The 68,431-nt window shown below is 55.4% G+C and overlaps 4 protein-coding genes and 1 long non-coding RNA gene across 7 annotated transcripts; 1 reads left to right on the forward strand and 4 right to left on the reverse strand.

Annotated features, from left to right (window-relative positions):
* Positions 1-5,591: 5,591 nt before the first annotated feature.
* On the reverse strand, positions 5,592-6,705 carry LOC309868882 (DNA dC->dU-editing enzyme APOBEC-3Ca-like; the record flags this gene model as incomplete). The annotated part of the gene is made up of 3 exons (XM_082739024.1): positions 5,592-5,874; positions 6,093-6,371; positions 6,651-6,705. The coding sequence occupies 3 exons, from the start codon at positions 6,703-6,705 to the stop codon at positions 5,759-5,761; spliced, it is 450 nt and encodes a 149-aa protein (XP_082595150.1). The 3' UTR covers positions 5,592-5,758.
* Positions 6,706-17,830: 11,125 nt separating this feature from the next.
* Positions 17,831-22,482, reverse strand: LOC309869285 (DNA dC->dU-editing enzyme APOBEC-3G-like). 2 transcript variants are annotated; one of them, XM_082740095.1, is made up of 5 exons: positions 22,008-22,482; positions 20,549-20,687; positions 18,912-19,191; positions 18,362-18,477; positions 17,831-18,081 (listed from the first exon to the last, which is right to left on the reverse strand). In XM_082740095.1, the coding sequence occupies exons 1-5, from the start codon at positions 22,034-22,036 to the stop codon at positions 18,070-18,072; spliced, it is 576 nt and encodes a 191-aa protein (XP_082596221.1). In that variant the 5' UTR covers positions 22,037-22,482; the 3' UTR covers positions 17,831-18,069. The 2 variants fall into 2 exon arrangements, with proteins under 2 accessions (XP_082596221.1, XP_082596222.1); XM_082740096.1 differs by having other exon boundaries at positions 17,831-18,078; positions 22,008-22,344.
* Positions 22,483-29,228: 6,746 nt separating this feature from the next.
* LOC309869290 lies at positions 29,229-33,078 on the reverse strand. The gene is made up of 4 exons (XR_014314095.1): positions 32,933-33,078; positions 31,319-31,466; positions 29,730-30,008; positions 29,229-29,511 (listed from the first exon to the last, which is right to left on the reverse strand). It is a non-coding gene; the product is annotated as an uncharacterized lncRNA (long non-coding RNA).
* An 8,275-nt stretch (positions 33,079-41,353) lies between these two features.
* LOC309868883 (DNA dC->dU-editing enzyme APOBEC-3G-like) lies at positions 41,354-45,622 on the reverse strand (the record flags this gene model as incomplete). The annotated part of the gene is made up of 5 exons (XM_082739025.1): positions 41,354-41,603; positions 41,884-41,999; positions 42,455-42,734; positions 44,089-44,233; positions 45,594-45,622. 5 exons carry the CDS (start codon positions 45,620-45,622, stop codon positions 41,592-41,594), a joined length of 582 nt encoding a protein of 193 aa, XP_082595151.1. The 3' UTR covers positions 41,354-41,591.
* A 9,024-nt stretch (positions 45,623-54,646) lies between these two features.
* On the forward strand, positions 54,647-58,952 carry LOC309869287 (DNA dC->dU-editing enzyme APOBEC-3G-like). Of its 2 annotated transcripts, none has more exons than XM_082740098.1 (5): positions 54,647-54,942; positions 56,071-56,209; positions 57,570-57,849; positions 58,308-58,423; positions 58,704-58,952. In XM_082740098.1, the coding sequence occupies exons 1-5, from the start codon at positions 54,914-54,916 to the stop codon at positions 58,713-58,715; spliced, it is 576 nt and encodes a 191-aa protein (XP_082596224.1). In that variant the 5' UTR covers positions 54,647-54,913; the 3' UTR covers positions 58,716-58,952. The 2 variants fall into 2 exon arrangements, with proteins under 2 accessions (XP_082596224.1, XP_082596225.1); XM_082740099.1 differs by having other exon boundaries at positions 54,678-54,942; positions 58,707-58,952.
* The last annotated feature ends 9,479 nt before the right edge of the window (positions 58,953-68,431 follow it).

Here is a 68,431-nt window from a genome sequence, read left to right on the forward strand (position 1 = left end):
CCCCTGTGCACTAAGGCCCGTGCTGGGGGCAGACGGTGTCTCTAGGAAGTCAGGGTCCTGCTGCATAAGCCCCTGCCCTGGGAGACCCTCAGAGGACAGCCCCCCCGCCCATCTACCCCTGCCTTCCCAGGGAGCAGCAGCAGCTAGAGCACCGGTGTCTTTCTGGGCTGAGCCTGCATCACTGGCTCTCCTGACCAAAGGTGCCCCTTCAACCATGCTGCCACGTTTGGCGGGGAGACCAGTGGGGGCCCCGTGGCAGGGAGGGCACGTTGATCCTGCCTTCCCGGGGACAGACTCCCTACTAGGCTTGCTCCTCTGGCAGCAGCTCTGAGGCCTCCAGTTCTGGAAAATCCCGTGGTACCCCATCCTTCCGGGATCCCCTGACCCCAGCCTGTCCTGACCCCTCACCCCACGTTGGGTGCTGCCCGCTGCCACCTGGCTGCCTGCTCAGAGACAGACAAGACCGGCCCCATGCGTCTCCATGTGGGGAAGTCGCCTTTGCAGTAAGCGACCAGAACACGGGCAGAAAGAGGATCTTCGTGGGGAACCAGGTTTTGTTCTTCTCCCGAAGCTTCTGTCTTGAGTCACCTGTCTGAGTCTGGGCGATGAGGGCCAGGAGCTAGAGGGGACACTGCGTGGGAGTGGGTGGACCTCCCCTCTCGGTTCTCATGCCCCTGGTCCTTCCAGAAGGACCCCCGCCTCGGCATCCTCCCACCACCTCCCTAAACCCCCGGAGCTGGACTCCTGCCACAGCTTAGGCGCAGGGACTAGTGTGGTCCCGGGCCCGAGCTCCCCGAGGCCAGGGGAGACCATGCGTTGGTAAAGGCCACAGCGGAGCCTGGTGATGAACTCTGGGTCCAGGAGTCGCGCTCGACACCCCGGATGTGGCCATGACCTAAAAACATGCAGGCAGCTTTTTGGTCCCCAAGGCCAGAATCAAGAGCAGGGCAATCATGTCCTGGGGACATGACCACCCTCCTCCCGCAAGTGTGCCTCTGGACCACTGAGTGAACCTATGAAACGATCCCTACAGGAATCCTGCTGAAATTCTCCCTCAAAGCGCGCCAGGGTCCCAGAAGGGAAGGGAGGACCTGGGTCCCTTGTGAGAGCAGATGTGTGCTCACCCCAAACCGCGGGCAGGGGCAGGCCATGCCAGGACTTCTACTGTTCCCCTGTCAGGAAAACTGAGAACAGGGCGGTCTGTCCCGGGGGAGCTCAGACTGGGATCTGAGACATGGACTGAAGCCAGAGGGCCCTGGGGAGGGTGCACGCACCCCTGCTCAGCCTGAGTCTGTCTGGGACTCAGGGCATGGAGGGTCCCATTCGTGTCTCGACCGCAGGCCAGGCTGCTCTGGCTGAGGTCCCAACCCTGTCCCCTCGTGGATGGCCCCCAAACCCTATAGCCAGGGGCGAGGACAGACTGCCCATGCCCTGCCCAGAATGGACTAGCATTCCCCGGATGTGTCATGTCCTCTTTCTAGCTCCTCTGGGTCGTCCCTGGCTCATGGGCAATGTTCTGGGACTGGAGTCCGGGGATGACAGGGTCCTGGGGCGACAGGGCCCTGGGGTAGGAGACAGGTCTTCCTGGAACCTACCCTCTGAAGACACTGGCTGTGGGGACCTTCCTCCTGTGGAGACTCTGTCCTCTACCGGGATTGCCCCCTCTGCCCTGAGTGAATGCATTGTGGATTTTTTGGTGATTTGCTTCTAGCAACAGAAGTGAGGATGATGTCAGAGCCCAGAAAACAAAACCAGAAGAGTGATTTCATGTGTTTCTTCCAACAACTACCCTTTTAATAAAAACCTTACAGCGTTTTTCTTTTGGTACTCTGTCCTGACCATACCTAATTTTTTTTTTTCCCTGATGATTTCCCTTCACACCTTCTACAACTTTCTTTTGCATTCAGGTTTTGTCCCAAGCCATTTCCTTTAAAACAACCATATCATTTAGGACAAAACTATCTTTTATCTTAATCAAAATGTATTCCCATTCCTCATCTTTCTTACGTATCTCCTACTTTTTACATGTAGGGTTGTTTCCCTTACTTCCATCAGTCTTAGTTACAGTTAGGAAAATTTTCTATTTTTAGAAACATTTAGTCTCTAGTGATGGCTAAATATTAACCACTTGTGATCAGTTACAACAGAATTCTGTAAATGGCAAATTTAGCAATCAATTAAGCGTAAAACATGTTTACCAGCAGATTTAAATATTTTTAGTTCCTTTTCAGTAAGAAGTCAAAAGTACAAATCTACATCAAGTACTCAATGCTTTAGCATTTTATCCCATTTGGTTAAGACATAGATGTTCATAATTTAATTTCATTTGTCATTCAACCAAAACTTTAAACTTTCAGGTTACCAAAGACGTTTAAAGTTATTTTAACAATTACCCATTAAAGCATTGAGACAGACAACTAACCATCAGTTCAGTTATTTCTTTGCTAACAGATTTTAACAAATAACATGAGCTTATTGACCTTCAGTTAACTTGAGTAACGTTTCACATTTACTGCTGTAACCTTAAAGACATGTCTATCTTAATTAAACCAACAAACTTAACTTAGTTCAAATACTGATTTACATCTCACCTGGACCCACTCCACTTTTAATGTTTACCAGAGACACGGGTGGGAAGACCTGGAGTAGGGGGAGGTAGGTCCAGGGGCCGCTCTTCTTGCTCCTTGGCAGTGCAGAGGGAAGGAGCTGTGGTGTGGGAAGCACTGAGGATGGTCTAGAGGCCAGTTAAGCAGGCCGCACCCACGTTGATGCAGAAACAGAAGGGGGGGACAGAAGAACAAAGTGATGCCAGAAGGTAGAAAAAGGGTTGCCAGCCTGAGAGCCCATCAGCCCCAACAGAGGAGCATGTCATGCCTTCCCACCAGTGGGGGGTGGGGGGGTGGGGGGGTGGGGGTTGGGTAGCTAGGCAGTTCACATCGGGCCAGAGAAGACAGGGAACTTCCCCACAACAAAGGGAGTTTCAGCAGTCACTTGGGAAGATTCCTTCAAGTCTCTGTCTTGAGACATTAGCAAAAGTAAGGGAGAAGCCCCACATCTATTCGGAGTAATGGAGAGATAAAAGTCAGAGTCCCCTTACTCTCTGCTAGCTCCATTTCTTCAAACACAGCAAACAACAGAGCAGATAACAAAAAGACAAGACAAAGACAACTGCAGACACAGCGGCCCTTCTTCGACCAGATATCAAGTCTAAGGGTGTGCAAGATATAATCCCAACTCAAAAACACAAACTGCTCCTGGTGGGGATTTTCTCGGTCCCCTGACTGCCTAGGGGGACTCGAACCCCCTGGCAGGTACCCTGATCACCTAGGGGGACTCGAACCTCCTGGCGATCTATCCGTGGAGGGATGGGGCATCCCTGCATCCACTCCGGCCCTGGGGATCAATGCTACATCCAGCTTCTCCCCGGTGGGCTATACCCCTGGAGCTCCACAACCAGACAGACAGACTAGAGCCTGCAAATACAATCTTGAGATCTTACCTCTGGAGGCTTTTCCCAGAAATTCTGATGCTGACTCAGTTCTCGTCGTTTGATCCCGGACGAGCCCCCAGAATGCTGGGGTCCATTATCAAAGAAATGAGACTGAGACAAAGTGAAAGTTATGCAAAGCCTTATTTTATGCCAAGCATTAGAAGTTAGACTGAATGGCCAGGGGAACGAGACTGAGACAAAGTGAAAGAGCTTTATTCCATGCCAAGCATTAGAAGTCAGAGTGACCAGCCAGGGCCACCTCTGAGGAGAGCAACCTCATCCCGATCTTGCAGGCTGGTTTTATAGGGCATAACCACAGACCCAAGGTACATGACTCCTATTGTTAAGGCGTTTACTCCTGGACTCGATACCTGGAACCGATACCAGGAACTACTGGGGCATTTATTCCCGGAACGAATTTTGTGGATATAAACAACAATGGCTACCTAGGCAATATGGAGTCACTCTGGCTAAGCAGGCCCTAATAGTTAAACAGGTTTTATCATTAAATTGGCCCAGCAGAGGGTCTGAGGGAATGGCATTCCCTCTACTCTGATCTGTTCTCATGTCCCCGGCTTCCAACTTCTGGAAGAAGCTTCCAGAATGAGCTGGGTCTGGGTCCTTCCAAGAGAGTGACCGGATTTGTGTACGCAGCTCTTGGTCAAATTGACAGTTAAGATGCCTCTTGCCCAAGAAGCAGGAAGCGTGGGAGGAAGGCTGGTTGCTCGTTGGCCATCGGAGCTGGGCAGAGAACAGGGTGAGCCAGAGCAGGATGGTAGCAGTTTCGGAGGGAATGTCCTGAAAGCCCCCACAGATCTCTAAGACTGGCCTTCTGCTTGGTTCTTTTCTCCAGAAGAAGGGGATATTCTGAGCTAGACGCTTTGGCCTGTTTTGACATCATAGGCAGTCAAGAGGGGTGTCCTCCCATGTGCCTCCTGCATGGGCAGCAGGACAGACTGCGGGGGACATCCCGAGCTCTTCTGTGGCCCCTAGGCAGCAGGACAGGCAGGGTGCCTCGGGGAGGGACACAGCTAGCCAGCCAAGATCAGAGAGAGAAACAGCTGGTCTGAATGGGACCCGAGACGTTCTCCACAATGATTTTAAGGATGTCTTCCAGACGGAACACCTGCCCTCTTGCTTTTCCTGCCTCCACGTGCCTGGAATCCCACCATCTCAGGTTGATCTCTTCGTCCTTTTCACCGTGCCCCGGTCCAGGCCAACCTGTGGGGCCCTGCCACCGACTCCTCCCCCCTCGCCCCTGCCAGTGTGTTCATGGAGTCTTCGGCTCTGTGGGCAAAGAAGCAGATGGTCCCTGTCTCACCTCTACTGCTCGTGTTTCCCTGTCTCCCTGACTTGATTCTCGGCCACCTGCCACTTTTGATTCTGCTTTTTTGGAAAAGTTCTGATGACCTCAGTCCTCCTATACCCCATCCTACATTAAAAAAAAATTATTTAAGTGTAAACTGAGTAATTAATTTCTTGCTCACTTTCCATGGCTGTCTCCAGGCTGCAACCTGCTTGAAGCTTCCCCTCTGGCAGCAATGTGGGAAGGGGACAAGAGACATGGGAGTGAGGGCAGGTGCAGTGATGACCTGGAGAGAAGTGGTGGCGCTGGGGAGGAGGGGTCCAGGGAAGTGAGGGCTGGCAAGGGAGGCAGGGGAGGCAGGGGCAGCTCGGGCATAACCCAGGAGATAGACCCGCAGAATAAGGATCTTGCTTTTGCCATACACCTTCAGCTCCAAAAGGCCCTCGGCCATTGTCTGGGCTGAACCGTGTGCCCCCCCCCCCAAATCCATCAGCTAAAGTCTCAACCCTGGTGCCTCAGAGCACGACGACCTTGGAGGTACAGATTTTTAAAAGATGGTTGTTAATGCGAGGCCCATTAGGATGGACCCGAATCCAGTCTGCCTGATATTGTTAGGAGAAGGGGAGACAGGGACAGGCTGAGCGACAGCAGGGGCGCCCCTGCCCTGAGCACAGAGGACAGACTGAGACGCCCTCACCCAGCAGCTCACCGTCCGCAAGGACCCTGGTTCTCTGAGAAGTCACATCCTCAGGAAGGATGCTTCTCACAGCTTCCGAGTTTCACACTTAGACGTACTCATGCCCCATTACTTTCAGTTTATTAACGATTTGGTTAATGCGGTGAGATGGTGTGCAGGAGGGAAGGGGGGGGGGGCTGAGGGGCTGGGGAGGGAGGGGCAGGCGGCTGGAGCCCAGGAGAAGGAGCAGCAGCGTCAGGGAGAGACCAGGAGGCTGAGCACGCCCTCACCCAAGAATATTCTCGAGCTCTTCGGCCAGCAAATCATTATCTCTTAATAGATCCCAACTCTGGAAGCGCATCCCCTTGTGGTCCACAAAGGTTTCCCAACAGCATTCATAATCTGAGGGAAAGAGGGACGAGGGCTGTCAGGTGGGCCCCGGGGGGCCTTCTTCTCATGACCCTCCCGTGACCTCCCTGCCAGGCGCCACCAGTCCTGCCTCAGTTTCCCAGGCTCTCCTCCCACGCACTCTCCCTAGGGACATTGTAGTCCTCCAGCACCCCCTGGCCGAGTCCTACTCCCTCCCACAGTCCCGTCTCCCCAGCTCTTTCAGCTCTCACCTTCAAAGGACATGATGTCCAGATGGACCCCTGCACACCACAGCTTGTAGAGCCCGTCCTGGAAATCTGGGTCCCAGAAGTAGTAGAGGCGGGCGGTATAGATGCTCAGCGTGACGTTCCTGTATTCCTCCAGGAACTCAATCACATCCTCGGCGCAGGTGGGACAGGGGCTCCACGATAAGAACCAGGTGACACGGTAATGCTCTTCAGGGGGCAGATTCTGGTCACGGATCCAAGAGAGAAGCAGGCTTCTGCGTGGCAGGGAGCCTGGGGATAGACCTGGGAGAGCGGAGAAGAGAAGGGGATCCTCTTGGCTGGCGAAGCGGGCGGTGGGTCCGGCTGGTTGCCGTGGGAGGAAGGGTGAGCGGGCAGGAGCCCAGGGGCGCGGCGTCCATCGACATATCCTTCCTTTCCATCGCTCGCTGCACTGTCAGTTTTGACTGGGCCGTTCCTTCCACATCAGTCATCAATTCCAACATCCACTCTTCATCCATCCACCCAACCATCGATCCATCCATCCATCCTACAGGCATCCTACTGGCCCCAGGCCAGGCCCACTGGGGTCCAGGCTGGTTCCATGGGTGCTGTTTGCTGGGGAGGGCCGCACAGCCATGCTGCCCCACCGGGGGGCCTCTAGCCCCAGGTGTCTCCAGAACACTTGACACGTGGCTTGTCTGAATTGAGATGTGGGGCAAGTGGAAATACCCGTCTCGTTCCATGACAGTAAAAATGATGAATGTAAAGGACCTCGTGAGGAATTTTTGGATGATTTATAACCTGAAATAATCTCTTAGATCTATTTCCCAATGCATTACCAATACTAAGCCTATCAATTTCTCTTAAGTCCTTGAACACTGGTACTAGTAGACTTCAAATGACATATGTGACCCTGATGTTTCTCTGGGCGAGTACTGGGGTACCCCTGACCCAGCCCACAAAGGCTCTCTCCTGCAAAGAGGCTTTGAAAAGCCTGCACTATGAGGAGAGAAGAGAGGGCAGGGGTGTGGTGTGGTGGCAGGTCTCTCGGGAGGGACAGGTGGTTAGGGGCCAGGGCAGGGGGTGGGGGTGGCCTGGCTCCAGCACCTGCTGAAGCTGGTCAGGGTGCAGTGGCAGCCTTCCAGGGAACAGGTCTGGGAGCAGACCTGGGGCGGGCAGACAGACAAGGGGTGCGGGCACTCCCCTGAGGGACCAGAGGTCCAGACGGGTCCAGATGGGTCCAAACGGGTGTGTGGTGCGGCGGGGGAGGACCCGACCGGCAGAACCATCACTAGGGCAGAAAATGCTCCGGTGTCCAATGGCCCTGACTTTCTAAGGATGCTCTTTTGTCCAAGATTGCTAGAGGCCGAACTCCATGAGAATACTTGGAGACGGATGCCGGCGGACACTCTGAACAAGGCTCACGGGCTAAGTCAAACCTATCCAGTCTCCAGTTCCAGGAGGGTCAAGCAAGGAGCTCGTGGGCCAAAATGGTAGGAAGAAGTCGGGGAAGGAGGAAGGAGCAAGCCCCGCGGAGAGCCCCTGTGCGACATCTCATTCCATTCTATCCCACCTTCCCAGCTGACTCAGCTCCTGCTTGTCAAGGGCCTTACCTTGTTCTGAAAGACCCCCAGGTCATACCAGGAGTCCTCCTCCCCCTCTCCTTCCACTTGGAAACAGAGGTAGCAGAGTTTCAGCCCTGAAACACAGGCTTGGGAAGTGGAAGAAGAAGATCAAGGACTAATCTTCTCCAGGGGGTCTCTGGGGGCAAAAGAAAACAGAAAATGCAGGGATGCCTGGGTGGCTCAGTTGGTTAAGCAGCTGCCTTCGGCTCAGGTCATGATAACAGCGTCCCTGGATCGAGTCCCACATCGGGCTCCTTGCTCAGCGGGGAGCCTGCTTCTCCCTCTGCCTCTGCTGCCACTCTGTCTGCCTGTGCTTGCTCTCTTCCCCCTCCCCCCGATAAATAAATAAAATCTTAAAAAAAAAAAAAAAGAAAGAAAGAAAATGCAGAGAGTGGTCCCTGGAGTTATCCCAGGGCGGGGTGGGGGTGGAATTGGGGGAGTGGGGGGTGAGGTGGGTGGGGCTCCCAGCCCAGCTCCCCACTCTGGGGTCCTGAGCATTGCCTTCTGCTTTTCCAGGCTGGATGGGGCAAGGGGGTGAGGAGGCGGCTACTGCCAGGGACAGCAGGGACAGGGACCGTCCTGCTCCTTCCAGCCACGCTGATTTTCCTGCTCATGCATTCCCCAACCCTTTAGAAAAATTGCAAAGAGAAATAGGAACCCCACATCCCCAGAGAACAGCTTTTCTAATTCTGCAATGCAATTCCTTCCTGATTTTTTAACCAATGCATTTTTTTTTAAATTGTATCAGGTTAATGGATACCTTCTGACATCCAGGTTACTATTCTAAGTGCTTTAAATATCTGGACTCACAGAGTCCTCCTCAGATCCCCAGGGAGTCACCCCACCTGTAGAGGGAAGGAAGAAGGGGCAGGAGGTGGAGTAGTCTGGCCCCGCCCAGGGCTAGTGAGTGATGGGCTTGTGGTGGGTCCCCAGGCAGGCTCTTTCCAGCAAGGACCTCCCATGACAGTGGTGGCAGCAGGATGCTGTCCTCCATGTGCCTTTTCCTCTATTTCAATTTAAATATGTGCGTTTCTCCTGACTGTGGCATCTTCCCCCCAGCTGTGTGAAGCTGGGCTGGGGTAAGTTGAAAACTGGCTGCATTTACTTACTTGTCTGCCTGTGATTGGGAGAGCCCCGCAACAGGTGACGTCACCCCTTGCCTCCAAAATCTATTGTTCCCATCGTGTTTATAACAGTGTACATATTCTGGAAAAATCCATCAGAGTGATTCAAACTAAATCCACCCACTGCTCCACCCATCCTTTAGTTAAACAGAGCACAGAAACTTCCAGAAGAAGGCCCGGGAGGGGCAGTCCCCACAGACTTTCAGACCCTGAGGCTGGTCTGGAGGACCAAGCGGCTGGGTAGAGGCACAGGAGGGGCATGTTCAGAAGCAGTAGTGGGAGCATCCCCAGAAAAGGGTGAGGACCCGGCAGGAGTGGGTCCTGCAGAGAAGAAGCTCAGAGAGGGAGAGCAGGGAAGTGGGACTGTGGGGAGGAGGAGGCCAGGGACAGAGGCAGACGTGGGCAGGGCTACCAGGAAGGGGGTGCTGCTGCGGAAGGGGGTGGGAGAGCCAGAGACAGGGAGACTGGTGGCCGGTACCTTGGGTCGTGGTGCCAGGGGTCCATTCCTCTCACCAGCCTTGCCTTAGGAAAGCTCCCAGATCTGATACCTCCCAGGCCACTGCTGGGGATGCCCCACCTCCTTCCTTCCAGCTTTGGGCTGCCAGGGTAGGGTGGAGGGGGTGGAGGGTGGGGAGGTGGGGTAGGGTGGGAGGGCCCGTGGGTGGATGCACTTCCTTGGGCACAGACCCAGCAACTCTCCTTCTCTGAGACAGAGCTGCGCCCGGGTGGAGCCCCACCATGCAACAGGACCCGCGTTATTGCAAAGAGAAGAGAAAGAGAAAGTAGGATGTCAGAGGGGGTTGGGACAACCTCTGGGGGAACGCAGGAAGGAGGCCTTCCGGCCAGCTCCCAGAGAGGTAGGCTCTCTGGGGAGTGGAGTCACCTCATCACCCCTGAGCCGCCAAGTCTGGGCCCAGGGGCTGCTCTCCACTTGTCTGATGAATGCATGGAAGAGAAAAGGAGTGTGGATATGGCCTTAGGACTCTGGTGTTTTCTCCTGACTCCCCAGCAGGGAGGGCTCAGGTGTGCTTTGAGCTCCTAATTCTGCAGTGGGTCCCCTGCCTAAGGTCCTTCAGCCTTCATCTGACAGAGAGGGACAGATGGAGAGGGAAGCCACGGGAGAAGAAGGCACAGCTTTAGTTTCTCTGCCTCTTCCCGGGACACTAATCCTCTCATGGGGTCCCACCTTCATGGTATGATCTAACCCTAATCACCCCAAAGACACCCCTGCTCCAAATACCACCACACTGCGGTGTAGGGCTTCAACATAGGAATTTAGGGGACCCACACCTTCAGCCCATAACAGCTGTGACTGATGGGATTCCTTTCGTTGGCTCAGGGACAGGATGGCTGACCTTGTCACACTGCCCCATGAGGGGTGAGTGTTGGCTTATACCGGGAGCTGAATCTCCAGGCTGTGTGGCTGCATTTCTGGAGATCGGAGGTCATGTTCCCTGCTAGGTCAGGGGAGGCCCAGAATGTTACTGATGGTAGCTGGGCCAGGGCTGCCCCTAGGGGGTTGGGGATTTCCTGGTGGGAATAAAAGAAGCAAAGCCCTGCTGGCTGGGAAGTAGATGCAGAGCGGGTGCAAATTAGAGGAGCTGTCCCTGGAGCTGGTATCTCAGGTGGAGACTGTGGGCGTCCACACCCTCTGGCCTGAGGGTAATCCTGACAAAGGAGTGATGGGCACCGGGTCCCTCCTGCTGCCTCCCCAGCCTGGGCTCTTTGGCTGGGCAGGTTCCCTGGGCTGTTACTTTACCCTTTATTATAAGGCCCAGCCTTGACAGGGAGCATTACCACGCTGTCATGGACGTACTTCCCCTTGGGTACTGTCCCGCCTCTGCTAGAAAGAGAGAGAGCAAAAGAGGGAGAGAAATTTGGGGAAACATAGACATCTTTGTGGCCGTGAGGTCCTATCCATTAACATGGTATATACCTCAATTTATATAGGTCTTCTTTTTATGTTTTCAGTGATTCTTGCACTTTTTCATAAAGGTGTCACATATTTTGTTAGGTTCACGTCTAGTAAACCTTTTTTTTTTTTTAAGATTTTATTTATTTATTTGACAGAGAGAGATCTCAGGTAGGCAGAGAGAGAGAGAGGAGGAAGCAGGCTCCCTGCGAGCAGAGACCCAGATGCGGGGCTCAATCCCAGGACCCTGGGATCATGATCTGAGCCGAAGGCAGAGGCTTCAACCCACTGAGCCACCCTGGTCCCCTCCAGTAAACCTTTTGGGAGCTATTGTAACCTTCATCTCCCTTCATACTTTTTATTTTTGCTGTTGCTAGTATCTGGGAACACTCTTATTTTTCCTATACTGAAGTTGTATTTACCTACCTCACTGAGAACTTTCTTACTATTTCTAGTAGTTTCTGTTCTTTTGCAATCCCGAGAGCCCTTGTGCTTTATTGTGGCTCCTGGGACATTGACTTGGACAACAGCACAGTGTTGAACAGTGCCAATCATAAGGGGGACTCTTCTATTCTTCCATTTTAAGGGAAATTCTTCTAAGAGGGAAATAGAACATTTTAAGTCCCAGGGCACCTGAGTGGCTCAGTCAGTTAAGTGTCTGCCTTCAGCTCAGGTCACGATCCCTGGGTGCTCTGACTGAGTTCTGCATCAGGCTCTAGGGAGTCTTCCTCTCTCTCTGTCCCCCCACCCCACTCTTTCTCTCTCTCTCTCTCTCAAATAAAAATAAATAAAATCATCAAAAAGAAAAGAAAATGGTAACCCCCATGTTCTTTATCTTTTCTTTTTAATAATTTTTTTTTAGTATAGTTGAAGTCCTATACTCTTTAAATCTTTCTTGGTTTGAGTATTTGTTTACTACCAGTTTAATTATGATTTTTGCATCTATGTTTATAAATAAATATGGCTATTATTTAAATTTATATGTACTATATGTAATATACATATAAAATCACAAGCACAGTACGAAGGTGCGTACGCGAGTTGTCTTTCCGCAATGCCGGCTTTATTCAGTCATAAAGCAAGGTTAACGTAATTGTAAAGCAAGTTCAGGATTCAAAACTCAATGGCATTTCATATGCATTTAACTTGACTCCATACGTGTCACACCAAGCAAAGCACAAGACAAGGTTACACAACACACAAGATACAAGGGTTAAGAAGTTAATGAACCAAACTCGAAGCCGGTCTGCGGGAACACAGTTGAGATGAGTTCTCCATCCAGTCCAGGTCAGCTCTTGGCACTTGCTGCTTACTATGGTTAAGCAGTGGAGGATCTGTGTTACGTTCAGAGATCGATTGGGCAGAGACTTTGGCCATAGTTGCCTTTTTGATGCAGCCAGTTGTAGAAGGATCTGCATCTGAAGAGATGGACAGTTCATGACAGTTCGTTTTAAAACTCCTTTGGAGTTTAATCAGCCTTTGCCCTTTGGTCTGTTGGTTATCGGTGCTGGGTGCTGTCAACCTGTGCTGGTTTCGGGGATATTTGTTCTTATCTGCAGTGCCTTTGGCTGCCTACATCACTGCTTGACATGAGTCACGGCTTGACCCAAGCGACTTCATCTTGCTCTCTACAGAGCTGTCTTGCTCTATATTCCCAGAGGTGGGATTGCTAGATCATATGGAACGCACAAGGACTTCTTACGGGACTCTGACTTTATGCCATTGTAGGGGCAGGTTAAGCAGTGTCGGTAAGGTGTTCTCTTCACGTCTGGTGTGTAGCAGACATGAAGCCCCTGGGACAAGCACTTTGGGATGGGACGGTGGATGTAGAGTGTGAGAGAGCAAAGACAAACTAGAACCTAAAGGATGAGCTGTAGAGCTCGAGAGGATGGGCAGAAACCCATTTCCTTGTTCTTGGTCCTGACTTTAGTGGTCTGGGTGTCCTGTGGGGTCCTGTTAAAAACAAACCTCCACTGAGTAAATTTGAAGATCTAATTGGCTTCATTAAATGCTTCATCCCCCCTAGCAAGTAGAGATGCTCTGAGGCATTGTACCACTGAGGGTTTTCACAGGTAGAGTATCGAACAAGGAAGTTGGTAGCAAAACAAAAAAAGGGTTGTTTCAGGCCCGGACATCTTCTTTTTGTGGGGGAGGGCTTTTATCAAGCGGGTGACTTGATAAAAGTAGGGCTTTTATCAAGCAGATGACTTCACTAGTGTTGATTACAAAATTTCAGATTGACTGTTAAGAGGTCACATTTTTAGGATGGATTGAGCCTGCAATGGAATCGTGGCTTCTTGTCATGGGGAGCAACCGACTCTATTTTGTGCTTGTTTTTTGTTTCTTAACACTTCCTTTGCCACAGAGCTAGCAAACTCGCCTCGCTCCAGGGTGGGAGAACCCCAAGAAGGATGCGGGGACGTTTGTTACAGCTGTGGTTTCACACTAAAGAGGTGAGTCAATTCAGCACCTCAACACAGGAGCCTGTTAGGAAAGCCTGCTTCTTCAGAGCGTCCCACTCCATTGGCCAGACTAACCACTCTCATGGCCCACCCTTATCTAACACTACTGTAAGGAGAATTAGGGTAAATGTAGTTCAGCCTGGCCAAGTCCATGCATCAGCGCTGCTGCAGGGAGGCAAAAACATGAGAATGCATTTGGGATTACCCGGAACCTACAGAATTGACAATTCAACAATATAGAGCCTTCTGAGCCATGAACATGGTATAGCTTTCCGTTTTTTTTTTTTTTTTTAACGTCTTCTTTGCTTTTTATTAGTTCCGTTTTGTAGCTTTCAGTGTATGGATCTAAGACACTTTCGCAAGATGATGTTTAGTGTTGTTTTCAGAGACAGATTTCTATTAATAATAGCAAACCCTCCTATCATGTTTATCATAGGTCCGGTACTCTTCATAATACATGTAGATATAAATATAAAGAAATTCATTTAAGCCTCACAAACACCTAGGTGAAAGTTCTCTTATTATTCCAATTTATATGCCTATAATTTGGCTAAGGAACTTGCCAGATGTCATAATCCAGTAAGTGGTAGGGGCAGGATTGGAACTCAGGCAGCTGGCTTCCAGAATCTCTCCTCCCGCCACTACTCTATACTGCTGGGTAACAGCTGCTGGTGTTCACACAATGGCACAGAAAATCAAGACTGATGCTCTGTGAATGTAAGACTTGAATCTTCAGGTCTGTTGAACTAGTTCTATGCATTAATTTTATAACACAGCAAGATCTCTCTCCCTCAATCGCTGTGGTGGCAGGGAGGGACATCTTCATCTCTATCTTACATTATTCTAAATTTCTGAAGATTTACAGATTTTTTTTCGAATGAGGCTGTGAAACATTATCAGTGAGCAGGGAAGCCACTAGAAGGCTGGTAGAGCCCCCTATTAGCAAAATAAAGAGAAGGAAAAAGGTGGATAGGATTTCCCTTGAAAAGAATCTAAAGCAAAGACCTCACATTTAACTCCTCCCTGGTAGTCAGGGAGTATACAGAAGGACCAACACCAGAGCCCCTATCTGATTGGAAAATATCAAAGAGACTAACTGAATGCGTCCATGAGGGGTATTCTGGGGAAGGAGCAGAGCTCTGGCGAAGCTCAGCTTGGATGGCTTCAGTTCCTCTTACACCCCTTACTTTATGGCCTCCTGAGCTCTGTCACAGTCTCCTGCCTGCAGCCAGGGCCCATGACAACAGAGCTGATAAAGGAAGTGTCTTGTGCTCATTGAATGGAATATTCTGCAGCTGGGAGAACTGAAGATCTACAACCACGAGAAACAGGTCACCCCTCAAGGGTTGGGCGGCATGGGCAGGAGGCACGGAAGAAGAGAATTTCTTCTTACTCAACCCATTACAAGATGCTTGGGTGTTTTACTAGATGCCAACCCTATTAATTTTTTTTTTCAAAATATATACAAGGATGGGTTCCTAATGAGTTTTCTTGTGGTGGTAAGTAATACACCCCATGACGATTTTAAGGAGTCCTCTTTTTAGGGTCCCCAACTGAAAGGCAACCAGAGTTGCGGAGCCAAGGACAGAATGGGCAGTGGGATGCGACAGAGCCTCCATCCATGGTGTCCATAGGTGCATGCTTTTTCCCAAGATGGACTGAGCTGGGCATCTGAGGGCAAGTGGGCTGTGGCTGTCACTCCAGTAGCACCTGGACATCAGTGTGAGGGAGCAAAGGACGCTGTTTCCTCCTTTAAAAGAGCAAGGATGCAAAGACGTACTCCGAATTCTAATGAGGAGCCCAGAAAGACACCCGGACAAAGGGACACAGTAGGGCATCATCTGTCTACAGTGAGCCAGGGATGTAGCTCAGGGTCCAAGGTGGCATCTCAAAGAAGGGCTTTTTCAGGCCACGGTCATGCAAGGTGACTCATGCCAGGACATCTTGGAGAGGAAAGTCCCAGAGGGTCAAAGACAAAACTAAAGGCCTTAGTTCATGCTGGATCTAAGAGAGATAAAGAAAAGTCATGTCTAATAGTCAGAGGGGAGGCCTCAAGGGAAGGAGAGAGGCCACCATGACGGGCAAGAGGAGAAACTGGAGTGGGAGAGAAGAACCAGGGTCAGAGAGGAAGATAAAACACTCCGGGCAAATGGAGAGAAGCAACGGATCCACGAGAAAAAAGATGGAAGGAGGCAGGGAGAGAGGGAGGGAGATACCGAGGAAGGCAGGGAGGGCCACAGGAACAAGTGACTGACCAGGGACAGTGAGCTCAGCTGAAGTGAGCACAGGGACTAGAAAGAGGCAGCTGAGCCTGGGGGGAAGGAAAACCGACAGAAAGGAGCATCTCCCCCAAAGGGAGGAAGGGCCACTGAGTGGACAAATGGGAAGGAGCAGGGGGATGGGCCCAAGTCGTCCCGTCCCTGGACCCTTCCTGCACCGTGGGGCAGGCCAGGCCGGGGCTCGGGGGTCTCCCTCGGGTGCCTGAGTCCTCCCGGCATCCTGTGAGCTCTGTGGTGGGAGAGGAGACAGGTACCTTCCCTGCAGGGAGCAGAAGCCGCCCTGCCACACAAACCCCCTGTCTGCGTCCTCGCCCCCACAGGGACTCTGTAATTCTCTCCAGGGTCACCTACCCCAGGACCCTGCCCTCACACTCACCACAGGCCAGAATCCTCCCCCTGGGGGCTGGCTGGGCACTCCCCAGCATCCCTGCGTGACCGCTGAGCCCCGAAAGACAAACCCCACCGTGCCACCCCCCTCGCCGAGTCTCAGCCCCTGTCCGTCTGCGGGGATGACCCGAGTAGGGTCCTGGCTGCAAAGTCCTCAGGCACGGGTGTCTGTGCTCAAGTTAGGAACGTAGGCCTTCAGGGCACATTCGGAACCAGGATCTGGGAAATGGCCCATGGGACCCGGCATCCCCTGTGTGCTCCCAGCTACCCCAGAATGTTCTCCAAGCACGTGTGCCCTATTTCCACATGGCGAGATTCCCGCCCACAGGGAAGGCAAGTCTGGCTCAGTCCTTCCCTGTGTCCCCCAGCCACTGAACAGGACCCAGGAGCCCCGCCTCAGGGACCCACCACAGCGGGGACCCGGGGATTTAAGGCCGGGCCAGGCAGCGTCCTGCCCTCAAGGAGATCGCGGTCTGAGGCAGACAGGGGAGGACCCGGGGCCCCACTTCTCCATCCCGCTGACCCCCTCTATCCATGGCTTTTCTCTGTTGGAGTTGGGGACACGGTCACCCTGAGAACCAGGGGCTGCTTCCTGCCTTCCTCAGGCCCCCTAAGTGTGATGACTGTCCCCAGGGCCCCCACCTCAGGTCACTGATCTTCTGTCCACGTGGCCACTGGGCTTCTTCCCTGCCCATGGCCTCTGACCCCACGGGTCCCAACCCAAACCCCTTCTCTGTTAGGGGACAGCTTAGGTGGCCAACATAGGATATCTAACAGGGTGACGCTGCTGACCCCATGTGGAAGGTGGCCTTCCTCCACGGTGATGTGAGCTCAGTGTCACAGGGATTTTGTTTCAGAAGAGAGGCCAGGACCTGGTTTGGGGCTGATCTGCTCCCAGGCACAGGGGGGTCCTGCTCCTCCCCTACCAGGACCCCCAGATGCAGCAGGGCCAGGGGCGGAGGGGGGTCCCCAGGGGCCTCTCTCAGCCTCCAGTGGGGGAGGGGCTCCAAGCAGCATGTCACAGGGACGTCTGTCCAAGTGGACAGAAGCGACAGCATCCAGTTCCTGGGGATTTCCTCTGGCCTTCTGCCCACAATGCCTGAGCATCGCTATCACTCAGCGCCGAGGCTTCCTTGAGAACACTGCACGCTGGGACAGACCTACCTGTGCTCCTGGGGCACTTGTGGGATCCAGTGAACCGGGGCTCCTCCCCGTGCAAAACATCGTGTGTCCTTTTGAATATCATTGCTGTCCCCCCAGTATTTGAGGAGTGAGCATTCCTTTTATGACAGGTTTCAGACTTGGGGCAGCGAGTATGACAGGCTGGGGGCAGAAAGGGGCCGGCAGATGCGGACACAGTCTGGGCTCCAGTGCAGGGCAGCAGACCCCGTGGGACAGAGGCCAACCCCGCTCCCAGGCCTGTGCCCGTCTTCCTCCCTGACTGTTGGCCCCTCCTCAGTCTGAGCTGGAATTCAGGGGTGACTGGTTTTCAGAACCTTACCGTGGGCAAAAAAGGGGGAAGACGGGGGGGGGGGGGCCCAGTTCGGCTGTCTTAGGTCTCTTTCTCAATTCTGGACATGGCCACTGGGTGGCCTCCCACAGCCCCAAACCTCAAGTGTGTGGGTTCCTCACCAATATTTAGACTCCTCCTTTCTATTCTTTCTTAGCGCAGCTGTCATTTCCAATCAGTGCCCCTCACAAGGATCGGTTGGCAGGGGGGAGGTTTCTGATTTCTAGAACCCTCCCAGGAAGTCAGGCTTAGCTGATTCTTCTCCCAACAGAGGGAGTTGGTGTGATCCCGCTGAAGGGCCCCCCACGAAGGGAGAGGTATCTGCCTGTGGCTCTCCGGACTCGGGACACGTTTCCAGAGAAAACTTTTGGTAGAAGATCCTTGACATTGGCGTTCAGATCTCTGCATTTGAAATCAATTCGTCACTTCTCTATACGCGGAAAACTCTTCTGACAGCGATGACTGTGATCTTAACCCGTATATTTGAACTTAAGGTAGATTTTCCAGGACAAGTAAATCTACTCAGATTTTTTCTTTCAAGACGACTTCTTCTGGGCTCATGGCCTTTTGCTGGTTTCCGTGCCGTGGATCGATCTGGAGGGTGGTGGAGAGCAGCTCTGCATGGCTTGGGAGGAAGTGTTTTATTCTGCTGGTCACAGAGGCCTCCCCTGCGTGGTCTTTGGTGAGACTGAAGTCCATCGTTCAGGCTTCCTGCTGAGGGAGGAGACCGGGGACTTGCATGGCACAGGCGGGCAGTGAGACAGGTGGGCGGGGGCAACAGAGAAGGGGTCTGGCAGCCCCAGAGATGAGGAAGGGAGGGGGCCCCAGGGGATGAGGGAGCAGAGGAATCTCTCCAAGGGGGCAGGAGGGGTGGCATGGCCCTAGGAGGGAGCAGGTAACCCAGTGGAGGCTGTGAGAGGGGCAGGGAGAGGCCAGGCAGTGGATTGGAGGGAGGAGGGCAGGGGAGGTGGCAGGGAGGGGGGAGGCACCTCACCTGGAGAATGCGATGCAGGGTCTCAGAGAATTTCTGACTCTCCTTGTAAAGACCCGGCCAGGGCTGGAAACTTCTTCCCTGGTGGAGCACGAAGGTGTCCCAGCAGTGCTCAAACTCTGCAGGGGGGCCGGAGAGGGATGTGAGCCCTGCTCCGGGGAGGGCTGGGCACCACCTCAAGTCTGAATCTCAATGACAGGCTGTGTCCCTCCTAGCTGCACCCCTGCTCTCTCCCCTCTGGGGGACTCCCTGAACCCCCCAACCCCGGGACTCTGTCTTCAGGCTGGAACCTCAGCCAGCCTGGCCTCCCTTCTTCCTGCAAACCCCAGTCTCCCTGGCATGCCCACCCACCATTCCCCCCTGCCCTTCTGCACACACCTGTCCTGCGCTGACCTCTCTCTTCTCAGCGACCCTGCTGTCCTCTGCTGTCCAGGCACCTTAGCCTCCCCTCCACAGCCAGCACACAGGGACCACCCTAGGGACACTACTCTTGTCCTCCCACATAGCACCCTCCCCCCACCACCCCTGTGCCCTGCAGGAGGCCCACACTGACCCCTGGCGGTCATGATGGCGATGCTGGCCCCAGCCCTCTTCAGGGTGCGCAGCCCCTGCTCATACTGTCCCACGCTGTAGATGCGGGAGGCATAGAGGTTCAGGCTCACGTGGCTATTGTCCCCCAGAAACTCAGCCATACGCTGGGCACAATCAGCACAGGGGCTCCAGGAGAGAAAGCAGGTGACCCTGTACTGGTGTTCCGGGTCCAGGTTCCAGGACTGGATCTGCTCTAGCAGGAAGGACTCCGCATGGCGGGAGAGCGTGGGGTCCGGGTCACTCTGGGCGCACAAGAGGCAGGAAAGGCTTCTGTCATTGGTGGTGAACACGGGGGAGGGGGCACCAGGGAGAGGCAGGGAGGTCCTGGCCTCAGGCACAAGATGCAGGGGGAGCCCTTCTCAGCAGGAGCCGAATGGGATCTCCCTGCAGTGTTCCAGGCTCCAGGCTCCCCCCCACTGGCTGACAGGCCCACTAGGGCATGTTCCCAGGGTCCGGTGAGCAACGGAGCACCTTGCGTCTGCCTCTGTCGCTCGGGCTCTGCATCCTGCTCTACCTGCCGGGCCTTCTTCAGATTCTTGAGATTTCACTCATCATGGGATTTGCCTCAAGTTTGACTTTGAAAAGATTGCGTTACATTACGTTTCAGCTTGACCACGGAGTTTCTATGTTTGTGCCCAAGGAAGGGGCTTCAGGACCCTCACCTAGCGGGGCCGTGCAGACAGCAGCAGAAGAGCCCCCGGAAAGGGAAAGGGGGACCAGGGGAGCTCCGAGTTCCCTGGCCTGGTGCCCTGGCAGTGGAGGCTTCCTCCAGGCAGGGATCCAGCCCTGTCTTCACCCACCGCCACCGAGCCCCACTCCCACCTTGGCACCAGCGCTCCTGCAAGCTTCTGCCCTGGCCCTCAGCCTGTGCTGAGCCCACGGGTGACACAGAAGGGCTCACTCTGCAGGGAGGAATGGGGAAGGGGCACCCAGCCGACAGGCGCCTGGGCATGGGGTGAAAGTCATTGTCGGGGCTCACAGAGCTGTGGAGATGGGCGCAACCTGTCCAGGGAGCGATTGCCAGCCCGGGACCCGGAGCAAGTCAGGTCAGTGGCGCAAACTCAAAGATCTGGGCAGAGTGGATGGGGACTTGGGGACCGAGGGGGGCTCCCTGGGCGATGCTGGAGTGGGGAGCAGTGCCCTGGGCAGGATCTCCAGCAGTGGGCAGGGGTCCTGCCAGGGCCCCTGCTGGTGAGCAGGGGGAGCATCGAGAGCCAACGGATCTCAGGGTCTGTGGCCGGCAGCCACCCCAGGCAGGAGCCAGGGAAAAAGCTGACCCCTTGTCCAGAAGCCTTTTCGCCTGTCCTAACCCTTCCTCAGAGGCACAGCAGTTGCGGTGGGGGGTGGAAGGTAGGTCATTCGGTGACAAGAGGAGGTGGTGCCCGTCCCTGGGACAGTGTGACTGCTTTCTGACGTGTGGCTCCAAGTCAGAAACCACAGCAGAAACAGTCCCCACCTGACACTAGGCTGAGGGGTGGCCGTTGTGGGGACCGAAGGGGAAATATTGATGAGACCTGCTCAGGTCCAGCCAGAACGTTCTACCGCGAACGTCCCAGGATGGGGAGGCCGTGTGAGCTGGGGTCCGGCTGGACTGGTCACCTTATTGCACAGGACGCCCTTGTCCTGGCCCGGAGGAATCCCGGATCCCGGACCGGGATGCTCGACCTCGTAGCACAGGTAGGTCCTGGACAGCCAGATTGCATTGTGGAAGTTGTCGATGAAGGTGTCCTCGTCCAACCTGTGGACAAAAGGTTTGGGGAGTGCCTGATGATGTTGGCACAGAATAGAGATTTTACATTAAAAGTGAAGCTACTCAGGGTGCTTGGGTGGCACAATGGGTTAAGCCTCTGCCTTCGGCTCAAGTCATGATCCCAGGGTCCTGGGCTTGTGCCCCGCATCGGGCTCTCTGCACAGCAGGGAGCCTGCTTCCACCCCTCTCTGCCTGCCTCTTTGCCCACTTGTGATCTCTCTGTCAAATAAATAAATAAAATGATATTTTTTAAAAAACAGTGAAGATACTTGGGGCTGCCTGGGTGGCTCAGTGGGTTAAGCCTCTGCCTTTAGCTCAGGTCATGATCTCAGGGTCCTGGGATCAAGTCCCGCATTGGGCTCTCTGCTCAGTGGGGAGTCTGCTTCCTCCTCCCTCTCTCTCTCTCCCTCTCTGTGTACTTGTGATCTCTCTCTCTGTCAAATAAATAAAATCTTAAAAAAATAAAAACAGTGAAGATACTCAATCTTTAAACAACTCAACTGTTTCTTATGGGCTCCTTGTTTGCCATTTGCTGGTGCCCCATGCCCTTTCCCCCAGCACCCCACATTCTGGCCAGACCCACAGAGGATGGGCTTCCACTGGCATTGCTGGATCCACCCACACTCCCTCTGGGACACCTTCTGGGAGCTCCTGGGGGGCCTGCCCACTGCTCTGTCAGGGGACCCCCAGGAGTCGCCCAGAGCGCTCAGACCCTCTGCTGGGTCCTCTCCCTCTGCCCGTGGTAGGCTCTCATCCCATCTCCTGGCCTCGCCGTCCATCCTTGTCCCCAAGGAGCTACTCCCCTGCATGGAGGGGCATCCCGGCCCTTTCCCCTTTGGTTCAAGGTTGGCCCACTCCGAGTGCGCACCAGGCCCACACATACAAGTGCAGGACCACTGCCAAAAAGTGGACCCAGTAGCCTCATCTTAAATAGCCGTGGGATTTTCCCTAAGGATGAAAATACCAAAGCCCTTTGCAGGCCCAAAATCTTAAAGCTGAAAGGGACCTTCTGACCCTCTGCTCAGAGGGATCCCCTGACAGGAAGCATAGACTCGCAAGGGCATTGGAGGGAGCCAAGGATGGGGACCTTCAGGGACCATTCCCCAGGAGCCCAGGCGAGGCCGGTTGGACAAGCAGACTGGGCATCGGCAGACGGGCCTCGGTGGGCGCGGCACGGGCCAGCAGGAACAGGCAAGGAAAAGCAGGGACCCCCAGGGCTCCAGGAGGAGACCTCGAGGGAGTGGCATGTCCCCATCGGGCAGCCCCGAGGAGTAGCTCAGGAGCAGAGGGCATGCAAGGGGAGGTTACCTGTCCCAGGCCTCTGCGCCGGCATCCATGTCTCGGTCCCTTCACCACGTCTGGCTCTGTGTCTGCGGCTTCTCTGCCTCGTCACGCCTATGCCGTGCTCTCAGGGTGCTAGTGAAGGACCCAGGCGCCTTATAAGCCATCAGAGCTCCTGGAAGTGGCTGAGCTGGCATGACTGGGACACACCCCGTCCTAGACTCGGGCTACTCATGCCACCCTCATGGGTGTTGAAATAGGAGGCACTTCTTGGCCAGCGGTCCCATCCCTAAGTCCTCAGGGTCAAGTTAGGTTTTGGTTTCTCTGCTCTGACAAAGGCCCTACCTGGAAGCCTCGAGGAGTGACCGAGGGCAGATGGGGTCCAGGGAGAGTCAGGTCCCTCTGGGCAGCAGGGCCCAGCATGGCAGGAAGTGAGAGGACAGGTGTCCAGGCCTGGAGGAAGGTCCTGGCCCAGGACACAGTGCCCCAGAGGGAAGGCTCCTGGGGAGCCCCACCCTGGGTCGCCCTCAGCAGCCAGCAGGGGCAGGGCCTGGCCCAGGCTCCCCTGGACCAGCTGGGGGAGACTCCTGCACACACTTGCACACAACAGGGGCGGGAGAGGGCAGGAGCATCTGGTCTGAGAGCCTCAGCAGAGCCTTCAGCCCTGCACCTGCCAAGGGAGGATGACAAACCCGGCTGAGCTGCCCTCAGGAGCCCAGCACCCAGTGGAGGTTGGCAAACTGGCCGTGGGGCACTTGTACCCCGTTACCTGCAGGGGAAAGAGAGGCTCCCAGAGGGAATGGGACGTGGCCAGGACCGCACAAGTGTGGAAGGATGCAGCGCTGTTGGGGGGATAGAGACCTCCAAAAGGGCAGTTCTCTTGCTCTGGGGTTGCCCTCAGGACCACGAGGAATAGGGGGAATTTGCATTCCCGCCCTGAGCAGGTCCCGGAGTCCCAGCTGGCCTTGCGTCCCCTTGGTCGGCCCCTCTGTCCCACCGAGTCCCCCATTCTGGCTTCCCCTAGAACCCACAGTCCTGGCCCAGGGCCGCCCCTCCCTGGGGGATGTGTCTGTCCTGGGGTTACCTGGGCCAACTGGGGCCTGACTCACAGCCTCTGCCTGCACCGAGAGCTGCCGGGCTCGTCCCCCTCCCAGGCCGAATCTCATCCTGACGCTGGGAACCTCGACACCGTGTCCCCTCCTTCTCGGGCGGGCATCCCTGGTCCCGGAGAGATGGGAGGCTGCCCTCCCCGTACCTGCACTGAGGTTCCTCCCCTGTCCTCCATCCTCTAGACCCAGTCCCCTCTAGTCTTGATACGTTGCCCAGGGGGGGTGGTCTCCGGCACTCTCGCCCAGGACTCATACTTCCCAGGTCCTAGCCTCTGCACACAGCAGACCCGCACACCCAGCCGTCTCCGGCCCTCCTGACCTGGAGCCCTCATCCCTACCTGGACTGGGGCTGCAGAGGCCAGACGTGGGCCCCTGAGGATTTCCCCGAGCCAGTCCCTAGCTCTCACCTTCCGTGGTGGGGTGGATGGGGGGATGCGGCCCTGAGGAGACCAGGCTTTCCTCGAGAACCCCCCGAAGTCTCTCCCGGCCCTCACCCGCTGGGGTGATCTCTGATGGTTCCCGCACACACTAGGTTTCCTTGGAGGGACCCCTGTGCACTAAGGCCCGTGCTGGGGGCAGACGGTGTCTCTAGGAAGTCAGGGTCCTGCTGCATAAGCCCCTGCCCTGGGAGACCCTCAGAGGACAGCCCCCCCGCCCATCTACCCCTGCCTTCCCAGGGAGCAGCAGCAGCTAGAGCACCGGTGTCTTTCTGGGCTGAGCCTGCATCACTGGCTCTCCTGACCAAAGGTGCCCCTTCAACCATGCTGCCACGTTTGGCGGGGAGACCAGTGGGGGCCCCGTGGCAGGGAGGGCACGTTGATCCTGCCTCCCCGGGGGCAGACTCCCTACTAGGCTTGCTCCTCTGGCAGCAGCTCTGAGGCCTCCAGTTCTGGAAAATCCCCCTGGTACCCCATCCTTCCCGGATCCCCTGACCCCAGCCTGTCCTGACCCCCCACCCCACGTTGGGTGCTGCCCGCTGCCACCTGGCTGCCTGCTCAGAGACAGACAAGACCGGCCCCATGCGTCTCCATGTGGGGAAGTCGCCTTTGCAGTAAGCGACCAGAACACGGGCAGAAAGAGGATCTTCGTGGGGAACCAGGTTTTGTTCTTCTCCCGAAGCTTCTGTCTTGAGTCACCTGTCTGAGTCTGGGCGATGAGGGCCAGGAGCTAGAGGGGACACTGCGTGGGAGTGGGTGGACCTCCCCTCTCGGTTCTCATGCCCCTGGTCCTTCCAGAAGGACCCCCGCCTCGGCATCCTCCCACCACCTCCCTAAACCCCCGGAGCTGGACTCCTGCCACAGCTTAGGCGCAGGGACTAGTGTGGTCCCGGGCCCGAGCTCCCCGAGGCCAGGGGAGACCATGCGTTGGTAAAGGCCACAGCGGAGCCTGGTGATGAACTCTGGGTCCAGGAGTCGCGCTCGACACCCCGGATGTGGCCATGACCTAAAAACATGCAGGCAGCTTTTTGGTCCCCAAGGCCAGAATCAAGAGCAGGGCAATCATGTCCTGGGGACATGACCACCCTCCTCCCGCAAGTGTGCCTCTGGACCACTGAGTGAATCTATGAAACGATCCCTACAGGAATCCTGCTGAAATTCTCCCTCAAAGCGCGCCAGGGTCCCAGAAGGGAAGGGAGGACCTGGGTCCCTTGTGAGAGCAGATGTGTGCTCACCCCAAACCGCGGGCAGGGGCAGGCCATGCCAGGACTTCTACTGTTCCCCTGTCAGGAAAACTGAGAACAGGGCGGTCTGTCCCGGGGGAGCTCAGACTGGGATCTGAGACATGGACTGAAGCCAGAGGGCCCTGGGGAGGGTGCACGCACCCCTGCTCAGCCTGAGTCTGTCTGGGACTCAGGGCATGGAGGGTCCCATTCGTGTCTCGACCGCAGGCCAGGCTGCTCTGGCTGAGGTCCCAACCCTGTCCCCTCGTGGATGGCCCCCAAACCCTATAGCCAGGGGCGAGGACAGACTGCCCATGCCCTGCCCAGAATGGACTAGCATTCCCCGGATGTGTCATGTCCTCTTTCTAGCTCCTCTGGGTCGTCCCTGGCTCATGGGCAATGTTCTGGGACTGGAGTCCGGGGATGACAGGGTCCTGGGGCGACAGGGCCCTGGGGTAGGAGACAGGTCTTCCTGGAACCTACCCTCTGAAGACACTGGCTGTGGGGACCTTCCTCCTGTGGAGACTCTGTCCTCTACCGGGATTGCCCCCTCTGCCCTGAGTGAATGCATTGTGGATTTTTTGGTGATTTGCTTCTAGCAACAGAAGTGAGGATGATGTCAGAGCCCAGAAAACAAAACCAGAAGAGTGATTTCATGTGTTTCTTCCAACAACTACCCTTTTAATAAAAACCTTACAGCGTTTTTCTTTTGGTACTCTGTCCTGACCATACCTAATTTTTTTTTTTCCCTGATGATTTCCCTTCACACCTTCTACAACTTTCTTTTGCATTCAGGTTTTGTCCCAAGCCATTTCCTTTAAAACAACCATATCATTTAGGACAAAACTATCTTTTATCTTAATCAAAATGTATTCCCATTCCTCATCTTTCTTACGTATCTCCTACTTTTTACATGTAGGGTTGTTTCCCTTACTTCCATCAGTCTTAGTTACAGTTAGGAAAATTTTCTATTTTTAGAAACATTTAGTCTCTAGTGATGGCTAAATATTAACCACTTGTGATCAGTTACAACAGAATTCTGTAAATGGCAAATTTAGCAATCAATTAAGCGTAAAACATGTTTACCAGCAGATTTAAATATTTTTAGTTCCTTTTCAGTAAGAAGTCAAAAGTACAAATCTACATCAAGTACTCAATGCTTTAGCATTTTATCCCATTTGGTTAAGACATAGATGTTCATAATTTAATTTCATTTGTCATTCAACCAAAACTTTAAACTTTCAGGTTACCAAAGACGTTTAAAGTTATTTTAACAATTACCCATTAAAGCATTGAGACAGACAACTAACCATCAGTTCAGTTATTTCTTTGCTAACAGATTTTAACAAATGACATGAGCTTATTGACCTTCAGTTAACTTGAGTAACGTTTCACATTTACTGCTGTAACCTTAAAGACATGTCTATCTTAATTAAACCAACAAACTTAACTTAGTTCAAATACTGATTTACATCTCACCTGGACCCACTCCACTTTTAATGTTTACCAGAGACACGGGTGGGAAGACCTGGAGTAGGGGGAGGTAGGTCCAGGGGCCGCTCTTCTTGCTCCTTGGCAGTGCAGAGGGAAGGAGCTGTGGTGTGGGAAGCACTGAGGATGGTCTAGAGGCCAGTTAAGCAGGCCGCACCCACGTTGATGCAGAAACAGAAGGGGGGGACAGAAGAACAAAGTGATGCCAGAAGGTAGAAAAAGGGTTGCCAGCCTGAGAGCCCATCAGCCCCAACAGAGGAGCATGTCATGCCTTCCCACCAGTGGGGGGTGGGGGGGTGGGGGGGTGGGGGTTGGGTAGCTAGGCAGTTCACATCGGGCCAGAGAAGACAGGGAACTTCCCCACAACAAAGGGAGTTTCAGCAGTCACTTGGGAAGATTCCTTCAAGTCTCTGTCTTGAGACATTAGCAAAAGTAAGGGAGAAGCCCCACATCTATTCGGAGTAATGGAGAGATAAAAGTCAGAGTCCCCTTACTCTCTGCTAGCTCCATTTCTTCAAACACAGCAAACAACAGAGCAGATAACAAAAAGACAAGACAAAGACAACTGCAGACACAGCGGCCCTTCTTCGACCAGATATCAAGTCTAAGGGTGTGCAAGATATAATCCCAACTCAAAAACACAAACTGCTCCTGGTGGGGATTTTCTCGGTCCCCTGACTGCCTAGGGGGACTCGAACCCCCTGGCAGGTACCCTGATCACCTAGGGGGACTCGAACCTCCTGGCGATCTATCCGTGGAGGGATGGGGCATCCCTGCATCCACTCCGGCCCTGGGGATCAATGCTACATCCAGCTTCTCCCCGGTGGGCTATACCCCTGGAGCTCCACAACCAGACAGACAGACTAGAGCCTGCAAATACAATCTTGAGATCTTACCTCTGGAGGCTTTTCCCAGAAATTCTGATGCTGACTCAGTTCTCGTCGTTTGATCCCGGACGAGCCCCCAGAATGCTGGGGTCCATTATCAAAGAAATGAGACTGAGACAAAGTGAAAGTTATGCAAAGCCTTATTTTATGCCAAGCATTAGAAGTTAGACTGAATGGCCAGGGGAACGAGACTGAGACAAAGTGAAAGAGCTTTATTCCATGCCAAGCATTAGAAGTCAGAGTGACCAGCCAGGGCCACCTCTGAGGAGAGCAACCTCATCCCGATCTTGCAGGCTGGTTTTATAGGGCATAACCACAGACCCAAGGTACATGACTCCTATTGTTAAGGCGTTTACTCCTGGACTCGATACCTGGAACCGATACCAGGAACTACTGGGGCATTTATTCCCGGAACGAATTTTGTGGATATAAACAACAATGGCTACCTAGGCAATATGGAGTCACTCTGGCTAAGCAGGCCCTAATAGTTAAACAGGTTTTATCATTAAATTGGCCCAGCAGAGGGTCTGAGGGAATGGCATTCCCTCTACTCTGATCTGTTCTCATGTCCCCGGCTTCCAACTTCTGGAAGAAGCTTCCAGAATGAGCTGGGTCTGGGTCCTTCCAAGAGAGTGACCGGATTTGTGTACGCAGCTCTTGGTCAAATTGACAGTTAAGATGCCTCTTGCCCAAGAAGCAGGAAGCGTGGGAGGAAGGCTGGTTGCTCGTTGGCCATCGGAGCTGGGCAGAGAACAGGGTGAGCCAGAGCAGGATGGTAGCAGTTTCGGAGGGAATGTCCTGAAAGCCCCCACAGATCTCTAAGACTGGCCTTCTGCTTGGTTCTTTTCTCCAGAAGAAGGGGATATTCTGAGCTAGACGCTTTGGCCTGTTTTGACATCATAGGCAGTCAAGAGGGGTGTCCTCCCATGTGCCTCCTGCATGGGCAGCAGGACAGACTGCGGGGGACATCCCGAGCTCTTCTGTGGCCCCTAGGCAGCAGGACAGGCAGGGTGCCTCGGGGAGGGACACAGCTAGCCAGCCAAGATCAGAGAGAGAAACAGCTGGTCTGAATGGGACCCGAGACGTTCTCCACAATGATTTTAAGGATGTCTTCCAGACGGAACACCTGCCCTCTTGCTTTTCCTGCCTCCACGTGCCTGGAATCCCACCATCTCAGGTTGATCTCTTCGTCCTTTTCACCGTGCCCCGGTCCAGGCCAACCTGTGGGGCCCTGCCACCGACTCCTCCCCCCTCGCCCCTGCCAGTGTGTTCATGGAGTCTTCGGCTCTGTGGGCAAAGAAGCAGATGGTCCCTGTCTCACCTCTACTGCTCGTGTTTCCCTGTCTCCCTGACTTGATTCTCGGCCACCTGCCACTTTTGATTCTGCTTTTTTGGAAAAGTTCTGATGACCTCAGTCCTCCTATACCCCATCCTACATTAAAAAAAAATTATTTAAGTGTAAACTGAGTAATTAATTTCTTGCTCACTTTCCATGGCTGTCTCCAGGCTGCAACCTGCTTGAAGCTTCCCCTCTGGCAGCAATGTGGGAAGGGGACAAGAGACATGGGAGTGAGGGCAGGTGCAGTGATGACCTGGAGAGAAGTGGTGGCGCTGGGGAGGAGGGGTCCAGGGAAGTGAGGGCTGGCAAGGGAGGCAGGGGAGGCAGGGGCAGCTCGGGCATAACCCAGGAGATAGACCCGCAGAATAAGGATCTTGCTTTTGCCATACACCTTCAGCTCCAAAAGGCCCTCGGCCATTGTCTGGGCTGAACCGTGTGCCCCCCCCCCCAAATCCATCAGCTAAAGTCTCAACCCTGGTGCCTCAGAGCACGACGACCTTGGAGGTACAGATTTTTAAAAGATGGTTGTTAATGCGAGGCCCATTAGGATGGACCCGAATCCAGTCTGCCTGATATTGTTAGGAGAAGGGGAGACAGGGACAGGCTGAGCGACAGCAGGGGCGCCCCTGCCCTGAGCACAGAGGACAGACTGAGACGCCCTCACCCAGCAGCTCACCGTCCGCAAGGACCCTGGTTCTCTGAGAAGTCACATCCTCAGGAAGGATGCTTCTCACAGCTTCCGAGTTTCACACTTAGACGTACTCATGCCCCATTACTTTCAGTTTATTAACGATTTGGTTAATGCGGTGAGATGGTGTGCAGGAGGGAAGGGGGGGGGGGCTGAGGGGCTGGGGAGGGAGGGGCAGGCGGCTGGAGCCCAGGAGAAGGAGCAGCAGCGTCAGGGAGAGACCAGGAGGCTGAGCACGCCCTCACCCAAGAATATTCTCGAGCTCTTCGGCCAGCAAATCATTATCTCTTAATAGATCCCAACTCTGGAAGCGCATCCCCTTGTGGTCCACAAAGGTTTCCCAACAGCATTCATAATCTGAGGGAAAGAGGGACGAGGGCTGTCAGGTGGGCCCCGGGGGGCCTTCTTCTCATGACCCTCCCGTGACCTCCCTGCCAGGCGCCACCAGTCCTGCCTCAGTTTCCCAGGCTCTCCTCCCACGCACTCTCCCTAGGGACATTGTAGTCCTCCAGCACCCCCTGGCCGAGTCCTACTCCCTCCCACAGTCCCGTCTCCCCAGCTCTTTCAGCTCTCACCTTCAAAGGACATGATGTCCAGATGGACCCCTGCACACCACAGCTTGTAGAGCCCGTCCTGGAAATCTGGGTCCCAGAAGTAGTAGAGGCGGGCGGTATAGATGCTCAGCGTGACGTTCCTGTATTCCTCCAGGAACTCAATCACATCCTCGGCGCAGGTGGGACAGGGGCTCCACGATAAGAACCAGGTGACACGGTAATGCTCTTCAGGGGGCAGATTCTGGTCACGGATCCAAGAGAGAAGCAGGCTTCTGCGTGGCAGGGAGCCTGGGGATAGACCTGGGAGAGCGGAGAAGAGAAGGGGATCCTCTTGGCTGGCGAAGCGGGCGGTGGGTCCGGCTGGTTGCCGTGGGAGGAAGGGTGAGCGGGCAGGAGCCCAGGGGCGCGGCGTCCATCGACATATCCTTCCTTTCCATCGCTCGCTGCACTGTCAGTTTTGACTGGGCCGTTCCTTCCACATCAGTCATCAATTCCAACATCCACTCTTCATCCATCCACCCAACCATCGATCCATCCATCCATCCTACAGGCATCCTACTGGCCCCAGGCCAGGCCCACTGGGGTCCAGGCTGGTTCCATGGGTGCTGTTTGCTGGGGAGGGCCGCACAGCCATGCTGCCCCACCGGGGGGCCTCTAGCCCCAGGTGTCTCCAGAACACTTGACACGTGGCTTGTCTGAATTGAGATGTGGGGCAAGTGGAAATACCCGTCTCGTTCCATGACAGTAAAAATGATGAATGTAAAGGACCTCGTGAGGAATTTTTGGATGATTTATAACCTGAAATAATCTCTTAGATCTATTTCCCAATGCATTACCAATACTAAGCCTATCAATTTCTCTTAAGTCCTTGAACACTGGTACTAGTAGACTTCAAATGACATATGTGACCCTGATGTTTCTCTGGGCGAGTACTGGGGTACCCCTGACCCAGCCCACAAAGGCTCTCTCCTGCAAAGAGGCTTTGAAAAGCCTGCACTATGAGGAGAGAAGAGAGGGCAGGGGTGTGGTGTGGTGGCAGGTCTCTCGGGAGGGACAGGTGGTTAGGGGCCAGGGCAGGGGGTGGGGGTGGCCTGGCTCCAGCACCTGCTGAAGCTGGTCAGGGTGCAGTGGCAGCCTTCCAGGGAACAGGTCTGGGAGCAGACCTGGGGCGGGCAGACAGACAAGGGGTGCGGGCACTCCCCTGAGGGACCAGAGGTCCAGACGGGTCCAGATGGGTCCAAACGGGTGTGTGGTGCGGCGGGGGAGGACCCGACCGGCAGAACCATCACTAGGGCAGAAAATGCTCCGGTGTCCAATGGCCCTGACTTTCTAAGGATGCTCTTTTGTCCAAGATTGCTAGAGGCCGAACTCCATGAGAATACTTGGAGACGGATGCCGGCGGACACTCTGAACAAGGCTCACGGGCTAAGTCAAACCTATCCAGTCTCCAGTTCCAGGAGGGTCAAGCAAGGAGCTCGTGGGCCAAAATGGTAGGAAGAAGTCGGGGAAGGAGGAAGGAGCAAGCCCCGCGGAGAGCCCCTGTGCGACATCTCATTCCATTCTATCCCACCTTCCCAGCTGACTCAGCTCCTGCTTGTCAAGGGCCTTACCTTGTTCTGAAAGACCCCCAGGTCATACCAGGAGTCCTCCTCCCCCTCTCCTTCCACTTGGAAACAGAGGTAGCAGAGTTTCAGCCCTGAAACACAGGCTTGGGAAGTGGAAGAAGAAGATCAAGGACTAATCTTCTCCAGGGGGTCTCTGGGGGCAAAAGAAAACAGAAAATGCAGGGATGCCTGGGTGGCTCAGTTGGTTAAGCAGCTGCCTTCGGCTCAGGTCATGATAACAGCGTCCCTGGATCGAGTCCCACATCGGGCTCCTTGCTCAGCGGGGAGCCTGCTTCTCCCTCTGCCTCTGCTGCCACTCTGTCTGCCTGTGCTTGCTCTCTTCCCCCTCCCCCCGATAAATAAATAAAATCTTAAAAAAAAAAAAAAAGAAAGAAAGAAAATGCAGAGAGTGGTCCCTGGAGTTATCCCAGGGCGGGGTGGGGGTGGAATTGGGGGAGTGGGGGGTGAGGTGGGTGGGGCTCCCAGCCCAGCTCCCCACTCTGGGGTCCTGAGCATTGCCTTCTGCTTTTCCAGGCTGGATGGGGCAAGGGGGTGAGGAGGCGGCTACTGCCAGGGACAGCAGGGACAGGGACCGTCCTGCTCCTTCCAGCCACGCTGATTTTCCTGCTCATGCATTCCCCAACCCTTTAGAAAAATTGCAAAGAGAAATAGGAACCCCACATCCCCAGAGAACAGCTTTTCTAATTCTGCAATGCAATTCCTTCCTGATTTTTTAACCAATGCATTTTTTTTTAAATTGTATCAGGTTAATGGATACCTTCTGACATCCAGGTTACTATTCTAAGTGCTTTAAATATCTGGACTCACAGAGTCCTCCTCAGATCCCCAGGGAGTCACCCCACCTGTAGAGGGAAGGAAGAAGGGGCAGGAGGTGGAGTAGTCTGGCCCCGCCCAGGGCTAGTGAGTGATGGGCTTGTGGTGGGTCCCCAGGCAGGCTCTTTCCAGCAAGGACCTCCCATGACAGTGGTGGCAGCAGGATGCTGTCCTCCATGTGCCTTTTCCTCTATTTCAATTTAAATATGTGCGTTTCTCCTGACTGTGGCATCTTCCCCCCAGCTGTGTGAAGCTGGGCTGGGGTAAGTTGAAAACTGGCTGCATTTACTTACTTGTCTGCCTGTGATTGGGAGAGCCCCGCAACAGGTGACGTCACCCCTTGCCTCCAAAATCTATTGTTCCCATCGTGTTTATAACAGTGTACATATTCTGGAAAAATCCATCAGAGTGATTCAAACTAAATCCACCCACTGCTCCACCCATCCTTTAGTTAAACAGAGCACAGAAACTTCCAGAAGAAGGCCCGGGAGGGGCAGTCCCCACAGACTTTCAGACCCTGAGGCTGGTCTGGAGGACCAAGCGGCTGGGTAGAGGCACAGGAGGGGCATGTTCAGAAGCAGTAGTGGGAGCATCCCCAGAAAAGGGTGAGGACCCGGCAGGAGTGGGTCCTGCAGAGAAGAAGCTCAGAGAGGGAGAGCAGGGAAGTGGGACTGTGGGGAGGAGGAGGCCAGGGACAGAGGCAGACGTGGGCAGGGCTACCAGGAAGGGGGTGCTGCTGCGGAAGGGGGTGGGAGAGCCAGAGACAGGGAGACTGGTGGCCGGTACCTTGGGTCGTGGTGCCAGGGGTCCATTCCTCTCACCAGCCTTGCCTTAGGAAAGCTCCCAGATCTGATACCTCCCAGGCCACTGCTGGGGATGCCCCACCTCCTTCCTTCCAGCTTTGGGCTGCCAGGGTAGGGTGGAGGGGGTGGAGGGTGGGGAGGTGGGGTAGGGTGGGAGGGCCCGTGGGTGGATGCACTTCCTTGGGCACAGACCCAGCAACTCTCCTTCTCTGAGACAGAGCTGCGCCCGGGTGGAGCCCCACCATGCAACAGGACCCGCGTTATTGCAAAGAGAAGAGAAAGAGAAAGTAGGATGTCAGAGGGGGTTGGGACAACCTCTGGGGGAACGCAGGAAGGAGGCCTTCCGGCCAGCTCCCAGAGAGGTAGGCTCTCTGGGGAGTGGAGTCACCTCATCACCCCTGAGCCGCCAAGTCTGGGCCCAGGGGCTGCTCTCCACTTGTCTGATGAATGCATGGAAGAGAAAAGGAGTGTGGATATGGCCTTAGGACTCTGGTGTTTTCTCCTGACTCCCCAGCAGGGAGGGCTCAGGTGTGCTTTGAGCTCCTAATTCTGCAGTGGGTCCCCTGCCTAAGGTCCTTCAGCCTTCATCTGACAGAGAGGGACAGATGGAGAGGGAAGCCACGGGAGAAGAAGGCACAGCTTTAGTTTCTCTGCCTCTTCCCGGGACACTAATCCTCTCATGGGGTCCCACCTTCATGGTATGATCTAACCCTAATCACCCCAAAGACACCCCTGCTCCAAATACCACCACACTGCGGTGTAGGGCTTCAACATAGGAATTTAGGGGACCCACACCTTCAGCCCATAACAGCTGTGACTGATGGGATTCCTTTCGTTGGCTCAGGGACAGGATGGCTGACCTTGTCACACTGCCCCATGAGGGGTGAGTGTTGGCTTATACCGGGAGCTGAATCTCCAGGCTGTGTGGCTGCATTTCTGGAGATCGGAGGTCATGTTCCCTGCTAGGTCAGGGGAGGCCCAGAATGTTACTGATGGTAGCTGGGCCAGGGCTGCCCCTAGGGGGTTGGGGATTTCCTGGTGGGAATAAAAGAAGCAAAGCCCTGCTGGCTGGGAAGTAGATGCAGAGCGGGTGCAAATTAGAGGAGCTGTCCCTGGAGCTGGTATCTCAGGTGGAGACTGTGGGCGTCCACACCCTCTGGCCTGAGGGTAATCCTGACAAAGGAGTGATGGGCACCGGGTCCCTCCTGCTGCCTCCCCAGCCTGGGCTCTTTGGCTGGGCAGGTTCCCTGGGCTGTTACTTTACCCTTTATTATAAGGCCCAGCCTTGACAGGGAGCATTACCACGCTGTCATGGACGTACTTCCCCTTGGGTACTGTCCCGCCTCTGCTAGAAAGAGAGAGAGCAAAAGAGGGAGAGAAATTTGGGGAAACATAGACATCTTTGTGGCCGTGAGGTCCTATCCATTAACATGGTATATACCTCAATTTATATAGGTCTTCTTTTTATGTTTTCAGTGATTCTTGCACTTTTTCATAAAGGTGTCACATATTTTGTTAGGTTCACGTCTAGTAAACCTTTTTTTTTTTTTAAGATTTTATTTATTTATTTGACAGAGAGAGATCTCAGGTAGGCAGAGAGAGAGAGAGGAGGAAGCAGGCTCCCTGCGAGCAGAGACCCAGATGCGGGGCTCAATCCCAGGACCCTGGGATCATGATCTGAGCCGAAGGCAGAGGCTTCAACCCACTGAGCCACCCTGGTCCCCTCCAGTAAACCTTTTGGGAGCTATTGTAACCTTCATCTCCCTTCATACTTTTTATTTTTGCTGTTGCTAGTATCTGGGAACACTCTTATTTTTCCTATACTGAAGTTGTATTTACCTACCTCACTGAGAACTTTCTTACTATTTCTAGTAGTTTCTGTTCTTTTGCAATCCCGAGAGCCCTTGTGCTTTATTGTGGCTCCTGGGACATTGACTTGGACAACAGCACAGTGTTGAACAGTGCCAATCATAAGGGGGACTCTTCTATTCTTCCATTTTAAGGGAAATTCTTCTAAGAGGGAAATAGAACATTTTAAGTCCCAGGGCACCTGAGTGGCTCAGTCAGTTAAGTGTCTGCCTTCAGCTCAGGTCACGATCCCTGGGTGCTCTGACTGAGTTCTGCATCAGGCTCTAGGGAGTCTTCCTCTCTCTCTGTCCCCCCACCCCACTCTTTCTCTCTCTCTCTCTCTCAAATAAAAATAAATAAAATCATCAAAAAGAAAAGAAAATGGTAACCCCCATGTTCTTTATCTTTTCTTTTTAATAATTTTTTTTTAGTATAGTTGAAGTCCTATACTCTTTAAATCTTTCTTGGTTTGAGTATTTGTTTACTACCAGTTTAATTATGATTTTTGCATCTATGTTTATAAATAAATATGGCTATTATTTAAATTTATATGTACTATATGTAATATACATATAAAATCACAAGCACAGTACGAAGGTGCGTACGCGAGTTGTCTTTCCGCAATGCCGGCTTTATTCAGTCATAAAGCAAGGTTAACGTAATTGTAAAGCAAGTTCAGGATTCAAAACTCAATGGCATTTCATATGCATTTAACTTGACTCCATACGTGTCACACCAAGCAAAGCACAAGACAAGGTTACACAACACACAAGATACAAGGGTTAAGAAGTTAATGAACCAAACTCGAAGCCGGTCTGCGGGAACACAGTTGAGATGAGTTCTCCATCCAGTCCAGGTCAGCTCTTGGCACTTGCTGCTTACTATGGTTAAGCAGTGGAGGATCTGTGTTACGTTCAGAGATCGATTGGGCAGAGACTTTGGCCATAGTTGCCTTTTTGATGCAGCCAGTTGTAGAAGGATCTGCATCTGAAGAGATGGACAGTTCATGACAGTTCGTTTTAAAACTCCTTTGGAGTTTAATCAGCCTTTGCCCTTTGGTCTGTTGGTTATCGGTGCTGGGTGCTGTCAACCTGTGCTGGTTTCGGGGATATTTGTTCTTATCTGCAGTGCCTTTGGCTGCCTACATCACTGCTTGACATGAGTCACGGCTTGACCCAAGCGACTTCATCTTGCTCTCTACAGAGCTGTCTTGCTCTATATTCCCAGAGGTGGGATTGCTAGATCATATGGAACGCACAAGGACTTCTTACGGGACTCTGACTTTATGCCATTGTAGGGGCAGGTTAAGCAGTGTCGGTAAGGTGTTCTCTTCACGTCTGGTGTGTAGCAGACATGAAGCCCCTGGGACAAGCACTTTGGGATGGGACGGTGGATGTAGAGTGTGAGAGAGCAAAGACAAACTAGAACCTAAAGGATGAGCTGTAGAGCTCGAGAGGATGGGCAGAAACCCATTTCCTTGTTCTTGGTCCTGACTTTAGTGGTCTGGGTGTCCTGTGGGGTCCTGTTAAAAACAAACCTCCACTGAGTAAATTTGAAGATCTAATTGGCTTCATTAAATGCTTCATCCCCCCTAGCAAGTAGAGATGCTCTGAGGCATTGTACCACTGAGGGTTTTCACAGGTAGAGTATCGAACAAGGAAGTTGGTAGCAAAACAAAAAAAGGGTTGTTTCAGGCCCGGACATCTTCTTTTTGTGGGGGAGGGCTTTTATCAAGCGGGTGACTTGATAAAAGTAGGGCTTTTATCAAGCAGATGACTTCACTAGTGTTGATTACAAAATTTCAGATTGACTGTTAAGAGGTCACATTTTTAGGATGGATTGAGCCTGCAATGGAATCGTGGCTTCTTGTCATGGGGAGCAACCGACTCTATTTTGTGCTTGTTTTTTGTTTCTTAACACTTCCTTTGCCACAGAGCTAGCAAACTCGCCTCGCTCCAGGGTGGGAGAACCCCAAGAAGGATGCGGGGACGTTTGTTACAGCTGTGGTTTCACACTAAAGAGGTGAGTCAATTCAGCACCTCAACACAGGAGCCTGTTAGGAAAGCCTGCTTCTTCAGAGCGTCCCACTCCATTGGCCAGACTAACCACTCTCATGGCCCACCCTTATCTAACACTACTGTAAGGAGAATTAGGGTAAATGTAGTTCAGCCTGGCCAAGTCCATGCATCAGCGCTGCTGCAGGGAGGCAAAAACATGAGAATGCATTTGGGATTACCCGGAACCTACAGAATTGACAATTCAACAATATAGAGCCTTCTGAGCCATGAACATGGTATAGCTTTCCGTTTTTTTTTTTTTTTTTAACGTCTTCTTTGCTTTTTATTAGTTCCGTTTTGTAGCTTTCAGTGTATGGATCTAAGACACTTTCGCAAGATGATGTTTAGTGTTGTTTTCAGAGACAGATTTCTATTAATAATAGCAAACCCTCCTATCATGTTTATCATAGGTCCGGTACTCTTCATAATACATGTAGATATAAATATAAAGAAATTCATTTAAGCCTCACAAACACCTAGGTGAAAGTTCTCTTATTATTCCAATTTATATGCCTATAATTTGGCTAAGGAACTTGCCAGATGTCATAATCCAGTAAGTGGTAGGGGCAGGATTGGAACTCAGGCAGCTGGCTTCCAGAATCTCTCCTCCCGCCACTACTCTATACTGCTGGGTAACAGCTGCTGGTGTTCACACAATGGCACAGAAAATCAAGACTGATGCTCTGTGAATGTAAGACTTGAATCTTCAGGTCTGTTGAACTAGTTCTATGCATTAATTTTATAACACAGCAAGATCTCTCTCCCTCAATCGCTGTGGTGGCAGGGAGGGACATCTTCATCTCTATCTTACATTATTCTAAATTTCTGAAGATTTACAGATTTTTTTTCGAATGAGGCTGTGAAACATTATCAGTGAGCAGGGAAGCCACTAGAAGGCTGGTAGAGCCCCCTATTAGCAAAATAAAGAGAAGGAAAAAGGTGGATAGGATTTCCCTTGAAAAGAATCTAAAGCAAAGACCTCACATTTAACTCCTCCCTGGTAGTCAGGGAGTATACAGAAGGACCAACACCAGAGCCCCTATCTGATTGGAAAATATCAAAGAGACTAACTGAATGCGTCCATGAGGGGTATTCTGGGGAAGGAGCAGAGCTCTGGCGAAGCTCAGCTTGGATGGCTTCAGTTCCTCTTACACCCCTTACTTTATGGCCTCCTGAGCTCTGTCACAGTCTCCTGCCTGCAGCCAGGGCCCATGACAACAGAGCTGATAAAGGAAGTGTCTCGTGCTCATTGAATGGAATATTCTGCAGCTGGGAGAACTGAAGATCTACAACCACGAGAAACAGGTCACCCCTCAAGGGTTGGGCGGCATGGGCAGGAGGCACGGAAGAAGAGAATTTCTTCTTACTCAACCCATTACAAGATGCTTGGGTGTTTTACTAGATGCCAACCCTATTAATTTTTTTTTTCAAAATATATACAAGGATGGGTTCCTAATGAGTTTTCTTGTGGTGGTAAGTAATACACCCCATGACAATATTAAGGAGTCCTCCTTTTAGGGTCCCCAACTGAAAGGCAACCAGAGTTGCGGAGCCAAGGACAGAATGGGCAGTGGGATGTGACAGAGCCTCCATCCATGGTGTCCATAGGTGCATGCTTTTTCCCAAGATGGACTGAGCTGGGCATCTGAGGGCAAGTGGGCTGTGGCTGTCACTCCAGTAGCACCTGGACATCAATGTGAGGAGCAAAGGATGCTGTTTCCTCCTTTAAAAGAGCAAGGATGCAAAGACGTACTCCGAATTCTAATGAGGAGCCCAGAACGACACCCGGACAAAGGGACACAGTAGGGCATCATCTGTCTACAGTGAGCCAGGCATGTAGCTCAGGGTCCAAGGTGGCATCTCAAAGAAGGGCTTTTTCAGGCCATGGTCATGCAAGGTGACTCATGCCAGGACTTCTTGGAGAGGAAAGTTCCAGAGGGTCAAAGACAAAACTAAAGGCCTTAATTCATGCTGGATCTAAGAGAGATAAAGAAAAGTCATGTCTAATAGTCAGAGGGGAGGCTTCAAGGGAAGGAGAGGCAACCATGACGGGCAAGAGGAGAAACTGGCGTGGGAGAGAAGAACCAGGGTCAGAGAGGAAGATAAAACACTCCGGGCAAATGGAGAGAAGCAACGGATCCACGAGAAAAAAGATGGAAGGAGGCAGGGAGAGAGGGAGGGAGATACCGAGGAAGGCAGGGAGGGCCACAGGAACAAGTGACTGACCAGGGACAGTGAGCTCAGCTGACGTGAGCACAGGGACTAGAAAGAGGCAGCAGGAGCCTGGGGGGAAGGAAAACCGACAGAAAGGAGCATCTCCCCCAAAGGGAGGAAGGGCCACTGAGTGGACAAATGGGAAGGAGCAGGGGGATGGGCCCAGTCGTCCCGTCCCTGGACCCTTCCTGCACCGTGGGGCAGGCCAGGCCGGGGCTCGGGGGTCTCCCTAGGGTCCCTGAGTCCTCCCGGCATCCTGTGAGCTCTGTGGTGGGAGAGGAGACAGGTACCTTCCCTGCAGGGAGCAGAAGCCGCCCTGCCACACAAACCCCCTGTCTGCGTCCTCGCCCCCACAGGGACTCTGTAATTCTCTCCAGGGACCCTGCCCCCACACTCACCACAGGCCAGAATCCTCCCCCTGGGGGCTGGCTGAGCTCTCCCCAGCACCCTTGCCAGACCGCTGAGCCCCAAAAGCTCCACCCCACCGTGCCACCCCCCACGCCGGGTCCCAGCCCCTGTCCATCTGCGGCAATGACCCGAGGTAGGGTCCTGCCTGCAAAGTCCTCAGGCAGGGCTGTCTGTGCTCAAGTTAGGAACGTAGGCCTTCAGGGCACATTCGGAACCAGGACTCTGGGAAATGGCCCATGGGAACCGGCAGCCCCTGTGTGCTCCCAGCTACCCCAGAATGTTCTCCAAGCACGTGTGCCCCATTTCCACATGGCGAGATTCCCGCCCACAGGGAAGGCAAGTCTGGTGCACCACTTCCAGTGAAACTCCAGTGTCACTAAACAGCACCCAGGAGCCCCGCCTCAGGGACCCACCACGGCGGGACCCAGGGAGGCAAGGCCGGGCCAGGCAGCGTCCTGCCCTCAAGGAGTTCACAGTCTGAGGCAGACAGGGGAGGACCCGGGACCCCACCTCTCCATCCCACAGATCCCATTCTGTCTGCCCGTGGACCCCGCAATCTGGACTTGGCCCTGCAGCCGAGGGGACGACTCAGGACAGGGGACCCTTCCTCGTCTGTGCCCATCGCGCGCCGCCAGCACAGACTGTGTTGCACATGCTGGGAGGACAGGTATGGGGTTGGGAAGGGCCCCGCCAGCTGCACTTTCTCCCCGCCCATTGGGCGTGTCTTGGCCTGTCCCCGCCTGGTGCCTGGCTGTGGAGGATGTCCCTGGGAAGCCCGTTGGCCACCACTGGCCCGTTGCATGGCTGGAAACATAGGTAAGTCTTGTGACACCCGTGTCCTGTCTGAGAGAGAGAAAGTTTTCTAGGGGCATCTGGCGGGGGTGGGCAGGACAAAGGAAGGTGCGGAGGGTTTTCCGGGATTGAGGGTGGTGCTTTTTCCTCTCTGTGTCTCCAACCAGTGGGACCAGCCTGGGAAGCTTTGGTGGCATTTGCCAGTGGCCCCTGGGCTGCCCAGCCCTGAATTCAGCTGGTCCATAAGGGCACATCTCGTGCTTTTCTTTGTTGGAGTTGGGGACACGGTCACCCCTGAGACCCAGGGGCTGCCTCCTCACTTCCTCAGGCCCCCTATGTGTGATGACTGTCCCCAGGGCCCCCACCTCAGATCACTGATCCTCTGTCCACATGGCCCTGACAGGGGCGCACGGTGGTGAGGACGGACTGCGGACTTGCTCTGGGCCTCAGGAAGGCCTCGTGCACACCCACCCGCGGCCAGGCCTCCCCTCAGGGAGTGTGGACACCACGGAGAGCAAGGGGAGGGAGACCCTGGCCTGTGGGGGTCCTGCCCTGCTGTGTGTCTTGTGTGAGCCCCAACAGGGGACTCTGCCCCAGGTGCCCTGTGTCAGGAAGGGGCAGAGCTCAGCTGCTGAGCAGGGAAGCCCCTCCCTCTGGCTTCCTCCCCAGGGCAGCCCAGGGGTGAGGACTGGAGAACCTCCCACCGCCCCAAACCTCAGGTGTGCGGGTCCCTCCCCAGTATTTAGATTCCTTCTTTCTATTCTCTTGCAGCAAGGCTGTCATTTCAAATCAGTGTCCCTGACAATAGGATTGGTTGGCAGGGGGGACGGTTTCTGATTTCTAGAACCCTCCACCCCCAGCAAGTCATGCTTAGCAGATTCTTCTCCCAACAGAGGGAGTTGGTGTGATTCCGCTGAAGGGCCCCCCATGAAGGGAGAGGTATCTGCCTGTGGCTCTCTGGACTCGGGACACGTTTCCAGAGAAAACCTTTGGTCGAAGATCCTTGACATTGACGTTCAGATCTCGGCATTTGAAATCAATTCGTCACTTCTCTAAATGCGGAAAACTCTTCTGACAGCGATGAGTATGATCTTAACCCGTATATTTGAACTTAAGGTAGATTTTCCAGGACAAGTAAATCTACTCAGATTTTTCTTTCAAGAGGACTTCTTCTGGGCTCATGGCCTTTTGCTGGTTTCTGTGCCGTGGATCGATCTGGAGGGTGGTGGAGAGCAGCTCTGCATGGCTTGGGAGGAAGTGTTTTATTCTCCTGGTCACAGAGGCCTCCCCTGCGTGGTCTTTGGTGAGACTGAAGTCCATCCTTCAGGCTTCCTGCTGAGGGAGGAGACCGGGGACTTGCATGGCACAGGCGGGCAGTGAGACAGGTGGGCGGGGGCAACAGAGAAGGGGTCTGGCAGCCCCAGAGATGGGGAAGGGAGGGGGCCCCAGGGGGTGAGGGAGCAGAGGAATCTCTCCAAGGGGGCAGGAGGGGTGGCATAGCCCCAGGATGGAGCAGGTAACCCAGTGGAGGCTGTGAGAGGGGCAGGGAGAGGCCAGGCAGTGGAGCGGAGGGAGGAGGGCAGGGGAGGTGGCAGGGAGGGGGGAGGCACCTCACCTGGAGAATGCGATGCAGGGTCTCAGAGAATTTCTGACTCTCCTTGTCCAGACCCTCCCAGGGCTGGAAACTTCTTCCCTGGTGGAACACGAAGGTGTCCCAGCAGTGCTCAAACTCTGCAGAGGGGCCGGAGAGGGATGTGAGCTCTGCTCTGGGAAGGCCTGGGCGCCCCCTCAGGTCTGACTCTCAATGACAGGCTGTGTCCCTCCTAGCTATACCCCTGCTCTCTCCCCTCTGGGGGACTCCCTGAACCCCCCAACCCCGGGACTCTGTCTTCAGGCTGGAACCTCAGCCAGCCTGGCCTCCCTTCTTCCTGCAAACCCCAGTCTCCCTGGCATGCCCACCCACCATTCCCCCCTGCCCTTCTGCACACACCTGTCCTGCGCTGACCTCTCTCTTCTCAGCGACCCTGCTGTCCTCTGCTGTCCAGGCACCCTAGCCTCCCCTCCGCAGCCAGCCCACAGGGGGACCCCTAGGGACACTACTCTTGTCCTCCCCCATAGCACCCCCCCCAGGCCTCTCCCTACCGTCCCCCCACCACCCCTGTGCCCTGCAGGAGGCCCACACTGACCCCTGGCGGTCATGATGGCGATGCTGGCCCCAGCCCTCTTCAGGGTGCGCAGCCCCTGCTCATACTGTCCCAGGCTGTAGATGCGGGAGGCATAGAGGTTCAGGCTCACGTGGCTATTGTCCCCCAGAAACTCAGCCATACGCTGGGCACAATCAGCACAGGGGCTCCAGGAGAGAAAGCAGGTGACCCTGTACTGGTGTTCCGGGTCCAGGTTCCAGGACTGGATCTGCTCTAGCAGGAAGGACTCCGCATGGCGGGAGAGCTTGGGGTCCCGGTCACTCTGGGCGCACAAGAGGCAGGAAAGGCTTCTGTCATTGGTGGTGAACACGGGGGAGGGGGCACCAGGGAGAGGCAGGGAGGTCCTGGCCTCAGGCACAAGATGCAGGGGGAGCCCTTCTCAGCAGGAGCCGAATGGGATCTCCCTGCAGTGTTCCCAGGCTCCAGGCTCCCCCCCACTGGCTGACAGGCCCACTAGGGCACGTTCCCAGGGTCCGGTGAGCGACGGAGCACCTTGCGTCTGCCTCTGTCGCTCGGGCTCTGCATCCTGCTCTACCTGCTGGGCCTTCTTCAGATTCTTGAGATTTCACTTATCATGGGATTTGCCTCAAGTTTGACTTTGAAAAGATTGCATTACATTACGTTTCAGCGTGACCACGGAGTTTCTATGTTTGTGCCCAAGGAAGGGGCTTCAGGACCCTCACCTAGCGGGGCCGTGCAGACAGCAGCAGAAGAGCCCCCGGAAAGGGAAAGGGGGACCAGGGGAGCTCCGAGTTCCCTGGCCTGGTGCCCTGGCAGTGGAGGCTTCCTCCAGGCAGGGATCCAGCCCTGTCTTCACCCACCGCCACCGAGCCCCACTCCCACCTTGGCACCAGCGCTCCTGCAAGCTTCTGCCCTGGCCCTCAGCCTGTGCTGAGCCCATGGGTGACACAGAAGGGCTCACTCTGCAGGGAGGAATGGGGAAGGGGCACCCAGCCGACAGGCGCCTGGGCATGGGCTGAAAGTCATTGTCGGGGCTCACAGAGCTGTGGAGATGGGTGCAACCTGTCCAGGGAGCGATTGCCAGCCCGGGACCTGGAGCAAGTCAGGTCAGCGGCGCAAACTCAAAGATCTGGGCAGAGTGGATGGGGACTTGGGGACCGAGGGGGGCTCCCTGGGCGATGCTGGAGTGGGGAGCAGTGCCCTGGGCAGGATCTCCAGCAGTGGGCTGGGGTCCTGCCAGGGCCCCTGCTGGTGAGCAGGGGGAGCGTCGAGAGCCAACGGATCTCAGGTTCTGTGGCCGGCAGCCGCCCTAGGCAGGGGCCAGGGAAAAAGCTGACCCCTTGTCCAGAAGCCTTTTCGCCTGTCCTAACCCTTTTTCAGAGGCACAGCAGTTGGGGTGGGGGGTGGAAGGAGGGTCATTCGGTGACAAGAGGAGGTGGTGCCCGTCCCTGGGACAGTGTGACTGCTTTCTGACGTGTGGCTCCAAGCCAGAAACCACAGCAGAAACAGTCCCCACCTGACACTAGGCTGAGGGGTGGCCGTTGTGGGGACCGAAGGGGAAATATTGATGAGACCCGCTTAGGTCCAGAACGTTCTACCGCAAACATCCCAGGATGGGGAGACCGAGTGAGCTGCGGTCCGGCTGGACTGGTCACCTTATTGCGCAGGACGCCCTTGTCCTGGCCCGGAGGAATCCCGGATCCTTGATCGGGATGCTCGACCTCGTAGCACAGGTAGGTCCTGTGTGTCCATTTATCATTGGGGAAGTCGTTGTTGAAGGTGTCCTCGTCCAGCAGCTGCCTGTGGACAAAAGGGTGGGGGAGGGTTGACGATGTGGCCTCTCCTTGGAGTATGGAGAGCCCTTTGCTGAGAGATGTTTGGCACAGACGAGAGATTTTACTTTAAAAGTGAAGATACTGGGGCACCTGGGTGGCTCAGTGGGTTGAGCCGCTGCCTTCGGCTCAGGTCATGATCTCAGGGTCCTGGGATCAAGTCCCACATCGGGCTCTCTGCTCAGCAGGGAGCCTGCTTCCTACTCTCTCCCTGCCTGCCTCTCCATCTATTTGTGATTTCTGTCTGTCAAATAAATAAATAAACTCTTTAAAAAAAAAAAAAAGTGAACATACTCAGGGTGCCTGGGTGGCTCAGTGGGTTAAGCCTCTGCCTTTGGCTCCAGTCATGATCCCAAAGTCATGGAATTAAGCCCCGCATCGGGCTCTCTGCTCAGCAGGGAGCTTGCTCCCCCCACCCCTCTGCCTGCCTCTTTGCCCACTTGTGATCTTTCTGTCAAATAAATAAATAAAATAGTTTTTTTAAAAAAACACTGAAGATACTCAATCTTTAAACAACTCAATTCGTTCTTACAGTCTCCTTTCTTTTGCTGGTATCCTATACCCTTTCCCCTGCAGCCCACATTCTGGCCAGACTCACAGAGGATGGGCTTCCACTGGCTCTGCTGGATCCACCCAGCCTCCCTCTGGGACACCTTCTGGGATCTCCCGAGGGGGCCTGCTCCGTGATCTGTCAGGGGACCTTCAGGAGTCCCCCAGGGCGCTCAGACCCTCTGCTGGGTCCTCTCCCTCTGCCCGTGGTAGGCTCTCATCCCATCTCCTGGCCTCGCTGTCCATCCTTGTCCCCGAGGAGCTACTCCCCTGCATGGAGGGACAACCTGGGGCTTTCCCCTTTGGTTCAAGGTTGGCCCACACAGTGCGCAGCAGGCCCACACACACCCGTGCAGGACCACTGCCAAAAAGAGGACCCAGGAGCCTCGACTTCTTAAATAGCCGTGGGATTTTCCCTAAGGATGAAAATACCAAAGCCCTTTGCAGGCCCAAAATCTTAAAGCTGAAAGGGACCTCCTGACCCTCTGCTCAGAGGGATCCCCCAGCAGGAAGCATAGACTCCCAAGGGCATTGGAGGGAGCCAAGGATGGGGACCTTCAGGGACCATTCCCCAGGAGCCCAGGCAAGACCGGTTGGACAAGCAGACTGGGCATCGGCAGACGGGCCTCGGTGGGCGCGGCATGGGCCAGCAGGAACAGGCAAGGAAGAGCAGAGACCCCAAGAGACCCAAGAGGAGACCTAGTGGGAGTGGAATGTCCCCATCCAGCAGCCCCAAGGAGGAGCTCAGGAGCAGAGGGGATGCAGGGGGCTGGGGTTACCTGTCCTGGGCCTCTGTGCCGGCATCCATGTCTCGGTCCCTTCACCACGTCTGGCTCTGTGTCTGCGACTTCTCTGTCTTGTCACACCTATGCCGTGCTCTCAGGGTGTTCATCAAGGACCCAGGCGCCTTATAAGCCATCAGAGCTCCTGGAAGTAGCTGAGCTGGCATGACTGGGACACACCCCTTCCTAGACTCGGGCTATTCATGCCACCCTCATGGGTATTGACGAAGGAGGAACTTCTCTGCCAGCGGTCACATCCCTAAGTCCTCAGGGTCAAGTTAGGTTTTGGTTTCTCTGCTCTGACAAAGGCCCTACCTGGAAGCCTCGAGGAGTGACCGAGGGCAGATGGGGTCCAGGAAGAGTTGGGTCCCTCTGGGCAGCAGGACCCAGCATGGCAGGAAGTGAGAGGACAGGTGTCCGGGCCTGGAGGAAGGTCCTGGCCCAGGACACAGTGCCCCAGAGGGAAGGCTCCTGGGGAGCCCCACCCTGGGTCGCCCTCAGCAGCCAGCAGGGGTAGGGGCTGGCCCAGGCTCCCCTGGACCAGCTGGGGGAGACCCCTGCACTCACTTGCACACAACAGGGACGGGTGTGGCTGGGAGCTTCTGGTCTGAGAGCCTCAGCAGAGCCTTCAGCCCTGCACCTGCCAAGGGAGGATGACAAACCCGGCTGAGCTGCCCTCAGGAGCCCAGCACCCAGTGGAGGTTGGCAAACTGGCCGTGGGGCACTTGTACCCCGTTACCTGCAGGGGAAAGAGAGGCTCCCAGAGGGAATGGGACGTGGCCAGGACCGCACAAGTGTGGAAGGATGCAGCGCTGTTGGGGGGATACAGGCCTCCAAAAGGGCAGTTCTCTTGCTCTGGGGTTGCCCTCAGGACCACGAGGAATGAGGGGGAATTTGCATTCCCGCCCTGAGCAGGTCCCGGAGTCCCAGCTGGCCTTGCGTCCCCTTGGTCGGCCCCTCTGTCCCACCGAGTCCCCCATTCTGGCTTCCCCTAGAACCCACAGTCCTGGCCCAGGGCCGCCCCTCCCTGGGGGATGTGTCTGTCCTGGGGTTACCTGGGACAACTGGGGCCTGACTCACAGCCTCTGCCTGCACCGAGAGCCGCCGGGCTCGTCCCCCTCCCAGGCCGGATCTCATCCTGACGCTGGGAACCTCGACACCGTGTCCCCTCCTTCTCGGGCGGGCATCCCTGGTCCCAGAGAGATGGGAGGCTGCCCTCCCCGTATCTGCACTGAGGTTCCTCCCCTGTCCTCTATCCTCTAGACTCAGTCCCCTCTAGCCTTGATACGGTGCCCGGGGGGCCTAGGTGGTCTCCAGCACTCTTGCCCAGGACTCATATTTCCCAGGTCCTAGCCTCTGCACACAGCAGACCCGCACACCCAGCCGTCTCCGGGCCTCATGACCTGGAGCCCTCATCCCTACCTGGACTGGGGCTGCAGAGGCCAGATGTGGGCCCCTGAGGATTTCCCCGAGCCAGTCCCTAGCTCTCGCCTTCCGTGGTGGGGTGGATGGGGGGATGTGACCCTGAGGAGACCAGGCTTTCCTCGAGAACCCTCCGAAGTCTCTCCAGGTCCTCACCCTGCTGGGATGATCTCTACTGGTTCCCGCACACCCTAAGTTTCCTTGGAGGGACCCCTGTGCACTAAGGCCCATACTGGGGGCAGACGGTGTCTCTAGGAGTACGGGGTCCTGCTGCACAAGCCCCTGGCCCTTGGTGGCCCTCGGAGGGCAGGGCCTTCCTACATCTGCCCTGCCTTCCCGGGGGCACCAGTGAGTAGCTGCAGCACCCATGTCTCTCTGGGCTGAGCCTGCATCACTGGCTCTCCTGGCCAAAGGTGCCCCTTCAACCATGCTGCCACATTTGGCGGGGAGACCATTGGGGGCCCCGTGGCAGGGAGGGCACGTTGATCCTGCCTCCCCGGGGGCAGACTCCCTACTAGGCTTGCTCCTCTGGCAACAGCTCTGAGGCCTCCAGTTCTGGAAAATCCCCTGGTACCCCATCCTTCCCGGATCCCCTGACCCCAGGCTGTCCTGACCCCCCACCCTCATTGGGTGCTGCCCGCTGCCACCTGGCTGCCTGCTCAGAGCCAGACAAGACCGGCCCCATGTGTCTCCATGTGGGGAAGTCGCCTTTGCAATAAGGCGACCAGAACACGGGCAGAAAGAGGATCCGTGTCCTGGGAATGCCAGAGGGACAACGTGGGGAACAAGGTATTTTTCTTCTCCCGAAGCTTCTGTCTTGAGTCACCTGTCTGAGTCTGGGCGATGAGGGCCAGGAGCTAGAGGGGACACTGCGTGGGAGTGGGTGGACCTCCCCTCTCGGTTCTCATGCCCCGGTCCTTCCAGAAGGACCCCTGCCCCGGCATCCTCCCACCACCTCCCTAACCCCCCGTAGCTGGAGCAGAGAGGCGCAGCAGAGGCGCAGGGACTAGTGTGGTCCCGGGCCCGAGCTCCCCGAGGCCAGGGGAGACCATGCTTGGGTAAAGGCCACAGCGGAGCCTGGTGGTGAACTCTGGGTCCAGGAGTCGTGCTCGACACCCCGGATGTGGCCATGACCTGAAAACATGCAGGCGGCTTTCTTCGGTCCCCGAGGCTACAAACAAGAGCAGGGCAATCGTGTCCCCCACGGGAATGACCGCCCCCTCCCGCAAGTGTGCCTCTGACCACTGAGTGAACCTGTGAAACGATCCCTACAGGAATCCTGCTGAAATTCTCCCTCAAAGCGCGCCAGGGTCCCAGAAGGGAAGGGAGGACCTGGGTCCCTTGTGAGAGCAGATGTGTGCCCACCCCAAACCCCGGGCAGGGGCAGGCCATGCCAGGACTTCTCCTGTTCCCCTGTCAGGAAAACTGAGAACAAGGCGGTCTGCCCCGGCGGAGCTGAGACTGGGATCCCAGACACAGACTGAAGCCAGAGGGCCCCGGGGAGGGTGCACGCACCCCTGCTCAGTCTGAGTCTCTCTGGGACTTGGGGCATGGAAGGTCCCGTTCGTGCCTGGACCCCAGGCCAGGCTGCTCTGGCTGAGGTCCCAATCCTGTCTCCTTGCGGATGGCCCCCAAACCCTATAGCCAGGGGCGAGGACAGACTGCCCTTGCCCTGCCCAGGACGGGGTAGCGTTCCCGGGCTGTGTCATGTCCTCTTTCCAGCTCCTCTGGTCGTCCCTGGCTCATGGGCAAAGTTCTGGGACTGGGGTCCGGAGATGACAGGGTCCTGGGGTGACAGGGCCCTGGGCTAGGGACAGGTCTTCCTGGAACCTACCCTCTGAAGACACTGGCTGTGGGGACCTTCCTCCTGTGGAGACTCTGTCCTCTACCTGGATTGCCCCCTCTGCCCTGAGTGAATGCATTGTGGATTTTTTGGTGATTTGCTTCTAGCAACAGAAGTAAGGATGGTGTCAGAGCCCAGAAAACAAAACCAAAAGAGTGATTTCATGATGAGTTTCTTTCAACAACTACCCTTTGAAAAGTTTCAACATTCTGACATTGGTCTGAGCCCAGATAGACACTTGGGTGTGTCTGGTAATCCCGGGCTGGTTCCCTTTCGTCATGTCCGGTCTCGTAGGATTATCGGTGCTGGATCATGGTGTTTTGGGAGATTTGCTGAGGCACAGGTGAATGCGACGCCAGGTTTCGTCATAGCAGTGTGTCCTGAAGTTCCAGGGATATCGGCAGGAGGGACCCACTGAACGTGAGGTATATGCAAAGTTCACGGCCTGGAGACAGAGGTCGATGTCCGGCCTCCCCTCAGCCTGGGAGAAGGACCTCACTGGTGTGAGCCACACCCCAGTGTCCCTTTCCCTTTTCCCCACAGCGCATTCTCCCTGCTCAGAATCCTGTTTCTGCCCCTGGCTATCCATGCCTGCTCCGGGCCTCCTCCTGGACTGGGCTGGAGTCCTGGCTCTGCTCTGCCCTCGGACCCTCAGCCCAGAAGCTCGCGGGGCAACTGACTGGTAATATTGGGATTGTTCACTTGACCATCATATACCTGTTGCAGAGAGACACAGGTGTTCAGGCGGGAAAAGGCTATGGATGCGCCCAGCATACCCAGTTTCTGCCATTCCCAAGACACACGGAACCCTGTGGGGCCCTCCACTGCCCACCTCTGAGTTCTCCGAGGAAGGCGTCTGGAGGCTGTTTCTGTTTCAGGCTCTGACAACCTGAGCCTTCTGGAAAGCTGGGGCAGTCGCCTGGTCTGGGCCAGAGCGGCTGTCCCTCCCTTCTCTGACGACCCCTCGTCCTCGGGATAGAGACGTAGGCCTTGGGGCTGTGAGCTCCTGGGTCCTTTCCTCGATCTTCCCCCCTCCTTTTCCTGTGCCTACTGTTGTGTTCTGCATGCCCGTGTGTGTGTGTGCGTGTGTGTGTGTGTGTGTGTACATACTTTGGGGGTGACAGGAGGTTCCATGGTGGGAAGTAGGGGTCTGGCCTCCATCCTGGGCTCTCAGGAGAGACGAATCACCAAAATGTAACTGACACGCCGTCTAGGCATTTTCTCGGCTCTGAACGAGAGCTCCCTCCCGGGCTCCTGTCTCTGTCGCACGGAAATATCCATTTTATAAAGTCGGGGATGCTGTCAGAACTCAGGCCCCCCACTCCCCCAGCTCAGCCCTTCATGTTTGTTTTCCGCTATTCTCCTCCGCGACCAGAGGGTTGCGCAACACCAGGCTCCATGTCTCATCCCAGGACGAGAGAGAGGGCAGGGCCAGCCCAACACCCTGGCGCCGGCTGGGAAACCGTGGTTCCCGAATGTGAATGTGGCCCGAGAGAGGCCCCTCGTTTACGGTTCCTAGTGGTGCTCCATTTGGAGACCCTGTTTGTCCTTCTCCTTTCTGAGCCCTCCTACTTACCAGCCCCTTCTTTGGGGTGTCCCCCACGCAAGCCCCTTACCCTCCTCTCTCTCCACACCCTCCTCTCCGGCGCTGGCCACGCCGCTCGCCTCTGCGGATGCTCCTCACTTGCAGCCCAGTTCCCCACACCCCCCTCTAGTCTCCTGGCTGGACCCTCCCTCCTGTGGTCCCGCAGGTGTCCCTCCTATGGGGTCTCTGTAGGGATGTTTGACAGAAGAGGCTGGACTTCACGCTGAGCGCTGACTTCTCCATGCTCAGGGGCCTCGGGCTTCTCCCCGGAAACACGGGGATTTTGTCAGCGAAGGACCATGGGGATGGCTGTGGCAGTTAAATGACCAACCAAATGTCAAATGCTTTAGACTATGTCTGAGATCATTATTCCTCAACAAATGATGATGTTATTTTAAAAAAATGGAGCGGTTATCCTTGTTTAATAACTCATTCAATTCACCCACATCCCTCCGTCCTCTGCCCCCTCCAGCTCATACCCGAGCAGCCCCATAGGGTATACACGGCGGGGGGCAGGGTGAGCTGTGGCTTCAGCACAGCGCTCACCCTGAGACTCAGGATGGAGCCAGTTCCTGGGGAAGGAGCAGGGGAAAGGATGGGGTGTCCAGGGACATGCCCAGAGAGGGCCCAGGGGGAAAGGAGCAGCCACCAAGAGACAGAACCACCAAGAAGGAGAGCTCAGACTCCGTCCCAGAGCAGGTGCTCAGAACTGAGACAGACCTAGTGCAGGAGTCACAGAGGGGTTCAGGATGTTGCTTAATTGCTGGGTCTGTCCCCAGGGCCAGTGGCACTGCTTCCTGGCTCTGAGACCACAGGCTTATGCTGGATTTGAGCTCCTGGTTTCACCAGGCTGTCCTGGGAACTCAGGCGTCTCATATATACAAACACATGTGAGACCTGGCACACAGCAGTGCCTGGGCAGCTGCCCTGAATCACAGATAAACACACACACACACACACACACACACAGAGTGATATAAAAAAAAGGGAACTTCCTTGGGGTTCTGAGACACACCCAAATCATTCTCACCAAGGCAGGAAAGCAGAGGATGTCAACACTTCCCAAGGGGTACTTGTTGGAAGAAAGTCATCATGAAATCACTGTTTAGGTTTTGTTTTCTGGGCTCTGACACCATCCTTACTTCAGTCAGGAGAAGCAAATCACCAAAAAATCCCCAATGCATTCACTCAGGGCAGACGGGGCAATCCCGGTAGAGGACAGAGTCTCCACAGGAGGAAGGTCCCCACAGCCAGTGTCTTCAGAGGGTAGGTTCCAGGAAGACCTGTCCCTAGCCCAGGGCCCTGTCACCCCAGGACCCTGTCATCTCCGGACCCCAGTCCCAGAACTTTGCCCATGAGCCAGGGACGACCAGAGGAGCTGGAAAGAGGACATGACACAGCCCGGGAACGCTACCCCGTCCTAGGCAGGGCAAGGGCAGTCTGTCCTCGCCCCTGGCTATAGGGTTTGGGGGCCATCCGCAAGGAGACAGGATTGGGACCTCAGCCAGAGCAGCCTGGCCTGGGGTCCAGGCACGAACGGGACCTTCCATGCCCCAAGTCCCAGAGAGACTCAGACTGAGCAGGGGTGCGTGCACCCTCCCCGGGGCCCTCTGGCTTCAGTCTGTGTCTGGGATCCCAGTCTCAGCTCCGCCGGGGCAGACCGCCTTGTTCTCAGTTTTCCTGACAGGGGAACAGGAGAAGTCCTGGCATGGCCTGCCCCTGCCCGCGGTTTGGGGTGAGCACACATCTGCTCTCACAAGGGACCCAGGTCCTCCCTTCCCTTCTGGGACCCTGGCGCGCTTTGAGGGAGAATTTCAGCAGGATTCCTGTAGGGATCGTTTCACAGGTTCACTCAGTGGTCAGAGGCACACTTGCGGGAGGGAGCGGTCATTCCCGTGGGGGACACGATTGCCCTGCTCTTGTTTGTAGCCTCGGGGACCGAAGAAAGCCGCCTGCATGTTTTCAGGTCATGGCCACATCCGGGGTGTCGAGCACGACTCCTGGACCCAGAGTTCACCACCAGGCTCCGCTGTGGCCTTTACCCAAGCATGGTCTCCCCTGGCCTCGGGGAGCTCGGGCCCGGGACCACACTAGTCCCTGCGCCTCTGCTGCGCCAGGGAGTCCAGCTACGGGGGGTTAGGGAGGTGGTGGGAGGATGCCGGGGCAGGGGTCCTTCTGGAAGGACCGGGGCATGAGAACCGAGAGGGGAGGTCCACCCACTCCCACGCAGTGTCCCCTCTAGCTCCTGGCCCTCATCGCCCAGACTCAAGTGACTCAAAACCTTGTTCCCCACGTTGTCCCTCTGGCATTCCCAGGACACGGATCCTCTTTCTGCCCGTGTTCTGGTCGCCTTATTGCAAAGGCGACTTCCCCACATGGAGACGCATGGGGCCGGTCTTGTCTGGCTCTGAGCAGGCAGCCAGGTGGCAGCGGGCAGCACCCAATGAGGGTGGGGGGGTCAGGACAGCCTGGGGTCAGGGGATCCGGGAAGGATGGGGTACCAGGGGATTTTCCAGAACTGGAGGCCTCAGAGCTGCTGCCAGAGGAGCAAGCCTAGTAGGGAGTCTGTCCCCGGGGAGGCAGGATCAACGTGCCCTCCCTGCCACGGGGCCCCCAATGGTCTCCCCGCCAAACGTGGCAGCATGGTTGAAGGGGCACCTTTGGCCAGGAGAGCCAGTGATGCAGGCTCAGCCCAGAGAGACATGGGTGCTGCAGCTACTCACTGGTGCCCCCGGGAAGGTAGGGCAGATGTAGGAAGGCCCTGCCCTCTGAGGGCCACCAAGGGCCAGGGGCTTGTGCAGCAGGACCCCGTACTCCTAGAGACACCGTCTGCCCCCAGTATGGGCCTTAGTGCACAGGGGTCCCTCCAAGGAAACTTAGGGTGTGCGGGAATCAGTAGAGATCATCCCAGCAGGGTGAGGGCCTGGAGAGACTTCAGAGGGTTCTCGAGGAAAGCCTGGTCTCCTCAGGCTCACATTCCCCCTTCCACCCCACCACGGAAGGCGAGAGCTAGGGACTGGCTCGGGGAAATCCTCAGGGGCCCACGTCTGGCCTCTGCAGCCCCAGTCCAGGTGGGGATGAGGGCTCCAGGTCAGGAGGGCCGGAGACGGCTGGGTGTGCAGGTCTGCTGTGTGCAGAGGCTAGGACCTGGGAAATATGAGTCCTGGGCGAGAGTGCCGGAGACCACCTAGGCCCCCCGGGCACCGTATCAAGGCTAGAGGGGACTGAGTCTAGAGGATAGAGGACAGGGGAGGAACCTCAGTGCAGGTACGGGGAGGGCAGCCTCCCATCTCTCTGGGACCAGGGATGCCCGCCCGAGAAGGAGGGGACACGGTGTTGATGTTCCCAGCGTCAGGATGAGATTCGGCCTGGGAGGGGGACGAGCCCGGCGGCTCTCGGTGCAGGCAGAGGCTGTGAGTCAGGCCCCAGTTGTCCCAGGTAACCCCAGGACAGACACATCCCCCAGGGAGGGGCGGCCCTGGGCCAGGACTGTGGGTTCTAGGGGAAGCCAGAATGGGGGACTCGGTGGGACAGAGGGGCCGGCCAAGGGGACGCAAGGCCAGCTGGGACTCCGGGACCTGCTCAGGGCGGGAATGCAAATTCCCCCTCATTCCTCGTGGTCCTGAGGGCAACCCCAGAGCAAGAGAACTGCCCTTTTGGAGGCCTGTATCCCCCCAACAGCGCTGCATCCTTCCACACTTGTGCGGTCCTGGCCACGTCCCATTCCCTCTGGGAGCCTCTCTTTCCCCTGCAGGTAACGGGGTACAAGTGCCCCACGGCCAGTTTGCCATCCTCCACTGGGTGTTTGGCTCCTGAGGGCAGCTCAGCCGGGTTTGTCATCCTCCCTTGGCAGGTGCAGGGCTGAAGGCTCTGCTGAGGCTCTCAGACCATAAGCTCCCGGCCACACCCGCCCCTGTTGTGTGCAAGTGTGTGCAGGGGTCTCCCCCAGCTGGTCCAGGGGAGCCTGGGCCAGGCCCTGCCCCTGCTGGCTGCTGAGGGCGACCCAGGGTGGGGCTCCCCAGGAGCCTTCCCTCTGGGGCACTGTGTCCTGGGCCAGGACCTTCCTCCAGGCCCGGACACCTGTCCTCTCACTTCCTGCCGTGCTGGGCCCTGCTGCCCAGAGAAACCCAACTCTCCCTGGACCCCATCCGCCCTCGGTCACTCCTCGAGGCTTCCAGGTAGGGCCTTTGTCAGAGCAGAGAAACCAAAACCTAACTTGACCCTGAGGACTTAGGGATGGGACCGCTGGCCAAGAAGTGCCTCCTATTTCAACACCCATGAGGGTGGCATGAGTAGCCCGAGTCTAGGACGGGGTGTGTCCCAGTCATGCCAGCTCAGCCGGTTCCAGGAGCTCTGACAGCTTATAAGGCGCCTGGGTCCTTGATGAACACCCTGAGAGCACGGCATAGGCGTGACAAGACAGAGAAGCCGCAGACACAGAGCCAGACGTGGTGAAGGGACCGAGACATGGATGCCGGCGCAGAGGCCTGGGACAGGTAACCTCCCCTTGCATGCCCTCTGCTCCTGAGCCCCTCCTCGGGGCTGCCAGATGGGGACATGCCACTCTCTCGAGGTCTCCTCCTGGACCCCTGGCGGTCCCTGCTCTTCTTTGCCTGTTCCTGCAAGCCTGTGTTGCGCCCACCGAGCCCCGTCCGCTCATGCCCAATCTGCTTGTCCAACCGGCCTCGCCCGGGCTTCTGGGGAATCTATGGGAGTAGAGTCCTTGGGAGTCTATGCTTCCTGCTGGGGGATCCCTCTGAGCTGAGGGTCAGGAGGTCCCTTTCAGCTTTAAGATTTCAGGCCAGCAAAGGGCTTTGGTATTTTCATCCTTAGGGAAAATGCCACGACTATTTAAGAAGTCAAGGCTCCTGGGTCCTCTTTTTGGCAGTGGTCCTGCACGGGTGTGTGTGGGCCTGGTGCGCACTGTGTGGGCCAACCTTGAACCAAAGGGGAAAGCCCCAGGTTGTCCCACCATGCAGGGGAGTAGCTCCTCGGGGACAAGGATGGATGGCAAGGGCAGGAGATGGGATGAGAGCCTACCACGGGCAGAGGGAGAGGACCCAGCAGAGGGTCTGAGCGCCCTGGGCAACTCTGGGTATCCCCTGACAGAGCAGCGGGCAGGCCCCCCAGGAGCTCCCAGAAAGGGTCCCAGAGGGAGGTTGGGTGGATCCAACAAAGCCAGTGGAAACCCATCCTCTGTGGGTCTGGCCAGAATGTGGGGTACAGGGGAAAAGGGTGTGGGATACCAGCAAAAGGCAAGAAGCCCATGAGAAAGAGTTGGGATGTTTAAACATTGAGCATCTTCACTGTTTTTTTAAAAATTTATTTATTTATTTATTTATTTGACAGAGGGATCACAAGTAGGCAAAGAGGTAAGCAGAGAGAGGTGGAAACAGGCTCCCTGCTGATCACAGAGCCCGATGCGGGGCTCAATCCCAGGACCCTGGGATCATGACCTGAGCTGAAGGCAGAGGGTTAACCCATTGAGCCACCCAGAAACCATGAGTATCTTCACTTTTAATGTAAAATCTCTCGTTTGTGCCAAACATCCCTCAGCAAAAGGACTCTCCATACTCCAGGGGGAGGCCACATCGTCAACCCCTCCCCAAACCTTTTGTCCACAGGTTGGATGAGGACACCTTCATCGACAACTTCCACAATGCAGTCTGGGCATCCAGGACCTACCTGTGCTACGAGGTCGAGCATCCCGGTCCGGGATCCGGGATTCCTCCGGGCCAGGACAAGGGCGTCCTGCGCAATAAGGTGACCAGTCCAGCCGGACCCCAGCTCGCACGGCCTCCCCATCCTGGGACGTTCGCGGTAGAACGTTCTGGCTGGACCTGAGCGGGTCTCATCAATATTTCCCCTTCGGTCCCCACAACGGCCACCCCTCAGCCTAGTGTCAGGTGGGGACTGTTTCTGCTGTGGTTTCTGGCTTGGAGCCACACGTCAGAAAGCAGTCACACTGTCCCAGGGACGGGCACCACCTCCTCTTGTCACCGAATGACCCTCCTTCCACCCCCCACCCCAACTGCTGTGCCTCTGAGGAAGGGTTAGGACAGGCGAAAAGGCTTCTGGACAAGGGGTCAGCTTTTTCCCTGGCCCCTGCCTAGGGCGGCTGCCGGCCACAGACCCTGAGATCCGTTGGCTCTCGACGCTCCCCCTGCTCACCAGCGGGTACCCTGGCAGGACCCCTGCCCACTGCTGGAGATCCTGCCCAGGGCACTGCTCCCCACTCCAGCATCGCCCAGGGAGCCCCCCTCGGTCCCCAAGTCCCCATCCCACTCTGCGCAGATCTTTGAGTTTGCGCCGCTGACCTGACTTGCTCCGGGTCCCGGGCTGGCAATCGCTCCCTGGACAGGTTGCGCCCATCTCCACAGCTCTGTGAGCCCCGACAATGACTTTCAGCCCATGCCCAGGCGCCTATTGGCTGGGTGCCCCTTCCCCATTCCTCCCTGCAGAGTGAGCCCTTCTGTGTCACCCGTGGGCTCAGCACAGGCTGAGGGCCAGGGCAGAAGCTTGCAGGAGCGCTGGTGCCAAGGTGGGAGTGGGGTTCGGTGGCGGTGGGTGAAGACAGGGCTGGATCCCTGCCTGGAGGAAGCCTCCACTGCCAGGGCACCAGGCCAGGGAACTCGGAGCTCCCCTGGTCCCCCTTTCCCTTTCCGGGGGCTCTTCTGCTGCTGTCTGCACGGCCCCGCTAGGTGAGGGTCCTGAAGCCCCTTCCCTGGGGCACAAACATAGAAACTCCGTGGTCACGCTGAAACGTAATGTAATGCAATCTTTTCAAAGTCAAACTTGAGGCAAATCCCATGATAAGTGAAATCTCAAGAATCTGAAGAAGGCCCGGCAGGTAGAGCAGGATGCAGAGCCCGAGCGACAGAGGCAGACGCAAGGTGCTCAGTAGCTCACTGGACCCTGGGAACATGCCCTAGTGGGCCTGTCAGCCAGTGGGGGGGAGCCTGGAGCCTGGGAACACTGCAGGGAGATCCCATTCGGCTCCTGCTGAGAAGGGCTCCCCCTGCATCTTGTGCCTGAGGCCAGGACCTCCCTGCCTCTCCCTGGTGCCCCCTCCCTCGTGTTCACCACCAATGACAGAAGCCTTTCCTGCCTCTTGTGTGTCCAGAGTGCCCAGTACCCCATGCTCTCCTGCCATGCGGAGTCCTTCCTGCTAGAGCAGATCCAGTCCTGGAACCTGGACCCGGAACACCAGTACAGGGTCACCTGCTTTCTCTCCTGGAGCCCCTGTGCTGATTGTGCCCAGCGTATGGCTGAGTTTCTGGGGGACAATAGCCACGTGAGCCTGATCCTCTATGCCTCCCGCATCTACAGCCTGGGACAGTATGAGAAGGGGCTGCGCACCCTGAAGAGGGCTGGGGCCAGCATCGCCATCATGACCGCCAGGGGTCAGTGTGGGCCTCCTGCAGGGCACAGGGGTGGTGGGGGGACGGTAGGGAGAGGCCTGGGGGGGGGGGTGCTATGGGGGAGGACAAGAGTAGTGTCCCTGGGGTGGTCCCTGTGGGCTGGCTGTGGAGGGGAGGCTAAGGTGCCTGGACAGCAGAGGACAGCAGGGTCGCTGAGAAGAGAGAGGTCAGCGCAGGACAGGTGTGTGCAGAAGGGCAGGGGGGAATGGTGGGTGGGCATGCCAGGGAGACTGGGGTTTGCAGGAAGAAGGGAGGCCAGGCTGGCTGAGGTTCCAGCCTGAAGACAGAGTCCCGGGGTTGGGGGGTTCAGGGAGTCCCCCAGAGGGGAGAGAGCAGGGGTGCAGCTAGGAGGGACACAGCCGGTCATTGAGATTCAGACCTGAGGTGGCCCCCAGGCCTCCCCGGAGCATGGCTCATGTCCCTCCCCGGCCCCCCTGCAGAGTTTGAGCACTGCTGGGACACCTTCGTGCTCCACCAGGGAAGAAGCTTCCAGCCCTGGGAGGGTCTGGACAAGGAGAGTCAGAAATTCTCTGAGACCCTGCATCGCATTCTCCAGGTGAGGTGCCTCCCCCCTCCCTGCCACCTCCCCTGCCCTCCTCCCTCCAATCCACTGCCTGGCCTCTCCCTGCCCCTCTCACAGCCTCCACTGGGTTACCTGCTCCCTCCTGGGGCTATGCCACCCCTCCTGCCCCCTTGGAGAGATTCCTCTGCTCCCTCATCCCCTGGGGCCCCCTCCCTTCCTCATCTCTGGGGCTGCCAGACCCCTTCTCTGTTGCCCCCGCCCACCTGTCTCACTGCCCGCCTGTGCCATGCAAGTCCCCGGTCTCCTCCCTCAGCAGGAAGCCTGAACGATGGACTTCAGTCTCGCCAAAGAGCAGGCAGGGGAGGCCTCTGTGACCAGCAGAATAAAACACTTCCTCCCAAGCCATGCAGAGCTGCTCTCCACCGCCCTCCAGATCGATCCACGGCACGGAAACCAGCAAAAGGCCATGAGCCCAAAGAAGTCCTCTTGAAAGAAAAATCTGAGTAGATTTACTTGTCCTGGAAAATCTACCTTAAGTTCAAATATACGGGTTAAGATCATACTCATCGCTGTCAGAAGAGTTTTCCGCTTTTAGAGAAGTGACGAATTGATTTCAAATGCAGAGATCTGAACGCCAATGTCAAGGATCTTCTACCAAAGGTTTTCTCTGGAAACGTGTCCCGAGTCCAGAGAGCCACAGGCAGATACCTCTCCCTTCATGGGGGGCCCTTCAGCGGGATCACAGCAACTCCCTCTGTTGGGAGAAGAATCTGCTAAGCCTGACTAGCTGGGGGAGGAGGGTTCTAGAAATCAGAAACCGTCCCCCCTGCCAACCAATCCTATTGTCAGGGACACTGATTTGAAATGACAGCCTTGCTGCAAGAGAATAGAAAGAAGGAATCTAAATACTGGGGAGGGACCCGCACACCTGAGGTTTGGGGCGGTGGGAGGTTCTCCAGTCCTCACCCCTGGGCTGCCCTGGGGAGGAAGCCAGAGGGAGGGGCTTCCCTGCTCAGCAGCTGAGCTCTGCCCCTTCCTGACACAGGGCACCTGGGGCAGAGTCCCCTGTTGTTGCCCACACAAGACACACAGCAGGGCAGGACCCCCACAGGCCAGGGTCTCCCTCCCCTTGGTCTTCGTGGTGTCCACACTCCCTGAGGGGAGGCCTGGCCGCTGGTGGGTGTGCACGAGGCCTTCCTGAGGCCCAGAGCAAGTCCGCAGTCCGTCCTCACAGACCCTGCGCCCCTGTCAGGGCCCAAAGGGTGTCCTGCCTCCCAGGGTGACTGGAAGGGGCTGGGGAGAGTCCTGACTCAGCTGGAGACAAGGGAGGGACTGAGAGGAAGGGAGAGAGCCCGCGGCCCCCGGGGGAGGAAGGGGCTCAGGCAGGGAGGGCTGCGCCCCACAGGGAAGGAGCTGGTGGAGCAAAGGGACCAGGGAGAGGGTAGAATGGAGAGGAGGGGCCCAGGGGAGGACAGGACAGAAGCAGCCTAAGGACAGGGCGCTGGGGGAGAGGGGCTGCCCGCCAGGGAGAGCTGCCCCCGGCTGTGGGCCTCGGGGCTCTCTCCCGGACACAGGAGTTGGGGAGCTCAGGCTGCTGTGAGCCCCTGCCCCTGGCCCTGCCCCCCCGGCTCCCCTCCCAGCGCCCGTCTTCTCCTGCTGGACTCCTGGGGCCCCAGTGGCAGCCGCCCCCAGACAGCAGCTCCTCTAGCCGGCGTGGCTCAGTCCCGGGGCGGGAGAGAGAGGGAACAGACCGGACAACCTCGGAGCCTGTGCGTCCTTCAGTGGACAAGAGCCATGGCCGTCCCTGAACGGTGGCAGACGGGAGACCCCAGAAACAAGGTTCCCACCGGGGGTTCCTCTGGAGACCCTCTTGTGCTACAGAGGGAACAAGATGGGCCTCCAGGCCTGTCACTAGAGCAGATGCAGAGTGACCGGGACTGGGCGCGGCTGTGTGACTGGTCGTTGTCCAGGGCTCAGGGCAAGGTGTGACACGGTTGTCCCCCGCACACAAGATGATGCTGGTGCAGAACGGAGGGCACGTCTCTGCTCCTGGGGACCCTCAGGCCACAAATCTTCCCTCGCCTGTCCTGCCCCTTGAGCAGGCTCCCAGCTCGAGCAGCCTGGCACGGAGGAGGCCGAGTGCGCGGGCAGCGGGGGCCTCCCCAGAGCGGAGAGTGGTGAGGACATGCAGTTTGACCAGCATAGCCAAATCTGAGATGCCCTGTTCGAAAGCATAAAGGGGCTCCTTCTGGAAGAGGAAGTTAGACAGGCTCCTACAGGAAGCAATTACTTTCTGGAAAGGAAGCCCACTGGCCCTTTATTTTCACAGACAGAACTTTCCCAAGGACCTAAACCACTCCCCTGTCTAACACTAAGCTCACCGTTAAGACGCTTTCTTATCCTTTCCTTAAACCGGGCTTTAAATAGGACCCCCCGGGAGCACCCAGTGGGCATGTCCGGACTTGAGAAAGAGACCCAAGACAGCCGACCTAGGACTCCCCTGTTCCCCCTTTCTTGCCCACAGTAAGGTTCTGGAAAACCAGTGACCCCTGGCTTCCAGCTCAGACTCAGAGGAGGGGCCAACAGTCAGGGAGGAAGACGGGCACAGGCCTGGGAGCGGGGTCGGCCTCTGTCCCACGGGGGTCCACTGCCCTGCACTGGAGCCCAGACGGTGTCCGCATCTGCCTGTCCCTTTCTGCCCCCGGCCTGTCATACTCGCTGCCCCAAGTCTGAAACCTGTCCCAAAAGGAATGCTCACTCTTCAGATCCTGGGGGACAGCATCGATATTCAAAAGGACACACGATGTTCTACGTGGGGAGGATCCCTGGTTCACTGGATCCCACAAGTCCCCCACGAGCACGTGTAGCGTGGGTCCCAGCATGCAGTGTTCTCAAGGAAGCCGCTGCACTGAGTGTTAGCGGTGGTCGGGCATTGTGGGCAGAAGGCCAGAGGAAATCCCCAGGAACTAGATGCTGACACGTTAGTCCACTTGGACAGACGTCCCTGTGACATGCTGCTTGGAGCCCCTACCCCACTGGAGGCTGAGAGAGGCCCCTGGGGAACCCCCAACCCGCTCCTGGCCCTGCTGCATCTGGGGGTCCTGGTAGGGGAGGAGCAGGACCCCCCTCCGCCTGGGAGCAGATCAGCCCCAAACGAGGTCCTGGCCTCTCTTCTGAAACAAAATCCCTGTGACACTGAGCTCACATCACCGTGGAGGAAGGCCACCTTCCACATGGGGTCAGCAGCGTCACCCCGTTAGACATCCTATGTTGGCCACCTAAGCTGCCCCCTAATGGAGAAGGGGTTTGGGTTGGGACCCGTGGGGTCAGAGGCCATGGGCAGGGAGGAAGCCCAGTGGCCATGTGGACAGAGGATCAGTGATCTGAGGCGGGGGCCCTGGGGACAGTCATCACACATAGGGGGCCTGAGGAAGGCAGGAGGCAGCCCCTGGGTCTCAGGGTGACCGTGTCCCCAACTCCAACAGAGAAAAGCACGAGATGTGCCCTCATGGACCACCTGAATTCAGGGCTGGGCAGCCCAGGGGCCACTGGCAAAGGCCACCAAAGCTTCCCAGGCTGGTCCCACTGGTTGGAGACACAGAGAGGAAAAATCACCACCCTCAACCCCAGAAAGCCCTCTGCACCTTCCTTTGTCCTGCCCACCCCCGGCCTCCAGCAGCCAGATGCCCCTAGAAAACTTTCTCTCTCTCAGACAGGACACGGGTGTCACAAGGCTTACTATGTTACCAGCCATGCAACTGGCCAGTGGTGGCCATGCGGCTTCCCCCAGATGTCTTCCACAGCCAGGCACCAGGCGGGGACAGGCCAAGACACGCCCAATGCGCGGGGAGAAAGTGCAGCTGGCGGGGCCCTTCCCAACCCCATACCTGTCCTCCCAGCATGTGTAACACAGTCGTGCTGGCGGCGCGCGGTGGGCACAGACGAGGAAGGGTGCCCTGTCCTGAGTCGTCCCCTCGGCTGCAGGGCCAAGTCCAGATTGCGGGGTCCACGGGCAGACAGAATGGGATCTGTGGGATGGAGAGGTGGGGTCCCGGGTCCTCCCCTGTCTGCCTCAGACTGTGAACTCCTTGAGGGCAGGACGCTGCCTGGCCCGGCCTTGCCTCCCTGGGTCCCCGCTGTGGTGAGTACCTGAGGCGGGGCTCCTGGGTGCTGTTCAGTGGCTGGGGGACACAGGGAAGGACTGAGCCAGACTGGCCTTCCCTGTGGGCGGGAATCTCGCCATGTGGAAATGGGGCACACGTGCTTGGAGAACATTCTGGGGTAGCTGGGAGCACACAGGGGCTGCCGGGTCCCATGGGCCATTTCCCAGATCCTGGTTTCCGAATGTGCCCTGAAGGCCTACGTTCCTAACTTGAGCACAGACACCCGTGCCTGAGGACTTTGCAGTCAGGACCCTGCCTCCGGTCATCCCCGCAGATGGACAGGGGCTGGGACCCGGCAAGGGGGGTGGCACGGTGGGGTGGGGCTTTCGGGGTTCAGCGGTCTGGCAAGGGTGCTGGGGAGTGACCAGTCAGCCCCCAGGAGGAGGATTCTGGCTGTGGTGAGTGTGGGGGCAGGGTCCCTGGAGAGAATTACAGAGTCCCTGTGGGGGCGAGGACGCAGACAGGGGGTTTGTGTGGCAGGGCGGCTTCTGCTCCCTGCAGGGAAGGTACCTGTCTCCTCTCCCACCACAGAGCTCACAGGATGCCGAGAGGACTCAGGGACCCTAAGGAGGCCTGTGAGCCCTGGCCTGGCCTGCCCCCAGGTGCAGGAAGGGTCCTGGGCCCCGTGCCCCCTCTGCTTCCCATGTCCCCCTCACTGGCCCTTCCTCCCTTTGGGGTAGATCCTCCTTTCTGTCGGTTTTCCTTCTCCCCCAGGCTCCTGCTGCCTCTTTCTAGTCCCTGTGCTCAGTTCCGCTGAGCTCTGTTGTCCCTGGTCCCCTGTCCCTGCCCCCCCCCAGGGTCTCCCTTCCCTGCATCTCTGCCCCCCTCAGCCCAGGAGCGGGGCATGGGGAGAAGGGAGGGAGGCGGAGCCTCTGGGAGACCAGAGTTGGGCTTTTTCTCCTGCCACATGTTCCCCAGAGCGATTTAAACCACGTTTCCTCCATGTCCCCTGCGTTTCCTATCACTGCTCTCCGCAGGTGCTTAACCTAAAGGACTTTTTCTTGTAAGATCATAGAGAAAAGACCAGAGATAGTGACATAAATAGGCCGACCCCTCCGCAGAGCCAGGATAGCATTTCTGGGCACCTTTGGGCTGTCTGCTGCAAGTCCCCCACAGCGACGCCAGAGCAGGCAAGGCAGCCGAGTCTCGCTTGGCCTTGGGACGGTCCCGGGAACATGATGATCACTTGTTCCAGGATGAATCTGGTTCTTGTTCTGTTCTGGAGCCCGGGCTCCTGCAGTCGCCACGTTCCTTCCCCCACAGTGGGGAAGACAGATGACAGATCGACGGATAGATCAGGAGATCCAGTTGCGGCGGCGAACGGCTAAGGAGCGAGCAGGCAAACATGAAGCTAAAGCAGGCGGGGAGACTGTTTCCAGCCTGTAAATTTGGGGAAGGAGCATATGGACGCTCTTTCTATGCAACTTTCTGTTAAGTTCGAAATAAAATAAAATGTTTAAACAAATAAAAAATAAAATTAAAATGTTCGCTCTCCGTAGGAGGTCATACGGATCCTTTTCTGTCACAGCTTAGGTCGGGTCTTTAAATTGCCCACAACAAGTGAGTGTGGTTTTTACAGCCGCAAGAGTTCGTCAGGAAGAAAAGTCTCCCGAAGCCGTCCTCAGACAGAGCCGTGGTGGCCCCGGGCACGGGAGCCACACACAGAAGCCACGTTCCCCCAGACAGGGTGCGCTACCGTCTTTCGGTCTCCTTGGATCTCCTGAATCAAGAAGAGTTTTGCTTCCGTGTTAAACACTTCAAGGTCCATGAAGAGAGCATTGCCCTCTCTAGGACTCTACTCTCGTGGCCTCATCTAATCTTAAAGCCTCCCAGAGCCCTCCCTTCCTGATACCATCCCACGGGGACAGGGATAGGCTTTCAACATATGACTTTTAGGGGGACACTAAGATTCAGTCTGTGACATTCCCGCAAGATCCCCAAAGACTTTCCAGAACGATGACACCCGGACGGATTTGAGCCTTGCTCCCTCTCCTCTGGAAGTCGGGGAGGGGTGGGGCGTGGCAGGCAGTGGGTAGGTCTTTTGAACAAGGGGGAAGTTTGCATGACAGTTGAGGTCCCTCACCCTCGGGCAAGACTTCCAGTTTCTTGGAAAACCCATGCAAAATGCACAAAAGACACAAAAGTTCCTCCCGGAAACTGCCCAGGTATCAGCTGAGCTGCTCATGAAAAGGACAGAGGGGGGACTCAGATCCCAGATGGACTCCCAAAGCTGACTTTCAAAAGGTATGTGACCCCCAACTGTCCACTTTCTAAATAGGAATGGTGAGGGACAGCCGAGCCAGGGAAAGTGGATGAGGGGGGCACTGCCGACAAGGAGCAGAGTAGAGCAAAGACAGGGAAGCGAGTAGAAGCAGGGCATGGTGGGGGATGGCCCGCAGTCCCTGACCCTGCTGGTGGGTGACCTATGAGCTAAGAGGGGTGGAGATGGGACTGAGTTGGCATGGAAGCCAGGACACAGAAGGCCTTTTTTTTTTTTTTCTGACCATGGTTTAAAAAAAAAAATGCAAAAAAAAAAAAAAAAGCAACACTAAGTACCTTGGTTTTTTTTTTATTTTTAAGATTATTTATTTATTTATTTGACGGACGGAGATCACAAGTAGGCAGAGAGGCAGGCAGAGAGAAAGAGAGAGAGAGAGGGGAGTAAGCAGGCTCCCTTCTGAGCAGAGAGCCCAATGTGGGGCTCGATCCCTGAGCCCTGGGATCATGACCAGAGCTAAAGGCAGAGGCTTAACCCACTGAGCCACCCAGGTGCCCCTAAGATTTTATTTATTTATTTGACAGAGAGAGAGATCAATAGTAGGCAGAGAGGCAGGAAGAGAGTCTGATGCAGGACTTGATCCCAGGACCCTGAGACCGTGACCTGAGCCGAAGGCAGAGGCTTAACCCACTGAGCCACCCAGGCACCCCGAATATCCTGTTCTTAACTGGACAATTCAATGGCATTAAGCACATTCACATGGTTGTATAATAATCCGCACTGTCTCTAGACATTTTTTGTTATCCCAAACTGAAACTCTGTTCCATTACACGCTGACTCTCCCTACCTCCTCCCCTCAGCCCCTGGCAAAATGTCATCTGGTAAGGAAACCTGTGGGACAGTTTCTACTTTGTGTCTGCAAGTCTAAATTTACAATAATGAATTCTGTTCTGTTTTTTTTAAATTTTTTATTTAGAAGGCATGTAGGATTGTAAAATTAGCTACCCAATTTTATTCAGCCACCATGCAAAACCCACAAAAGACAGCCCCAGCTTTGCAAATTTTTGGAGGATTAGGATAGTAGACACTATCTGCCACCTACAGTAGTTTCAACTCTTTTAGCCTGAAATTTCTGACTTATTCTCCAAAGAAAAAGAAATCCCTTTCAGGTCTTTCTTCTACTTTTGCTAGACTGGGCTCTAGAAGCTTCAGGAGCTAGAACCACAAATTCAGAGAGTGACAGTTGTGAAACATTCTGTTGCATACACGAACAGACTTGAAAATTTTGCAAGTTGCATTGATTAAAGATAGGCTGTCTCTTAAATGGAATTGAAAAAGCAATCCTGACCCATTTGGTCCTGCTCTGTCCAAATGACCAAAGACTATTCTGTAACACGTTTTTACTTTTGGGAGATGGCAAACATCAATCTTATGCATATGATACATGTCAGATTAGTAGTTCAAGCGTAAATAAAATAGGATCATACATTACTACTTTTAAGAATATCATGTACATGGGGCGTCTGGGCGGCTCAGTTATTAAGTGTCTGCCTTCGGCTCAGGTCATGATCCCAGGGTCCTGGGATCAAGCCCACATCGGGCTCCCTGCTCTGCAGGTAGCCTGCTTCTCTCTCTCCCACTCCCCATGCTTGTGTTCCCTCTCTCGCTGTGTCTCTCTCTGTCAAACAAATAAAAAATCTTTAAAAAAAAAAAAAAAACCATGTACGTGATAAACCCCCAAGATAAATCTTGTGATGGTTTTTTAGGTAGAAAAAAAATATGGTTTTTCCACTGCTAAGGTAGAGATCTTAAAGAAACCCAAGGGATTAATGGGAAAAAAAACTTATTCCACTAGACATTGATAGCAAAGACCATGTAGGATTTAAAATGTCTGTTTTTTTAAAAACATCCCGGGGCAGAACCTTCCACCGTTTGTGGGGCGCTGTACTCCCCCAATCTGTGGATTAGTTTCACTTGAATTAAGAACATCAAATTAAAAGAAAAAAATCCAGGGGTAATCTTCATGGCTCGGTGGGTTAAAGCCTCTGCCTTCAGTCAGGTCATGATCTCAGGGTCCTGAGATCGAGATCCACATCGGGCTCTGCTCAGCAGGGAGCCTGCCTCCTCCTCTCTCTCTCTCTGCCTGCCTCTCTGCCTACTTGTGATCTCTGTCTGTCAAATAAATAAATAAAATCTTTAAAAAAAATCCAGACTACATACTTTCTGTACAAAGAAAAATAGCAGGTTTCTGGATGACCATATTTAATCATACTACGTGATTTAAAATGAAATCATGTCTTTGGTAAAAAGTTACTTTCTACTTCACTCATTTGTTGATTGCATTCACTTGTGAACTAAGGTTTCTATTTAGCTCGGTTGCATTTATGGCACAAGATCTCATTTTCAAAACAGTGGCACCAATTTCCCTGAAGTATAAACAACACTCAATTTTTAGCAGCCATTGTGTTTTTTAAAAGGTTAACAACTTGTAGAAGAAAATGTTTTAACTATATTTACTTTCTACTTTCTACTCACTATTTACCAGCTATAATATTGAAAAGAAGGGCCCCTGGGGGGCTCAGTTGGTGAAGCTTCTGCCTTCAGCTCAGGTCATGATCCCAGGGTCCTGGGATCGAGTCCCGCATTGGGCTCTCTGCTCAGCGGGTACCTGCTTCTCCCTCTCCCTCTGCCCTCTCCCCCCACCCCAGCTCGTGCTCTCTCTCTCTCAAATAAATAAATAAATAAATAAATAAATAAAATCTTTAAAAAATATATTGAAAGGAAGAATAATCTACTTCCAGGGTGATCTTTCTCGCTCTCCCATTTTACCTCTTACTCAAGGGATTTTCCAGCCCCCTCATTTTGAACCTGGTTGGAGGAAGTGGAGAAGTTTCTGAAAACACACCTGTGTATTTTGGATGGGATTCTGGATTTCAAGTGAGTATAAAGGCAAATCAAAGACAAAGAAATCCTGAGTTCATAGTATGTGCACCGAAAGCTAGGCATGTGAGAAGCAGTACCTATCAAGAACCCACAGAAGATGAGGCATTCTGAGGTCCCTATATGGGCAATATTAGATTCTGTAACAATGGGATAGCAGGAACTTAATCTTTTTTTTTTTTTTTTAAAGTCATTTGTCAACTAGTCAAGCAAACCACACTGACGGCCACTAGCAATTGCATCTCAGGATGAAAACTGCATTTTGTTAACAATGCCTCCCTGAACATCCCCAGCTCTGTCCAGAGATACTTTGTTAAATTATCCTCTTTTTAAAAAAGATTTTATTCATTTATTTGGCAGAGAGAGATCACAAGTAGGCAGAGAGGCAAACAGAAAGAGAGAGAGGGAAAAGCAGGCTCCCCAACGAGCAGAGAGCCTGATGTGGGGCTTGATCCCAGGACTCTGAGATCATGACCTGAGCTGAAGGCAGAGACTTAACCCACTGAGCCATCCACGCGCCCCTAAATTATTCTTATTTAAAATATGTATTTATTTCTCAGAGAGAGAGAGGGAGCAAGTGAGTGCACAAGCAGGCAGAGTGGCATCCAGAGACAGGGGGAGAAGCAGGTTTCCTGCTGAGCAAGGAACCCGATGTGGGACTTGATTCCAGGGCTCTGGGATCATGACCTGGGCCGAAGGCAGTGGCTTAACAGACTGAGC

The sequence above is a fragment of the Mustela nivalis genome (genome assembly GCF_964662115.1).
Source record: "Mustela nivalis genome assembly, chromosome: 7".
In the NCBI taxonomy this organism is placed as follows: domain Eukaryota; kingdom Metazoa; phylum Chordata; class Mammalia; order Carnivora; family Mustelidae; genus Mustela; species Mustela nivalis.

Excerpts from the sequence above, each read along its gene's own strand:
- LOC309869285 (XM_082740095.1), bottom strand. The coding sequence starts at position 22,036 with ATGGATGCCGGCGCAGAGGCCTGGGACAG. Across the intron at positions 20,688-22,007 it reads GGCGCAGAGGCCTGGGACAG|GTTGGACGAGGACACCTTCA; the intron begins GTAACCTCCCCT and ends TTTTGTCCACAG. Across the intron at positions 19,192-20,548 it reads AGGGCGTCCTGTGCAATAAG|AGTGACCCGGACCCCACGCT; the intron begins GTGACCAGTCCA and ends TTGTGCGCCCAG.
- LOC309869287 (XM_082740098.1), top strand. The coding sequence starts at position 54,914 with ATGGATGCCGGCGCAGAGGCCTGGGACAG. Across the intron at positions 56,210-57,569 it reads AGGGCGTCCTGCGCAATAAG|AGTGCCCAGTACCCCATGCT; the intron begins GTGACCAGTCCA and ends TTGTGTGTCCAG. Across the intron at positions 57,850-58,307 it reads CGCCATCATGACCGCCAGGG|AGTTTGAGCACTGCTGGGAC; the intron begins GTCAGTGTGGGC and ends GCCCCCCTGCAG.